The following is a 72,089-nucleotide window of genomic DNA, read 5'->3' as shown; positions in this document are numbered from 1 at the left end:
AGTGGAGAGCAGCCATTTAAAAAAAAAAAAAAAAAAGAAAAAAATAAAGGGAAAAGAAAAACTTGTGATCACAAGGGACTCTGTCAAATATTCCCACTGCTGTCCTGGAGCGTGGAAAAGCAAGTCTGCTGTTGCACACAGGTCTGACTATTTGCATTTTTAATAATTCAAGAGTTTAATTAGTATCATGGCCTTAATCAGAGGCTGAAAATACAGCTGAAGTCATCAGAGCTTAATTAGTTTTAAAAAAAAAAATTCTGCAGTGAAAATGTCTCAGCTAACGTGGGGCTCTGTCCTTAGTTTGATGCCTTGGGGTTCAGAGGAACTTTTATCTGTTGCTTCTGATTTCCTGTTCTAGTACACCTCAGAATAACACAAAATCCCCCAGCAATATCAAGACAAATCAATTCATTTCCCTGTTTATCCCTCTAAACTGTTCCACAACTTTCTTGAACTGGACTCAGAAAAAAAAAAACAAACAACAGATTGAAGATAATATATGAAATTAAAGCAGGTCTATCCCATGAGCTGCATGTGAATTTTCCCTCTACAGGAAATAAAATGTTTTTTAGAACCTCAATAAGTATCACTGGATCTTCAGTCAGGTCAGCAGGAACACATTCCTGAGGGAAATACCTGTATGGCCAGAAAAATCCCCATTTAGTAGTGGGAGTGCTCCTGTGTGGGAGCTCACACTGGTCCCAGTTGGTCACCCAGCCCAAGCTGGGTGGTGAAGCACTGGAGTTTTGGTGCTGCTTCCCTTCCTGAGTGGTGTCAGGAGGAATTCTCACCAATTTGGGCTGAGCTGATGCACAGCCCTGGCAAGAGCCACCCCTTCCCTCCCTGCACAGGTTCACGGTGTTGTACAGGACATCCTGGATGGACCTTTTCAGACAATATGTGGTTTAATGGTGGGATTCATCGCCACCCAAGGCTGTAAAGACTAAATATATAAACAGGTTCGAAAATGGACGAGCAAAACTCATGGAAGATAGGTCAGTCCCAGCCAATTAAACATGGAAATCCGGATGCAACTTCCACTTCAGGAAGTCAGTCAGTCTAATGCTCTTCCACCTCTGATTTACTTGCAAAAAGGAAGCCAGAAAAATTCTCACTATGCCAAAACTGTCCCTTGACTCTGAGCATTAGTGAGAATCACAATAAATCCCTTTTTTTTTTTTTGGCAGGGGGAGGGGGGTGCATTTTCTTTCAGCAATGATATTACAGCCTGTGATTTATTTCCCTCTGCAGCTCCTGAACCTCTGTGTAACCTCCCATCTCCCTGTCCCCTTAGGAATAGCACAAATAAATTAGTGAAACCTACTGGAAGGTGATAGCAATCACAGATACCACTAAATTCCATTTAGCATGGAATTAGGAATCCAATCACTCATGTACATAGAGAAGGTCTGACTGAAAAAGCATTCTGCCTTTGGGAGCACCGGGGCCAGAGGAAGATGCTGGAAACTCAAGATGGAAAAATGTAAGTTGGTTTGTCCACAAGGAAAGTTGCTGTAACCCCAGGACAGTTACTGTTTGATTTATTCCCTGACACATGCCTGTGCACAGCCTGGGTTTATATTTATATATATATATATATATTTATATATATATAAAATACATACAGAACATTTCATACTGAAGGGTTATGTATCCTAAAGGAGACGAGGATCCTGCTGAACTCCTGACCCAAAGAGCAGCTCGTGGCTCTGCTTATCCACTCTCTGCTCCTTGTCTCCTTACCTGCTGCAGGAATTTCCCCCCTCTGCCTGGTTCTGAAGGTGTCCAGGGGGTTTGCAGGAGAGCAGAGGACAAGATGACAAATGAGCTAACACACAGCAGAGGAATGTAAGTGAGTCTCAGCTATTTTTAATTAAGAAGCGATGACAGCTGACTAAATTCCCTGACACTGCAGTTAAAGGCTCCCTGACCCAGACATTATTGGACACACTCCTAAGACCAATATATATCGGTCCCGACGGTGCTGCTATTATTGTCCCCGCCGTCTGGGCAGGTGCAGGGCTCACAGAAATCTATGTTTGTTATCAGCATGCAAACCCTGAGATAAACATGGGGATGCTCAGGAGCAGGAGGAGGCAGCAGGTGAGGGGAGGACAGAGAAGGTCGTTTGCAAGGGAAGCGCTGGAGGAGCTGGTGTTCGGTTCCAATAAATGTTCGAAAGGTTTGGATGAATTTAAACTGCCATTTTCATTTCTGGTTGGTTAAGGCAGTGATAGATGGAGCAGGAGAGTGGCAGGCAGACAGAAAGAACACTTCCTGCTGTAAGGCAGATAAGAGGCAAAGCACGAGGTTGTCTTGGACTGGCTTTTCTCAGCCTGTGGGTCACAGGGAAAGCTCAACTCAGAAAGCTTTTCCTCCAAACCCGAGAGCCCAGCAAAGTGATCTGGATTTTAAAGGGTAGGGATTCACCTGGCAGAGATGAGAACACAGTCAAGGTGCCCAGCTCCCACTGCCACAACAGACTGGCAAGAAACTCTGTTTGAACCTCAGACAGCCTTGGAAAGACATCAAGAGGAAAATACCAACCACAAAAACACAATACAAACCTCACTTTTGTTCTCAGGGCTCGCACAGCATTGAATCAAGCAGCTGATCCCTTTACCTTGAGCTCACTAGTTGGTTTTAGTAGGACAGATAAAGAAAAGGTTCCCTTCTACCCTTTCCAAAGGATCACGGAGGGGAGGGATAAACCGGCACACGCGGCAAAGTCACCCCGATCACGTACGAGCTTGGCATGGGCGAGACAAATACATTAAGGGACATCATCAGGAACTTTCCAGCCTGGTTGCAGGGTGGGAGGGGGCAGAGCTGCTCCCTGCTGTTGCTAAGACAGTCCCCCCACCCGTGCTCTCTGCCAGCCCAATCCACAGCCTTTCTCCTCCCATTGGCTCAAGAGCCGCATCGAACCACCACGACAGGTTTTCCTCCTCCTCCTCCTCCTCCTTGCCCTGCTGCCTCCTGCCTATGGCCTATTACCAGGGGAGAGCAAACCAGACACGTAATCAATAGTTTGAGGGAAGGAGCAGGGCTGTGTGGTGCTGCATTTGCATTCAGGCCCTGGCTGCCTCTGTCTCTGCCTTCGGAGCAGCAGGGACGAGCCGTACCCGTGGAGGGGAGGTTGGATGGCAGGCTGGTAACACAGTGCTGCAGGAGCACGACCCAAGGACCAGCAGCATCCTGTCTGAGCTATCAGGTGCATGGAGAAATCTCCTTTCCAGTAGCCTGCTTGAACTGGTGTCCCCAGCTCGGTGCTCACTAGGGCAGCTCTGACAATGAGAAGTACCACGGCACATACAGCACCATAAGTGATGCCTCTCTAAAGGGTTTCTTGGTCTGAAGGCACCTGGAACCCTCTAGAGCAGGCAGAGAGCACAGAAATGCTCCATAAAGCCAGAGAAAGTGGCCCTGGCTTGAACCAGGATGGCTGGTGACAGTGGTCACAGAAATTTGGGAACAGTGGTTCCTTCATCTGGTGAAACCCTGGTAGTGGGCAGCAAACACAGCAGTGGGACAGCTCATCACCCCCACCACGGACCAGCTCAGGCTTTGGGAGCAGGCACAGAGAAGACACTGACGAGCTGGAACACATTTCCAGCAAAACAGGCTTGAACTGACACCGTGCACCAATGGAACAGCAACTCAAACCAACCAAATATTGCCACTGGCTTTCAAACAAGCTGTGAACAAGAAGTTACTCATCGCTGACGGGCACCTCGGGCACCGGGGCACCGAGCGGGGTGTGAGTAACCACAGACTGGCCCCAGGGCTGAAAGCTCTGCAGTTTGACTTGCCCAAGCCCAGCAGAGCTGATGAAACCTCCCCAAGGCTCTCTGGGCAAACAGCAGCCCCTGGGCTATTTTCTGCCACCACGCAGGTGACTCAGCATCCGGAGCACGGAAGCAGAGCTGCTGTTGCCTTTTCTGTCCAGGACAGTGAGTGACTGGCAGCACAAGGAGCTCAGTCCAGTTTGCAGCCTGGTCCTAAAAGCCATGGGGACAGGTTACAGGAGGTCAATGAACCCAGCAAAGCCATCCACTGGATGGATGCTGTCCCCCAAACTCTGCATCTTCCCACCCTGCTCTCTGTCCTTTACATTGCACAGAGGTTCAGTTAGAAAGAGCTGTAACTTAAACAACTTAAAACTGTTGTAAAATAATACAAATTATTAGGCAACGCAGAAAAAAATTGTTTTATGGGACTTACTTTCCAATTCCCTACCCCTAATCTATATATTTATTTCAGGGCTGGGGGTTGGTTGGACACAAAACAGTGGGTCACTTATAAAAAATTCGTGTCTGACCTGGATAAATCCATTTTTATGGAATCCACGGGGATGGTTTCTTTAATATAAGATGTTAAAAGGAGGAAAGAGAAGAAAAGAGCGCGCATAAAAAATCAGGTTCGAATCCCTGCTTGGCCTCACCCGGCAAAGGACTTTGAATTAGGGCTACAGTCACTTAAATGGCTTCAAATATTTTGGGATCTCTCTCCCCAGTTCACATGATCTAAGTTTCATCCTGAGGCAGAACAGCAAGAATGTTCTGAGGTCTCAGAAACGTTCATGGCTTCGGACAAACGCATCAGACCCAGTTTCAAAACAAATCTGTTCCCTTTTTGATCTGACGTAATGGTCTAGATGTCTGTGTTTTGATTCCTCCCAATTGTGCTCTCAAACTGGTACAGAGCTCCATGAAAGAAAATTAATGGACTGGAAGGAAACCTACACTTATTTATTTTTTTTTTCTGTCTCTAACCATGTGAATGTTTCCCAGTTACCTTTAAAAAAAAAAAAAAAAAAAAGGCATGAAATTGTGCATCAACCAAGATGATAAAAACAAGCTCAAATAAGAACTTCTACCACGAGTTAAACCTGCTTCAGCCACTCGAGGAGACAGAGCCTTTTTGATCAATAAAAGCCTTTTAAATAAAATGAAAGCTCTTTCAGATTTATTCAAGAAGCAACCAACAGTGGGAAAGATCCAATCCCTGAAAGATCAAAGTCTGATCCCTGGCATCGAACTTTTCTCCTCCCTCTTAGTTCCTACACCACGAGATTTACCTGGACCTACAAGATTTGCTGCAGTTGGAAGAAATAATTAGATCCTTACCAGGAACATGTAGGAAATATCCCACAGAAAGTCAGAGCTGCCATGGAGCACCTGGAGCAACAGCAGCAAGATATATATGAATACAAGGAATAATAGGATGGATATTGATAATATGATGATTTCTCCAGGAGTTCAGATCATTAATAAAGCCAAAGCACAGGAATACATCTTGTAACTACTTTATGTCTCTGATGCCAAAGGTTGGTAAAAGGTCTCCAAACTTCAATTTCCCCTTTAAATAGTTCTCTGCAAGGTAACTCCCTGTTACTGGTCCCATTTTCTTATTAAACAGAGGCACAGAAGAGTGTTAAGAATTGTCCCAGGTCACAAAATAAGCAGCAAAAGACAACCAAACCCTGAGTCCTGACCCACAGCCTCTGTCCCAGGGAACAACATTCCTTCCCATGACTACTAAAAATATTGGGGTCTTCTGTGAGAGAGACTTTGATGCTGATTTTTGAGGTGAAATGATCAGCCCAGCCTGGGAAGCAGTGTAAGTGAATATAACACCCTCAACTTCCTGAACTCTTGGACAATAAACAGCTTCACAACTTGTTTCCCACAGAGACACCTGTATTTTAGGGGCAGATAAGAAATGCCACATGGATATACATGGCCCTGTTTTCCTTTTCTCTGGCTGCACACACACACTTATATCCATATATGAACAAATATAAAATACATGTGGATAAATATATATATATATATCAAAGTTATTAAAATTAGAAAGAACTTTAATGTTGGAGTCAGCATGGCCTGAAAAAATGCTAATGGCACCCAGAGAGCTGTGGGAATGAGCTGCTTGCTCTGTGGTCAGCACAGAAATTCAAATACCTGTTTGGAGGACAGCACAGAGCCAAGACCTTTCCCTCAAGGTGCTTCTTCCCACCCCTCACCTGCTGAGGAAAATGAACTTGTATCCACTGGTTAAGCCTTGACCCCCTTCCCTGGGCATGTGCCACCCCACAGAGCTCCCTCAGTGTCACCACAACACCCAAAAATTAGAGTTTTGGTCACTGAAGTGCAGGCTTATCTAAATTAGCCAGGATGGATACCTTTGGTACCAAAGCCTCCCACAAATGCTGACTCTTAAAGCAAAACAAGCAGAAAAGAATAAGCAAACTAACAAGTCTCTGGGCTCATTTGTTTAGAATGACAGAGCAACAAACCCAGTAATTTTATTTATTTATTACAAACAGCTTTTTATATCTCCTAACCCAAAATAAGCCCTGGCCCAGCTGTGGTGCCATGTTAAACAGTAATTACTCTATATAAAGATGACCAAATGGGAATATTTGTGGGCCAGCAGCATGGAATTATTTTAGGACTTACACAAACTTTCTCAGGGAGTGGTGAGACGAGCTGTGGGCAACGTGACCTAAGAAACAAGTGGGCACAAGAGGGGTTTTTTCCTCCTTGTTCCAAGCCCCTATTAAAAGCCACCTAGGTGACACTAAATGACTTTCCCGAATTTTGGCTCAGGGGAAAAGGGGAAAAAAAAAATAAAATGAAGAAGTAGAAGTGAGATTTGTTTACTGCTCTCTAAAAGAGGCTTCACTATGGGACATGGTTTGAGGTTGACTACCTGGAATGTCTGCTAAACCACACCCAAATGTATGGCAGAACACGAACAACACCCCTGGAATATTTCATTATGCCGAGAGGAAACAGAAAAAATAATTTAAAAATATGTAATAAATAAAGCCTCATAAATCAAAGAGTGCCAGAATGGTTTGGGGGGACCTTAAAGAGCATTTAGTTTAAACCCCTCTGCCCTGGGCAGGGACACCTTCCACTAGACCAGGTTGCTCAAAGCTCCATCCAACCCACCTCCAGCTCTTCCCCACCATGAGCTGCTGGGCAACATCCATCACTAAAATGTGGATCATCAGGCATTTTCCAGGCAAGGACTGGCACAAAAGCACCAACCCAGCCCAAACACAAAGCCAAACCCTTCATGGGGAGTGGCCTCGTGCCAAGTTGGACCTTTCTGCTCGACCTTTGCTTGCCCCGCTGCTGAACTCCATCAATCCACACTGCAGAGGAATTTTCCATCCTGTTCACACTCAGCTCCTGATCTTTTGGCAACATTTGGGCTCCCTGGCTCTGTGCTGCTGAGAGCCCATCCATCCAAACTCCCTCATCCCCTCAAACATTCAGGAAGGCGAGTCCCGTACCCTGGGGCACGTCCTGCCTCGTGGGAGGGTGGGAATTCTGTGGGGAACCCTGGAAGAAGAGGCTCCCAGCACTTCCAGAGTGGCAGTGCTCAGTTCAAGAAACCTGCAAAAAAAAAATCAGTGGCACTCTTCCAGCTTCCAAAATATCCCCTCCTCCTTCTGTCACAGTAAAACAGAGTGAAAAAGGAAAGTGGTTTAGCAAGTAGGAACACAGCGATTCAAAATAGAACCAGAGGGGATTAAAGCAAATACCCAGACTGTCCTAACCTGTGTTTACTGCCCAAATACTGTACCAATTCCTGTTGTTTTCAGGGGGTTCTTCCTGTCTTGGAACTTCTTCTCTGGGATTAAACTTTGCCCGTGCAACACATGACTCATCTGACTGCAGGACCCTGCAGGTTTTGCAGATGCTGCTCATCCCATCCTGCAGTCTCTGAGCCCCAGGCAACACACTGCACATGGGTTTTTGCTGGAGGGGTAGGGGAAGAAAAAAAAAAAATGACAGCATCTGCCTAACACTAAATTTCCATCCTTAATTAAGGACTTCAAAAATCAGGCTGATTTTCCGAGCGGGATGGTGGGTGGGGGAAAAAAAACAAAAAAGAAATTAAGAAAAAAAAAAGAGAGTTTTTAATGATCTCAGTGAAGCTCGTTTTCTGGTTAATATGCATTTTTGCACTCAGGAATTTCATAGAATCACAGAATGATTTGGGTTGGAAGGGTCCTTAAAGATCAGCCAGTTCCAACCACCCAATTCCATGTTAAAAATCTGTTGCTGGAAGCACGTAACAGCAATGGATTTGTGCAATAGATCCCAGTCTTTTGTGTAAATATTGTGCTTTTAAAGTACTTTTGTATAAATACAGTACAAACACATCCACGGGATAAAAAGTTTCTGAGCTCTTAATTATCAGTTCAATTCACAACTGGCAAGACTCTTCTACTAGAAAGGAACAAAAAGCTCATCCCTCCAGTTGACTGGAGGGAACATCTCACCTCTAAACAGCTCCTCCTTGGGCTGTTTGCCAGTGGGAAGGAGCACCTGGAATGGGGATGGCAGCTTTTGGTGTGCAGTTCACAGGAGGGATTTCACCACAGATCCTGGAAAAAAAGGGAAATTCACAGTGGAACGAGATGTGACCTGCACATTTTACTGAGTCACGGAGTGCTGGAGAGCCCAGCTCTCTGAAAGCCTCAACTGGAGTGTCCTCCTTAATCCCTTCCTCTTTGGATATATATGAACTTCCTCTAAACACAATCGAGGTAACACAACACAGAAATTACAGGATAATTAAAGAGAGCCACGGAAAACAAACATACATACCCTTTGTTCCTCTGGGCTGTGGAAAAAAACACAATGCTGGGCTTTACTCCTTCTCTCTCAATCTGTCACCAACACTTGGCTACAGGGGAGAAAATGGATTTAAATTAAACTCAAACATTCTGTCTAGTTCATTACTAACACCTTCTGTACAGTGCTGAACTCTTATTTATTTGTGCCATAACCCCAGACTGTGTGGGCAATAAAGCCACAACAACCATCAGCAGGTACAGGCCTGGGTTATAATCTGAATTCAAATATGAGTGATAAAAACAGCAACCAAAAAAAAAAAATAAATTAATTCTCTGAGTTCTGCAAAAGTTCCTTGACTTCCCAAGCCCCAGAAATGTTCATTGCAGCCCTTAAATCTGAGAGATGTGTGTGTGTGACAGATGGCAGCTCCTGCAGCACGAGGGATGCACCACCTCTGTACAAATATTGTACTGTGCAAATATTCATCAGTTAATTCCGGAGACAACTGTGGCAGGTGAGATCATTAACACCACCCCTAATTTCCCTGAGAAGTAGGCTGAGACAGGAGGGTGGAGAGGATTGTCTAAACTAAATCAGTGAGTAACAATGAGAACTCCAAGGCATCCTCCCATCTCAGAGTCCGGGCAGGGCTTTCTTGGCTTTTTTTTCTTTTTTAATTAAAAAAATGGAATCTTTGGCACGGTTTGACCCGGCGCCAGCTGAAGTTTGGAGACATAAAAAAGCAAACAAACAATGGATTTCAGCTCACACCATAACTAATGAAGCATTTATGTTACACTAAAATGTGGCTTAGCTTAAGTATCCATTTTTAACTATCAGCCGAAGTGAAAACATTAATTCATGCAAATCAATGTTCCCTAAACAATAATTTTCCTCCAGAACATTTCTTCTTTTTTAACATAAACTCTTATCTAGCATAACCCATTTAAAGGATTATATCTGCAGAGTTCAGCAATTAGCTCTGTAAATTGTTTTCCTTGAGTGTATGGAAGGTTCCATTACACAGTGAAATATAAAGTGTATGCTACAGTCAATGAAAACCTCTCTTGGAACGATGATTATCTTTCAAAAAGGCTGGGATAAGGGCCAGATTACCCCAATGAACTCAAGCCAGCTATTAGAGTTCTACTTGTGCATCCAAAGTCCCCTGTTATTCCCTGCAAGTATCCACTTTCAGTCCATCTTCAGGGGTTTTCAAGTGTAATTGTTTGTATGTGATACCCCCAGAGCGTGTTTTCCTAAAACAGGGCCATAAAAATCCACTCTGAGGGAGAAACAACCAAGCAAATAAAGCACAGAAAGAGGGAAGGGACGTGCATAAAATACCCAAAGGTTGGGAGATGGCACTGAGGGCACTTCAGATGCCCCTGGGAGTGAGGATGAGGATGGAGAGGCTGCACCTCGTCTGGGCTAATTCAGGGAACACTCATGAGAGTCACAGAGGTTTGTAGGAAAATAGTATTTCGTGGGGAGTGTGTCAAAGATGGCTGGAAGTCACCTGAGTCATCCTTCTACTCCAGACATGGCCACAACCTCAAAGTGGAATGTGCTGGTGGCCACAGGAGCTCTGGAAATCCTCAGGAATGGAGATCCCACAGCCTCGCTGGGCACCTGCTCCAGGGCTGCACCACTCTCCCACTTTGGGATTTCTCCTCTAATCCCAATTTCCCTTGTTGTAGTGACAGAAGATTATTTTTTTTCCAGTTGTTGAGGGCAGCTTCATTCAGCTCTTCCTCTCAGCCAGGTGGTTCAGAGGAGATGCCCAACACGACACCCTCTTTGGGAGCCTTCCCACCCTGATCTCAACCTCGACTGCTCCTCCTTGGGACACTAAACTGTGGCTTAAGTATCCATTTTTAACTATCAGCTGAAGTGAAAACACTCATTCATGCAAACAATAATTTTCCTTTAGAACATTTCTTCTTTTTTAACACAAAATCCTTGGCACAAAACACAACCCCCTCTCCTTGTGTCCCACGGACATCTTTGTCTAAGAGCCATATCCATCCATCCCTCCACTGCAGCACTCCAAGTGAACTATTCCACCATGCCTGCCATTCCAGAAAACCTTGATTAAAGCCCTTAGAACTAAAATAGTAATTAAATCAAAGTCCTGTTCCATACCTGAGGTGACACTGGGCAGCACCGAGCGTGAGCGACGGAGCTGTGAAGACAACACAGGAGCCCAAACTTGACTTACATGTCACCTTTGAGGCTAAACCTCCTTTCATGATGCCCCAGAGGACAAAATGAGAAGGGAAGTTCCTCGTGGGGAGCAGCCACACGGGGTCAGATGCTCAGCAGCTCAGATTTGGTGACCCCCCTGCTTTCAGCACAGCCCTGCCTGTTTACACCGGCTGACAACGTGACCTATATAAATGAAAACTTGAGGCAGCTAAGGAATATAACCTTGATTCATTCCAAATCCCTTCCATTTAACGCTGTCACTTCTCTTTTCCATGCCAACACGCTCAGGGGACCGACACATTTCGATACTCTCAGCTGGGAATCGTGTTCTTGCAACGCTCGTGGATGATGCACATACTGTCTCTATTTGTGTCCCCCCTTTCAGATGGCATGGTGCCCACAAAACAAGCTGATTAGCACTTGCCCTGGGCTATCAAGGCAAGGCAATGGTATGTTTAGATCAGCAAACTGCATAACAATATAAATGTCATCTATTCTACAAGAAGCTTTGGCAGAACTTGCATCTTGATCTTCGTTGCGTGGATGTGCCAAAAAGAAACATGAAGACTTGCAGAAGAAAGACAGGAATGGGATTTGCCACCCCTCCTGGTTGCCAAAACACGCTGTACAGCAGTGGGTGCCTCGTTAGAATCCCCAAGGGCCATCTACTGGATGTCAGATTGGACGTGAACACCACTGGGACAGATATAAATATATATATATATATATATATATATATATCTCCTTTTTTGTTCAGCCAGGCTCATGAGCAGAAACGAACCACAAACAGCGTGTCTGGCACAGTTCAAGACATGATCTGTACACTTGCCCAGAAAAGATGGCATCCAGCCTAAAGAGAATAGCCCTGGGTGGTCACTGGCTGGTTGTGCAACATCTCTGCTGACAGGGCAGGCTGCAGCAACCCCCAGCAGCTACAATGGATAATGGGCTCAGGACAGGGAGTTTAGGACACTGGAGCTGGAGTGCAAGCCAGGCCTCTAATGGCCTGGCACTCATTAGCATCTGGTTCTTCCTAGGGACCTATAGGACATGAAATGATGGTCCCATGCCAGTCCCTGGTGAGCCAATGTCAGCACCATTCTCACAGAGAGCATCCATCTCATGGGCTGGGTGAGGGAGCCAAGGGCTGAGGGGAGGCAAGGCTGATCTGTGGCTCATTGTCAGCCAGGGGACGTCCCAGGACAGGGCTGGGGACAACTAGCAGGGTTCAGAATTGTTGCCTTGTACAAGCCTTGCTTAAATCTTCAGCAGATGGGACAAGATGCAGGAACCACAGAACCACAGAATGGTTTGGGTTGGAAGGGACCTTAAGTGATATTCCTCAAACAGAGAAGCTGCTGGCCCAAGGGGGCAAGTTCTCACCTGGGATGGGAAAGGCTCCAGTCCAAGTCTGGGTCAGAAAACAGATCTGAGCCTAAATGTGGCATTTTCATAGAATCCAGCGTGGTTTGGGTTGGGAGGGACCTTAAAGCCCATCCAGTTCCACCCCCTGCCATGGGCAGGGACACCTTCCACTAGCCCAGGTTGCTCAGAGCCCCATCCAGCCTGGCCTTGGACACTTCTAGGGATGGGACAGAGATATAGAACAGGAAATATGCAACAAAAGAGAGATAAAACTGTCAGACAAAGGTAGGAGAGAGAACTCTGCAGGTAAACAGAGCAAGCCCATAGCACGATGTGCTCTGGGGAGTAACAAACCCACAGCAGCACAAACTGCCTCCTAGGGTCACAACTAAACAGGACACTGGGGCAAATTCCATGATCATTTACTGGAATTCACAGGTCTTTCTCTGCAGTTTATGTTTTGTTCACACACAGGAACCAAGGACTCTGTCACAGGTAACCCTCCCAGCTTCTCTGTGCCAGTTCTCCCACCAGCCCGAGGCAGAGCTCTCAGCACCCAGGAATCTTCCAAGCCTTTCCTCCTAGAGCAAACCCAAGAGCTTTCTGCACAGTTTGTATAATTTCACAACCAAATGCTTCATCCTGACTACTTACTAATGACTATTACTTGCTTGATTCAAGTTCTATTTTTACAGCAAACATACAAACCCCTTGAACCAACTGTTCCAACCACAGTTTATGAGCGAGGTTCCTTCTCTGAGATGCTCCTTGTTGCTCTGTTTAACCTCCCTGCATTTCTATTTCAATTTACAAGTCTTGGGTCAATGCTGGAACCACAGACAGTACAACTCCAGAGTGCCTCTCCTAAGCAGATTATGCAAAGTGTCACTTAACATTAAATTCCTATTTGAAAAATTGTTTTTTTTTTATTCTTAGCTATGCCCATAAGAAATCAGAAAAAAAAAATACTTCATATTTCTAATATTAAAGGGGAGCTCTTAACTTTTCCTTAGTCATGCCCTTCTGCTATGGCACATTCCTCATAAATTCATATTCACAATACTTTATGTTAACAGCATCTTTTATTTCTGAAAGTAGAAGTGGGCCTGAAAGGCTTTTGTTTGGTTAGCAATATCCAGATGCATTAAACTTCTATTACATAAGGGGATTTGTGCTTCACATTAAAGTTTTCAGGGGAGAGATATTTAAAAGATTATGAAATATGCTTGTGAGGGAAAAAAAAATAAAAAGAGAAGAAGAATGTTGGAACATATCCATCAATATTTCAGTATAAATTGTTGAAGCACCAGAATTACATGGTGCAATTATCTTGCACAATGTATAGCTCCTAGCACTGATCTTTACATTTTACAGAAAAAGTGGTTTAACACATTGCAAATGAATGTGTTCATTAAGTTGTTGGGAAAAGCTCTGTCATAATTGAATAATGAAACTGCTGCACCTTTTGCATCTGCTTAAAAAGTCTTTGCTACTCTGACTGTGTCAGACATAAGTGGTCTTTTATGGGATATTGTTGCCAACATCAATCTTTATACAACATGAGATCCTTTCTGACTCTTGCCCACGGATCCCATTTGGGCTCTCCCCTGCAACAAAGCCACTGGGATGCTTGTGGGTCCCTTCCAACTCAGGACATTCCATGATGCTCCAGATGAGCTGGACAACTGGAGTCAGGCTCCAAGAAAGCACCATGGAAAAAGACTTGGATTTCTCTCAAGGGTTTTGATCTTTTTAAGCAACAACAATTAGAGACAATTTTGTTAATCAGTCACAGAGTCATTTTTTGAACTGTTGTTTTTTTTTTTCCCCCTTATATTCTGCCTTTGCCTGTCCCTTGACCTACCAAAGGGTTTGGTGAATCAGCCTGGGGTGTGATCACACCCCATGTCACTGCCAGGCCCATTTCTGGCCTGTATATTTAAGATGACAAACAGGGCAGGTTTTGCAATGGTAATGTGGGACACAAGGAGGGCCCAGACAAAGAACCCCATTGACGTGGCCGTGTTTGGGATCAGGCCCACTGCGAATCTGAAGAGGGAATAAGAAGCAGGATGGCTATTCCCTGGCAGTGAATATGCAAAGTTCTCTGCTCACATACAAAGGGAACAGTTCTGCACTCATGTAGATCATGGGCCATGGATAATCAGCCCACTATTCACTCCCCCAGCTCTGCGGAAGCGCAATCAGGAAAGCATTATGAGCAAAAACCTGCCCTGCAGGGATAGACTTGCTTTAATAATGTTTATGACTTGTCCATATTGTATTTATGTCTGGAAGTTGATTTCTTGGGTTTTCCCACCCTTCCCCCGCTCTCAGCCCCAAGGACAGCCTGATGCTCCACCAGGATAAACGGGGGAAGCACCAGTGACTGCTGGAAACGACTCTCCCCTCTGCAGGCTCCAGATCCCAGCCAGAAACAGCACTTGATTTTTTTTTTTTTTCCTGACACACAGGTCAAACCTTACCTTTTCCTGATCCAAAACCAAGCCCAGGCTTCACAAAATCACAGGTTTGGCCAGAAAGTGCAACACTTCCTCTGCTCAGCTGCTGCCCTCCTGGCTTGGAACCAGCCCAGACTGATGCCCCAAACAGCAACAGCAGAAGAAAATGGTTGAAGGTTTCCCTCCCCCAGTCTCTTGCCAGGCTCACAATTTTCACTGAGCTTTACAAATGTGCCATCAATACCAGTCCTTTTTTTTAAAGCCATCAATCTCAGTCGCCCAAATCCATCAGAGGAACCAAATCCCAGAGAGGAACCAACCTGCAGAGCAAATACAGAGAGAATGAGAGACAGGTTGGGAGAAAACCCAGGCAGGGACTGTGTGCTCCCAGCCAGGTTCTGCAGCAGAAAATCTGCTGGGTTTGCTCTCCCTGGGTGATTCCACTGGGATTTCACTGCTTTGCTTCCAAAAACCTGCCCCAAACTTCCCAATCTTCAGATGCTTTCAAGAGTCACCAAATGTTGGAGTTTGATTTGGCTCCTCTGGCAGGTGAATTTTGGGTGGGATTTCAAAGGCATCCACTGGAATTAAATCTCCATGGAGGGAGATACAGAGGAATTCATAAGTTATAGGATTTTGGGGGAGTTTTGGTGCCTTTCACCATTGTCCAAGTGCACTAACACTGCTCTAAGCTCTGAAAATCCCTGATTCTGTGGGTGCCTGTTTGCTTGGCTCCAAAGCTGGCTGTGCATCCAGGGATGGGTTAAACCTGGCTCCTGCCACCCCTGGGCCTGCAAACAATCCACTCCTGAGCACAGAGCACGGCCCATTCCAGCACCAGCACCCCAAAACTAAAGGCCATTTACAGAATTTTGGGATGGAGTGTATCTGGGCTCTCCAAGCTCCAGGCTGCTCTGTGAGTCCTTCCAAGCCCTGGATCAGAGGTTGGTTGGACACAAACACTGTGGAGAGCAGACAAACCTGAGCCTCAGAACCGCACTGAGCACAGAGAGGTCGCTGCCAAAATGAGAAATATGGATTTTTTTCCATGGCTTTGAGGCATTCCCTGGCTTCTTCAAGGAGATGGAGCACTGGAGCCCCTTCCAGTGGCTCTGCTGCCCTGTTCCTGGCAGTGTGTGCATGCAGGCAAGGGTAGGTGGAGGTGAGAATCTGGGGCTCTTGTCCCCCACAGCTGGACTTAAACCCTTGTTCTGCTTTACAGCCCTAAGGTTCTTCTAAAAGACACAAAATAAACAAGTCAGTCACAGTTTCCCTCTCCCCTGCACCACCCAGCACCCGTATTTGCCTACAAGAAAACCCCCAGAAAGCCACAAGGTTTCCTTTTTATTTACCTCTTTTATCTTTGCTTATTTTCTCTGGTGAAAAGTAACCCAAGCTTGGCTCGGTATAAACCCAGCCAGAAACAAAAAACCCTCTTGAATTCCTCTTCATTATAAATGGATTGTCAATGTGTTAAATAAATCAGTGAAAATGGAAATCCAAAAATAAATAGCCATCCTGCTGTTGCTATGACAACTCAAATTTTTTACCTGGACAGGGATTTTATGTTTCACAGTTAGTAAGCACTGAAAAGGAGGGTCTCAATTTATTTTTTTTTGTTGTTGTTGAATCCTGGCACATTTCACCACCTCCCCCCAACATAAAAAAAAAAAGGGGGGGGATTATTTTTGGTTACTTTTTAGCAAATGAGGGGAAGATCAAAGAGAGGAGCTATTTTTCACTCCAGACAGGAGAAAGGAGGCACATTTACAACAACAGAGCTTATAACATCTACCCAGCCCAGAAAGGACAGAGAGCACAAAATATTCCAGTGGCATTTCAAGGCTTCAACGTGGCCCTGCTTGCAAAAGGCAGGGCATGTATAGAATAAGATTAACATGTCTCAAACCCCTATTTTGGCTCATATATTAAGGCAGTTTTACTGTGGTAAAAAAGAATGTCAGCAGAAGGGAAATATTTTGCAACTTGTGCCACTGTTGGTGGCAGTGAAATGGGTGCCTGAATGACCCAGAAGCCCAGACTGGAGAATAAATACATTGCCTAGGCCTTAAAATGGTAGAAATCAACCCAATTCCCCCAAAATCCACGGGGGAAGGCTCAGAACAGGTTGCAGTGGAATGAACTGCAGGGTTGTATTTCCCATGGGGTGGGGAAGGAACATCCTCCTTCTCTGGGGTGGTAAATTGAGAGGAATTCAGCAGAGAGGCAAAAGCCATTTAGGGGATCCCAAGTGTGACCTGGGAACTCCTCGAGCAGCTCAGAAAAGTCACATAAAGGTCTTTTATTCCCTTTTACCTGTTTTAAATAGCCTACTTGGTACCCCCTTGTCTGGAGGCTGGTGGGGGGGTGATTCATAGATCAGAGAACACCTTCATCTCTTGGCTGGCAGGCATTTGCAAGAAGCCTTTCCTTCACCCCCAAGAGGTATCAAAAATAAAAATCAAATAAAAAAAGAGAAAAAAAAAAAGCCAAAATAAATAAAAAGGTCAGAAATTCAAAAGGCAGTTCAAAAAAAAAACCCCAAAAACACCTGAAAAAGGGCATCGCTCCAGAATGTTTCCATTGGCCAATTTCTTTGTTAAACATTTACAGAAATTAGATGAGTTTTTAAAACAAGGTGGGCTTGAGCAAAATATTGTCTTCAGTTTGAAACTTTGTAGCTTGTTTTCAAAACAAAACAAAGCAAAAGGAAACAACCACACCAAAACACAAAAAAACAACCCAACCAACAAAAAAAACCAACAAAAACCAAATCAAACAAAACCAAAACAAAATAAAAGAAAAAAAAACAGGGGAAAAAACCAACCTCACCCCCAATATTCAGAATTGGGAGTAGGAAGGAATAAGCACAAAACCCAAACTGCTCACAGCAAAAAAAAATCTCCACAAATCAGCCTCTTCCACAAAAAATACCTTCTGTCACAAAAATGTCTTGACCTGCATTAAATTGAATTAATTAATCTCGGTCAAAATCCGGCCTAATGGCAATAAAATGCAAAATACACCCCAAAACAGACACAGTGAAGTGATAAATTCCCACAGAATCACATCCAATATATCAGCTCAGGTTAAAGAGCTTTTTCAATTAAATGCTTGCTTCGTTTTGTGACTAATATATGCTCCTAGCAGCCCAAGCCCCTCTGATTTTTATGGTTGTGTATCCACACACATGCACACAGGCAGGGATTGGGAAAGCTCTAAACAAATCTGGGTGTTTGCATCCTGCCTTGCCCCAAAAGCAAAGCAGCCTGTTCAAGCAGCAGCCGCTGAAAGCAAGCATTCAATTCTCCTCAGAGGCTCGTTTTCCTCTAAATGGGCCTCTCAGACTCGGTGACAACTCTTAGCTGCCTGAGAAAAAAAAAAAAAAAAAAACTGGAATAGAAAAAAAAAAAGAGGGGAAAAAAAAAAAAAGAACCTATTTTCCAGTGCAAAGTAATCCCTGCTCCATTGCCATGGCACCAGACATCCGTCTCTTTCTTTCATTGACCAGACGAGGTCCCTCCTCAGCCTCCAGCTTTTTTTTTTTTTTTTTAAAAAAAAGAAAAAAAAAATAGCATTTTTTTTTGTTGTTCATGCGTGTGTGTGTGTGTGTGTGTGTGTGTGTGTGTGTGTGCGTGTGTGTGTCTGAATTTGCTTCCTTGGGAGGAAAAGGAGTCATTAAAGTATTAGTTTGGGTTGGGTGATTCTTCGGGGATGGAAGAGGGTCTGTGGGGCTTTGTAGTCTCTGCTCCAAACAGAGGCTCTCCAATAGTGAGACAATATTGGAATAAGAAAGGGAAGATGCAGTTTGCAGGCTAGGGGTTGAATCTCTTCCAAAATAAACCGATTTTTTCGAGGTGTAGCGAACATTTGTGAAGTTAAGGAGGATATAATGTAATTTCTCTCTTTTTTTTCTTTTGACTTCAGGGCAGTTTCTGTGGCACGATTCTGACGTGCCCTCTGAGCTGAGAACCTGCCTGCAGACTGCAGCAGGGGGTAAAAATAACAGCAGGACAAGCAAAAGCCAGGAACTGAGTCAGATTAACATGAAAAAATACAAGGGGAAAAATATAAAAATAAATATATACGTACATATATATAGATAGATGTATACACTCAAAGACATACCAGTGCTAAAAACATACTGCAGAGGTTACCAAAACTACTTTAACTCTCCTCCTGGATTTTTGGATACCCTCCTGTCCTCCCCTCCTTCCCCAGCTAAGGAAAACCAACCCACTCCCAGATTTTTTGGGTGGACACAGTGGTACAGAAGTGCTGGGTGATGACTCAGCATCTGTTGCTTTCTTCCAGTGGATCATTGGATTGGGTGGGTTTAAAGGACATCTCTGGTGCCATCCCTGGTTCTGGGGAGCTGCAAATTCCTCCTGTGTGTGTGAGGGGGGGGGGGAAATGTTGCAGGGAATGATTTTTTGGGGAATGATTCAGCAAGAAAACACGTGAGCAACACACGTGCAACTGGATGTGCTGCGTGTGCTGACCTCAGGGAAAGAGAACCTGGGGGGAAAGAGGGGCTTTGGGGGGGAAATCACAAAGGACAATTTCTCTGGCACACGGGGAAACATCTTTGGCTGCTCTTCACCAGCGGATAATTCCAAATAACCGTCCCTCCGACAGGAGCCCTGACAAGACAGATGGCTCTGAGCTGCCTGATGCCACGGTTCACCTTTTGGTTTCATGCAAAAATCAATTTTTGCTGTGGCATGCACAGGCCAGAGCAGGAGGAGGCAGGGCCAGGGAGCCAATGGATGTGCAGGGCACACCCGGACCGAGCTGGATTGATCCCCCCTGGCTCCTGCAGCCAGATCAATTCTGCATCCAGTGCAGACCCAGGGGGAATTTATTACTCCTTGGGAACTTTCTGGCAGCGAGGGAGGCGGATCCATTAGGGCAGAGCCCAGGGGTTCCAGCAGGCAGCTCCTGCAGCTTTTTGACTCTCCCCTTCCCAAGGTAAAGGGGCACACCTGATTTAAGAGCAGCAGGTTCAGCACTGAGGGTCTGAAGGTGTCCCTGCCCAGGGTAGAGGGGGGGACTGGATGGGCTTTAAGGTCCCTCCCAACCCAAATCAGTCTGAGATTCTGTGATAATATTATGGATTGAATATAAACGCTCCTGGCATTGTGGCACTGCCCACAGGCCTCACTGCACTGCACAGATTTCAATATTTAGATTGCAAGCAGCAAGAGGAAAGGGAGAAGGAGAAGCCCAGAGGTGACTTGTAACCCGCTCATGACATCATCTCCCCACTCTGAGCCCAAAACATTCATCAACCTGTAGCCCACGGCCAATTCCTCCCACCCAGGGCCAAGAGGACACTTTTGTTGGACACAAGGGATGAAGTTACCTCGCAGGGTTCTGGATGCTTTGGCATCTACATCTCTCAAAAATCATCTCCCGCTCCATTAAGGAAAATGTGTCTCCCCCAGTTGACACAACTGTGAAACCAACTTCTGTCTGACACTTCCACATGTGACAGGAGCACACAGACAGAGCCAGAAGAAACCTCCTTCTATCATAAGGCTCCATTTCAGGGTCAGGATTTTCTCCTGCCCTGGGAAAGAGAGGATATTTTTCTCTTCTAGAAGATTCCAGGCTCCAGGAAGATTCTCTGGCTCGTTTTACACGCCACAGTGGGTTCAACATCCACGTTCAGTCATTTGTGCCATGTGCAGCCAGGAATTACAGTAAACTGAGCCCAGGAGGGACAAAAGAAGAGAGAAAACTGTTCAGCTCATTGCTCTCCCTGGAAAGGATGGGTACCAGTGAGGGAATGCTGCTTCCTTAAGCTGGGAAGGGGGGGCATTGTGTGATCTCTCTTCCCTTTTAGCTCTCTCCTTCCATCCAACCCCAGTTTGTAATTCAATACCTTCCTCAGAATATTTTCCTGCCTCTTTTAAAATGTCTGGGTAGAGGTTATGAACTGCAGTGTGATTAGTGCTGCAGAAAGGAAGGGAGATACCACAGAGCAAGATGGCAGATGTTGGACAATTAGGTGGGAACACGTTTGTACCTCAATGACCTCTATGATTTGATTCAGTTTCTGGCAGATGAAGCTGGAATATGGATATAAAGTGGGATATGGATGTAAATGTGGCTGCTTACCTCTACCTCTGCTTTGAGCCAAATAAAATCATGGTACTTACACCCAGAAAAATACTGCAATGCTTCCAGCCTAGAGGTTCCAAACATGATCTCCCACTTCCCTTCCTCACCCCCACATTCCATGAGGGATTTGCTGTTAACCATCAGGACCATCCATCAGGCACCTGATGTGATTTTTGTTCTGCCTGTTGTCTGCTCCTGCCTCACAGAACCCCTCCTGAGGATGCTCCAAACTGCCTCCTTCCCACCAGGATTTTTATGTAGACAGAGAAAAAAATGAAAGCAGCCCCAAACCACAAGGGCAGCATTTCACACCTTGACCTCTCACGGGCACCAGGTGCCAGACAAGGGAAAACCAGTCTCCTCCAGTGCCATTTCTGCAAGATGCACTCAAAATAGTCAGGCCAAATAGAGCTGAGCTGAGCTCCACCCAGACCCCAGGCAGCTCCTACCTGGAGCACACCAACACCAGCAAAAGAGTCACTCCAGGGTGAACCCAATCCACAGCAAAAGTCCATTTTGCTCTATAATTCCAAAGGTCTTTCACCAGCATAAGGAAAACGATCCAATTTGCCCAAATCCCATTGTCTGTGCTACTCTCCACTTCCCTCCATATCCAATTCCACAGACAACCAGAAGAGGGGGATCACATACAGGACTGACCAAAAGGTGAGTTTTGCCACCAGCAGCAGTTTTCCTTTCACGGGTCTTTTTATTAATTTAAATTTGCCCTTTCTCCACCCTAATTCCCGCTGGTGACAGACATAAAATATCCCCTCCTTTCCAAGAATCCCTGTGCCATGTGAACAAAGCTGCAGTCAGTGAGGTGAGGTGGTAACAGAGTAATTTATGGTGGGTTTAGTAGGAAAAGTGTGGGTTTAAGTTAAACCACACTAAATTAAAAAGGAAAAATATTTAGTTCCTGAGAGAAAGTAATAATGGTACAAAAAGGAACAATAATGGAAAATAATGGGCCTCTGAGCAGCTTTTATGGACCTGAGTCAGGTTCCACACACCAAGTTGCAATGAAGTGGCACAATGCTGACAAACAGCCTGGCTGCAGGGAGCTGGGGCACAGAGCACATCCAGGCATCTTTCCCTTCACTTTTGGGAGAGAAAATGCAGTTCAGCACACAGAGAGACTGAGCAGAGGGTTTATCAGCCCTGCCTGAAGTGGGGGAGAACCCAAGCCCTGGACTGGCCCAGACTTCACGTACCCCACGAGCAGAGAAAGCCTAAAATTGAACCACTAGAGCTAAAATCTTGGATTAGAAGGGAAAACCTTGAACTTTGAAGTCATTAGGAGAACACTGAGAGTTTATCAGCTTTTCCTGCCCCGGGCTGCAGGCTCACCAGCCACCCTTTAGGTAGTGAGAGGAGTCTCACTCCCTCTCTGCTGCCCATCACCTGCCCCTGTCCCCATTTTCCTCGTTCAGACATTCCAGGACACTGTGTAGCTGCCAGATCCCTGCTTTTCCAGCATCCCAAAATGCTCCCTGGAGCAGTGAACCCACAAGATCCCTCCGTGCCCTAAAGGCCTCCAAAACACTGCAGTCCTACTGACAGAGAGAGCTCTGCTTTGGTTTACAGGGATTTATCTTTTGGGATCTGAAGAGCAGGAATGCTGAATTTATCAGATTCTGGCACAAGAGAGGAGTGGATCAGGCCCCCAAATCCTGTAGGTTGCTACACAAATCCCTATCATAATCCCTAACTTTTTTCCCCATCCCTTCTAGCAGGTCCATGCAATGGAAAAAAGAAAAAACCAACCCCAAACAATCTCTTTAGATATTGGGGGCCAGATTTAAATCAAAACCAAGGAGGGATGGATGCTGATTTAGTCAAGGTGGGGCCCAGGTGCTTCCCAAGAAACCCTACCAAAAAAAAAAATTAAACCTATTTTCCTTGGTTTACTTTCACAGAAGAAAGAAACCAGCTCCAGAAATAATCCAGCCAGACCCCTGGGGAGAAGAAAAAAAAAAAATTAAAAGGAAAAGCAAACCAGGCTCCTTCTGGTGTTCAGAGTCTGGGGGAAGGAGGGGGAGAGTCTGGCTGGGAAGGGCTGGGACCCGGGAGCCCGGGCTGGACGGGGCACAGCCGGGACAATGGGATGAGCAATCTTTGTCGGGAACAAAAGACATCTGCTGAGTAAAACAGGAATTGACTGGGAACAAGGACAAAGCCAGACAGTATCACATGACGGGCCAGTCTGCTCCAGCGAGATGCCAGGGTCAACGGCAACTAATGCACCCGGGAAGTCAAGAGGAATCAATAATGCTAAATAACTCGAGATGGAGCAAATCAGTGCAAATGCAGTTAAAACGGGCTCAGCCTGATTGAAGCCCACCATGTGACACGGCGGCACCGGCGGGCTGAGGTTCCCACAGCTGCGGGGAGACGTCTTTTCAAGGCAGGTTTGGATATGGATGTTTGTTATCCCGGCTTTTTTTAGAGACCTGGGACGGCAGGAGAGCGAGGAGACCCTGGGTTTTTTAGAGACACACACACACACAGACGGTGCCCACGCAAAGAGGCTGTTTAATAACAAGCCCCACTTCCAAACCACCCCCTCCTTCAAGTGGATTCCTGGATGCTCCCAAACGCTGCCTGTGCATTTATTTAGATGGGTGTCCTCACACACCCCCACCCAGATCATCCATCTGTAACCAGCCACGGCACAGGTGTTGCAAACTGTGCCCCCCAGGAAGGTCTGAGCCTAAAATTTGAGCCTAAAATTCTGAAGGGTCCTCATTCAGGTCCCTAAAATGCCCCCACCTCTCCCTCTGCTTCACCTTGGTGAGGTCGTGCCTCAGTTTCCCCTTCGTGAGGCAGGACAGCACCTCTGCATCCCACCTTTGGGATGCTTTTCCATGAGGAAAATAGGACAGACCCTGATATTCCAGTAATATAGGCCAGGCAAGAGCCTGCATTTACGTGAGAGGAATGATGATATGGTTTAACCCAATTAGTAACACATCATTTGCTGGGAGTTACCTACAGCTCAAGAAAGCATCAAACTCCTGTTAACTGATACCTCAGGTCCTTCTCTCTCTCTCCACAGCAGCCTGGGCGTGGAGATGATTTCACACCATCAAAATGGCTCAGTTATTTCAGCTTCTCTTTCTAAATTCTCAGGTGATGTCCTAACTACCACCCCTAAACACTAAAAGCAAATGTCCCCTCCTTACTTTGGATTCCAAGGCAGATTATGCCCCTCAGCTCCTCCCTTGGTGACCTGTGTGACCACCTGTAATTCAGCACAATGATTCCATCTTGGAATACTGGAAAAAAAAAAAAAAGAAATCCAAATTGGTTTTCCCTTAATAAATCTCACAAAGCTGTGGAAAGATTGAATACCCCATGAAGATGTTCTAAAAATCCTGAAATTTACTGTATTTCATATTATGTTTGTTCTTTTCTTTTTTTTAACTATTCCTCCTAAACCCACTTGCTCCAGTTGAGAAAGATTACAAAAAAATACATTTGAAAGTTTCATTATCTATTTTTGACACCTCATCTTTTATTCCTAAAGATTCCTACGTGCATCTCTCTGTACACTGCCAACAGTTCAGTCCACCTTGACAATTCCTGGAACTATAATGTGAATTTTATTGTTAGATGGCACAGCACTGCAGGGGAAACCCACAGTTAAAATACACCAATGAATTCCAACCAATTCAGCCCAAGAAATCCAGGGAAGGGAGGGAATGCAGAGGGAGGCACTACTCAGCAATCCACATCTAAGGAATTAACTGAATAGCAGCAATCTGAATCAAAGAGTAACAGAAGAGCACCACAGCACACATTACCACTTTCCCTGGCATCTCTCTCTCTCAATCATCTAAATGGTTCATTTAACCTGTTCCTAAGTGCCTCTGTGGAAAAAATAAATGCAAATTTTTCCTGCAAGTAAAAAAAAAAAAAATGACTCATCACTTAAGCAGGAGGATCTTCACCCAAGTCAGCAAATAAGTTAAAAGTGAAATTAGGAACACAGATAAGCCACAAAGCTGTGAGTCTACATCAAAGAGTGGCAGAGAAAGCACAGCTTAAATATGTTAATGAGTGCCAGAAAGTCATGTCTTGGCCTGAAAGATTATACACTTCAACACCAAAGCCTGCCACCATCACAAAAAAAAAAATCCAGATTTCTGCAACCTGCAGCAAAAGCCCTCCTGTGGGAGCCAGAGTGCGTGGGATGGAGCTCTGCTGTCAGGAGGAGAAGGAAAGGAGTGTTGGGATTCAAAGGAGTGTTGGGATTTCCCTCATTTGATTTCCTGTTTCCCCATCAGTTCCACTCACAGAATCCCACAATGGTTTGGGTTGGAAGGAGCCATAAAGATCATCCAGTTCCACCCCTCCTGCCCTGGGCAGGGACACCTCCCACTAGCCCAGGTTGCTCCAACATCCAACCCAGGCACTTCCAGGGATGGGAAACATCCCAAATGATGGCCAGTGTTGATCACTCAGACACATTGCTGGGAGATGAAAGCTCCTCTACACTCCAGACATAATAAAGCACAAAAACACCCCACAGAGGCTTTTATAGAGCAGGAGAAGAGAAGGAATTAGGAAATCCAACCCCGAAGAGGCCCCAACACTCCCGTGAGCTCTGCAGAGCAGCTGCTGAAGCATTTCAGGCTGAGCGGGACCTGAGCACAGATATTATTGTTATTATTTATTATATAACATCCCGTATTGCTGCATTTTCAATTCACCCACAAGCCACCTCCTGGAGCACTTACACTGTCACTGTGTTCTTATGCTGCCCTAGTTTTCCAGCTTTCTCCTATCCAGGTAAATACAGAGGCCCCATCTCAGAGGCAGCTGAGTACCTATTATATCCTGCTGCTTCTCCCTCGCACTTATCCCATTATGCCATTACAGCTGGTGCAGGGTCGTGTGTTTTCTATTTTGTGCCATAATATTGTGGGCCCAATTCCACCATCCCCAGCACACAGGAGTGCTGGTAAGGGCCCTTCATGGGGCAGGAGTCAGGGCTACAAATGGTGAGGCTGCTCTCACCCTGCAGGATCCACGATCTGCTCATTCCCACAGACACTGTTGTGCCTCCCATTTAGATATAAATTACCATTGTGTGTGTACAGAAAGGCAGCACCGAGCCCAAAATAACAACCACAGCAAACAAAGCCACTTAATGTGTGCAAATAGACACAACTTGGAGTTATAGCAGAATGAATAACCCCTCTCTCTGCCTTTTAAGCAGAGGAAAAAATTACTTCAGGACTTGTTTGCCCAGCTCTTTCCACCTCCTGCAGCTGAAGGTACCTGAGCCCAAAATGGGCAGTGAGTGGGATATGGGTCTTTCCCTCCTCACAGAATCACTGTGCAGGGGAATTTCTGTGATTTTTTTTTTTGTCCTTAAAATCTCCAATGACAGTTTTGTTCCTGGAACAAAGTCAAAATTAAAGCACCCCTGGGATCCTGCCGTGGTCACTGGGTCCAGCAGCAGTTTGTTGTGCCATTTCGAGCCACTGTCCATGAACCTACAAACACTGGGCACCTGAGGCTGGCATAAAATTCAGTTTACTGCCAGCCCAGTCCACTGGGGATGGAGAAGAGCTGAATAGGAGGAGCTGCAGGCCAAATTAAAACAGGACAACAGGGCAGAAGGACTGAGGAGACACCCAGGATCTGGGACATGGAAACCTTTCATCTCTGCCTGAACAAAACACAGCCCAGGAAATGAATACAACCTGCAAAATTATCACCCAGTCCCTGTGACCCACTCCATAACTAGCCAGGGCTTATTATTGCTATTACTACACAGGTAGAAGACACCAAGCACGACAGGGTGGTAAGTTATTAAGCTCTGTATCAACAGAGAGTAAAAACCTTTGAAAGCCATGGGAATTAATTGCCTCAAATTAATGCCATCTCCTGAGCTGAAGCAGGTGTTATTTTTAAGCACAGAGTAGGTTCCTAAATCTCTTTTTTAAACTGCTGCTGCCAGGAATTCACCTGTGGTCACAAAGAAGAGCCACAGCAGTGCCACCACATCCAGATCTCAGCTGCTTCAATCCCAGCCCTTGTCAACAAGAGCAAAGGTCCTGGATCAATGCTGAGACCACAGTCAAGGAATAATAAGCACACTTCTGTCCTATTCAAGAATATCAAGTGATTGCAAAATAGCATAACTTTCAGTTAGTTAGGGCCCCTTGTCATAATCTGCATTTTTTTAATAAGGACTATAAAATGAGAATATAAATTATATTCTAAGCATTAGGTTGTATCCATATCTGCTGTTATGGTTGTAGATGACTTGCTTATCAGAGCCAAAGGAGGAGATATGCAAGGTGATGAAAAGCAAATCCTGCTTTTGTGTTCCTTCTCCAACTTTTCCAACAGGCTGCACTAATCTGCCTCCAGTGCCACTGGAACAGGGAAACACATCAGCCAGGCTAATTCTTAATTCCAAAGAATATGGAAGATACTGAACCAAAGGGGACCTGAGGAGCATTAAAAGAAACTGTAAAAGGGGAAGGAAGGAAGGATATTTGTGGTACTCAAGGGCTTTTGCTCAAATCAGCCCCATCCCTGAGCTCAGAGGATTGTCTGCACTGAGATCTGCCTGTAAACGAAATAAAATCATAAGAAAGTCCTTCATCATTTCAGTGAAGTGTTAAGTGAATTAACCACCATCTGTCTGGACCAGATGAACTCAGGGGACAGGATGAGGTGTTCCTGAATCTCCTCCTGTGAAGTCTTGCACCAAAATGTGACTCAACTCTCTAGGAACACCCAGTAGGAAATGAAAGTTGTTGACCTGACAGTGACTTTTGGAGTAGCTTGAACCAGGCTCACAGAATAAGAGCAGTGCAAAATGCAGGATCAGTTCACTGAGAAGAATTCCAAAGAGTTTAGTGCATTTTAAAGTAATGGGGCTGCCACAGGGAGCTCACTTTTGTCTGCTGTACCCTTTGGGGGCTGATTTGCAGCAGCTTCTTGTTTAGAGGGGTGAAAACCCCACTGTAAAAAAGTCAATAAAGGATGATCCACATGTTAGGAAGAGTTTGATCCAAAATCCATTGGAGTTCCCTGAAAGAACCCCACCAGCTTGTTGGAATCAGCTTCCATGAAGTGAAACTAAGAGTCTTAAAAGGGAAATATATTTTTAGTAAATATTGCCTGGATTTGACTGATATAAAAGATGATAAATCATGTTCTTTTATTCTGAACAGTCCTATTGGCAGCAATGACCCCACAAACCACATGGTCAGCCCTGTTCAGCCACAATTCCAGCTATGCCATCCTGGTTGAGGATCCAGCACAGCATTCCAATGGGGAATTTTTGCCACAAACTACTCAATTCCATTTAAACACCACAGCTCAAATTGTACCTGACAGAGAGCCTGACACAAATTTCCTAATCTTTGTTTCTGCTTTGCACTTGTTGCCTGTGTCTGTCAGACTTTTCCTAAAGCCAAAATCAGATCCAAGTTTGGGACTTCACTGAAATCCATCAAGAACAGATCCAGAGCTTACAGTAGTTCCATAATTTTCCATAATATCATATATTTCTTTGCAACCACTCTAATATCCTTGTTTTAGAGCCTGTAGTGGAGCATCTCACTGAATTGAAATGATGTTACAATGAGAGACAAAGCAGTGAGGGATGAGAATTAGGTTTGTTGCTTCTATTTCTCTTGTAATAAAACCAGTTAGCATCACAATTACTGCCCATCTTTATGGTGGGTTAGTTCATGAAGACATCTAAAGTCACCTCCTCTTAAAATCAGGCTGTAATGTCACACAAATAACATTATATTAACAGTTCATAAGCTTTTTATCTGCAAGTGTGCAGCCCAGGGCTTTTTAACCTGTCAGTTTGTCCCAGCTATGCCAGGGCTGCACCCAGGACCTGCAAAGTTAAACCAACTGTTCTTTACACCCTGAGTTGAAGGTTCACAGTCCAAGAGCCAAGACAGATCCAATTCCTCTGAGATTTGGGCACTCGGGTGGTGCATAAGAGAATTACAGGATCATTAAGGGTGGAAAAGCCCTCCAGGATCCTTGAGTCCCCCCTGTGCCCCATCCCCACCTTGTCCCCCAGCCCAGAGCTCTGAGTGCCACGTCCAGACATTCCTTGGACACCTCCAGGGATGGGGACTCCAAACCTCCCTGGGGAGCCCCTTCCAGCACTTGAAAACCCTTTCCATGAGGAAATTCCTGCTGATGTCCAACCTGAGCCTCCCCTGGCACAGCCTGAGGCTGTTCCCTCTCCTCCTGTCCCTTGTTCCCTGGGAGCAGAGTCTGAACCCCCCCAGCTCCCCCCTCCTGTCAGGGGGTTGCAGAGCCAGAAGGTCCCCCCTGAGCCTCCTTTTCTCCAGGCTGAGCCCCCCCAGCTCCCTCAGCCCCTCCTGCTGCTCCAGCCCCTTCCCAGCTCCCTTCCCTTCCCTGGACAGGCAGCACAGAGGGACAATCCCCTGGATGCTCAGCACTGCTCCAGGAACACAGACCCCTAAAAACCACATTTATGGCACGATTCACCTCTGCACCAGCCAGGCTGGTCCTGCTCTGAGCATCCCAACCAGCCCCTCTGCAGCCTGTTCCCCCCACATTCCAGCCAGGGGAATATCCAGCTGCTGAGTTCAGGGGCTGGATCCAGTTCACGAGGCAGAAAATCTGGTCCCAGGGGAGGTTGGCTGAGCAACAGGCCAGACAAACTCGGGTTTCTCTGGGGCTGCTAAAGTGTGTGAGAGGGCAAGACACAGGTCAGCAGCACTTATTAAGCTGCCAGTAAAAGGGGACACACATCAGCCACGTACCAGTGGGTTCCACAAACATGTTTGAACAACTGGACCCACGTGGAGTTGCTGTGACTTGGACTGGATCACTCCCATGAGCACAGCCACAAGGGCTGGTAAGAGTGGGGACTAACTGTATAGTAAATAATTTGTATTTATTTACATGTATAAATGTGTATCTATTAGATAAATATATCTATTTCTAGATAGAAATATATCTATTCAATATAATATTATAAATAATATATATAATTATATTATATATATCTATTGAATAGATATATTTATATAGTTATATAAATTTCTATTTCTATTTATATAACTATATATTTCTATTTATACTTATATAACTATATACATTTATATAACTATATAAATATATCTATTCAATAGAAATATATCTACTGAATAGATATATTATATAATTATCATATATAATAGAAACATATCTACTCAGTAGAAATATATCTACTGAATAGATATATTATGTAACTATCATATATAATAGAAATATATCTACTCAGTAGAAATATATCTACTAAACAGATATATCATATAATTATAATATATAATATAAATATATCTATTCAGTAGAAATAGATCTACTGAATAGATATATCATATAATTATAATATATAATATAAATATATCTATTCAATAGAAATAGATCTATTGAACAGATCTACTTATATAATTTTAATATGTAATATAAATATATCTATTAAATGAAATATACCTACTGAATACATCTATTTGTATAATATATAATATAGCTACTCAATAGGAATATATCTATTGAATAGCTATATTTATATTATTATAATATATAATATTATTAAAAATAAACATGTATTCTTTCATGTCCTGCAGAGCCAGCCCCCATCTGATCTGTACTTTAAGGGAAAGCTCAGCCTGTGGTGCCTGTTTCAAATTTAAACCCACCCTGCTGCAATTAATCACAGCTTGGGGGATGAAGGACACGGCACTGAAACCACCACAGGAATTCTGGGAAACTCCCCCTGTCATCTGCAGCCACAAGAAGTTTGGTTCAGACCTCAGAACAAGGAAGGTTTGTCACCCAGTCCCTGGTCTGAGCTCCTCTTCTCAATATTCCTGAACCAGCGAAGAGCAGATGGTCCAAAAGATCATTTACAAATCATTTACAGAGGCTCAGGTTTCTCCATCACCTTCTGCCTTCCAAATAGGGCCCAGAGTGCTCAGGAACAAAACATTGCCCCACTGACTGAACTATCAGGCCAAGAATGGAACGTGAAATGAGAGAACACCCATCCGACCCTCAGGGAAGAGGGGATGTGCTGCCTGATGTGTTACCTTGCTGTATTTATATTTAACTGCTGAACACTCACAACACAGAATCCCAGACTGGTTTGGCTTGGAAGGGACCTTAAAACTCATCTCATCCCACCCCCCTGCCCTGGGCAGGGACACCTTCCCCTCCTAGACCAGGTTGTAATCACCACCACCATTTGATTCCCACTGCCTGTAGATGAATTTTAATGCCAGCTGGGTGTTTTTTCTGAGCTGCAGCTTGTACCTGAATCAATTTACCTTTTTTTTTTTATCACTTACCCATTATTTATACAGAATTCAACACGCAGAACAAGAATAACTGAAATCACTTGACATGATGTCTTAAGCAGTTTATCAGCTTATTTCACAACAAAACGAGAAAGTCAAATAAATGAGGAAAAAAGAACCCTGCTTGCAGTGAAAATACCACACAGCTCATTTAGATCCCTGCCCACTGTCCAGCTCATCTATCTCCAGCCTTGACAAATATGCAGATATATTAGAAGAATAAATCATCTCGTGTGGTCAATACCGAAGAAGGGAGGTTTTAGGAGGGATTTGCATGTTGAGAAGGTGATGACTGGGCAGAAATGTGAACCAGAGCTGGGTATCAAGGCAGTTACCAACAGCAGAACAGGGGGAGATATAACCAGAAACAAAGCCTGAGGTGAATTCTGCAGGAAGAAGGACATGACTGGCAACTGTTTGTTGCTCTCTCAGCACCTAAACCCAACCCAGTACATTCCTCAGGTGCTTGGGGCTCCATCACCCCTGGGCATCAGCTGCTGATGTCCCCCCTTCACCCAGCAAACCATGAAGCCTCTAATTTCATTCCTTCCCTCTTTTGCCACGTAAGAACAGGATGAAGCTGGACAAGATAACGAGAACCTGTGAAGGATGGGAAATCCTGACAGTGCAGAGCTCCATTTCCCTTTGATAAAGCCCTGAACAGGCCTCTGCACCTTATAGAAATCCCAGAATGCTTGGAAGGGATCTAAAAGACCATCCAGTCCCATCCTCTGCCATGGGTAGGGACACCTTCCACTGTCCCAGGTTGCTCCAACCTGGCCTTGGACACTTCCAGGGATGGGGCAACCTGTGCCAGGGCCTCCCCACCCTCACAGCCAAGAACTTCTTCCTGATATCTAATCCAAAACTCTCTAAATGACATTAGACATCAGTCCCTTCTCAAACCATGGACAAAAAAATGTTGCAAAACCAAAGGAACAAGTGGCAGCTCAAAACACAACCTGTGAGACTTGCCCTTTTTACACCTGTGACTCACACTCAGGTTGAGTTTTTCATCACAGTCAAAGTCAATGTAAAGAAATAAAACAGTGGCCACAACTTTCAGAACATGCACAGCAATTCCACACCGACTGCTCTGGTTCAGAAAAGTGCATTCATGCAAATAAATGTGGGAGTTCCATGCACAGGCTGGAGAAGGCAATTGAGAAGATTTCAGGTGTCTGAATAAAAGTGAAGTTATACCACAAATAGCTTTCCTACCCAAATCACCTTGTGGGAAAGGGATATCCTGCAAAGCTGAAGTGATGTTCTGAAATCTGAATTAAGTCACATTTGAGTATATGAGGCACTTCTGACACACAGCACCAAAATACAGCAATTGCCCCAAGTTAGAAAGGAAACAACAATTATTTAAAAATCCCATTCTCTTTCTTGCCAACATTCTCACATGAAAGTTTTCTGCTGTGCTCACACAAGGACTTTCAAAGTTCTGGTTTGCTTAAACTCTAAGTCACATTTTGAATGAGGAGGAGTGAAAACTGCCAGCACAAAACTGTCTCAAGCTCAGGGAAGACCAGCCCAAGCAGGACAGAGTCCCTGACAAGAACTTCCACCTCACAGCCTGCACCTGGAACATCCAGGATGTTGACAAAGTTCACCATCCAATTGATGTTAAACACTGGAGCATTTTCCATCAGAAAAGGAAAACGTCCCCTCACACTCTCTGCATTCAGAATCTTTTCAACAGACATAGTTAACCACAAATTTGCACTGATTTGCTGAAATCAAACCTCATCTCACCCATTAGTGGAGTAATTGCCTGGTTGGTCTCTCACTCCACACTTCTCCCCCAGCTTGCCATGGCTAAATGAGTCTCTCCATGCAGGCTTTTCCCAGTGGAAGATAATATGTCCTTTCATGGCTTATTTCAGACTCCTCCACTTCGAACAGGGCTCTAACCAACCTCTTTTCTACCTGTCAAGCTGGAATTGCTTTGCTCCTCTCAAATAATACCTAATTCTATAAACAGTGGTATGGAAGCCAGTTACAATCCCTGGAGGAGATGCTGCCCATGGCATGCAGAGCCCACCTGGACACAAAATTCACTCCAATGGCCTGGTGTTGATGCTTTGTAAAACCCAAAAGGCCTGGAAATGCAGAGGGTCACCTAACCAGTGACTTCAAGTGAGATTGCTCTACCTCTGTGTGTCTCAGCTGGTAACAGGACATGGATTTGGAATTACCAAAAGTTTAATAATCCAGTGGTTCAGCTTTTCCTGGCTAGGGCCATATAAACTCTCCCTAAGAGTGCAATGCCACACTGGCCAGTGGGGCACAGGAACCCACCCTCTGCTTAATGAAGCAAATTCTCATCACATTTTTATGAAACAAAACTTCAGCGACACCATTTCCCTGTGTGAGAAGCAAACCCTTGTAAGGACTCACCAGTGAAGCTCCAACCAGGGGAAACAATACTTGCCTGGACCTTGATGTGGGATGGAGAAGAGGCAGCATTTGAGATCCTCTTCTTGTGCCTTCCTGGAGACTTTTGTCCCTGACTCCCATCTCCAGAAGAATCCAGGTGACCCTTTCTCTCTCTTGTTTAAGAGCAATTCCCACTGAAGTCATCAAGTTACTCCTATGGGGGGGGGGAAGAAAAAAAGAGATGCATTTATTCCTATGTAGAGCAGGACTAGAAGGGTTGTGCTTCACTGAAATCCCACAAGGAAAAGTTAAATAGGTGCCTGGGACCTGAGCTGCTGACACTGCACACAGAGCATTTCATCCTCAGATTACAGGATGGATCTAGGGGGGGAAAAAAAGCCTTTTTATTTTCCTACATTAAAATCAACATGAACACAAGTAGGTTTGATTAATAAGGAGATAAAAATCCACTTAAAAAATTAAACACAGAGTGAAGTTTTCCCTTCTCTACCTGAAACAGTTCTCTCAATCCCCAGGTTGTAACAGTCAATCCCCCTGGACCACCTTTTTTTTTGCAGCAAAAATAAGTCTGTGGGGCCAAGTGTTTCTGCCTTTGGGCTGAATAAACTTCTTTTTCTCCCAGGGTAGACCTGACATCTCAGCCACCACCACCACCATTCCCACTGCCCCTGTGGAATGTCCAGACATGCAAAATTCCACCCCAGTCCTTTGGAGAGGATAATATTTCCCCTCCCCGGACCTACCTAAAGAAAACACATCAAGTTATTCAAATATTTATTCCCAGATCCTGGAAGGTCAGACTGATAGCACGTCTAAAGGAGGAGGAATGAGTGAAACCCTGGATTTACACCCCTGTGTTTGCAATCAGCACCGAGTCACTCAGTGGACATCTCTCATCAGGAGTGTAAAATGAGAGCTGTGCATGCATAAAGCACTGCCAGATAAGCCCACAGTCTCAAAAAAAGCAAAGAAATGAGCCAGGCCTGATTCTGATTCATCAGTATTCAGCAGTGGATTCAGTGGGACAGCTCGGAATTTACACTGGAATAAGGAAAAATCAGGATTAGGCACCATCTGTCTCAGGGAGCCAAGAGCGCTCGGAATCGCTCCACACGTTCCAATCCTCTTCCCCCATTTCTTTAATCTCTTACACATTCCAGGTTTTCCCTTCAGCTCCCCCGGTGACAAAAGAATTTTTTTTTTTTTTTTACAAAATGACAGTCCAGATTGAGAGAACAGAAATTACAAGCCCTGACAAAAGAGATGCCAAACTTTTTCTCAACGATAAGCGCTCTCCTTCCACGCCGAGCCCGGCCTGCAGTGGGGAAATATAAGGCAGATGTCGAATGGAAATTAAACATTGTGCTCCCAGGGTGGCCTGGGCTGCATTCAGAGCTTGATTTAAAACAAGGCCAGGAGTTCTTTCATCGTTTCTTCAAAAAGTTTCAGACCTAAAGATCTTCCCAACAGACACACACTTGACCTAGAACGTGGCGGTGCAGGACGATGTATACGTGTAAAAAAACACTGAAAGGCAAGTTGTCTGTGGGATGGAATGAGAGAATTTAATCATCAAATCGCTCCTGTTTCGGCGTTCTGAGAGTTAAGAGTGAATTCAGGTGAAATATCTCGCCCCTCTCTTTCCATCTAAATTCACAACAATCATTTGGGAGGCTCGGACAACTCTCGATATTCTGAAATGCAACCAAAACAAGAGCCCAACTGTCCAGCCAGTTTAAGGAGTATTTCTCTGCAAGCTTCTTAAACCATATTTACATCTGTGAAAGCACTCTGCCTGGTATTATTAGACAAGACAAAATAGCACTAGACATTTGCAATGACTTAGATATTCAGGTTCAAGAAGCACATATTTCAACGGTCTGTAGCATTTTCTTTTAATAATTTGTGATCACATAATAGCTCAGTCAAATTAACGTAATAATAGACCTCTAAAAAATAAATCCCCTAACTGCTAAATATACTGTACACTGAGGACAGTAAGTATAAATTTAAGGGTTGAAAAGATGCTCCTATTTACGGAAACAGTTAAAAGCACAAACGAAATCGCATTTGTTTCTCTTTCACTTTGTTAGATTTTTCTTAAAGCAGAAAAAAAAAAATACTGAAAGTGAAATCAGTAGAGTATTTCCAACTTGAACACATAAATATGTTTGCACTCTCCTTGGAAGCCATATTTTAGAAATCATTTTATTCTCCACACAATTTAATATCAAACGCAGCAAAACAAACAAACAAAAAAAAAAAACTTCTGAGGCCACGACTTTGTAACCTCCCTGAAGTTTGGAACACGGGAAAAGCTGGCCTGGTGCACACAAGACAATCAAACACATGCTTAAATGTCACTTAAAGTCCTGTCTATATTGTTGGGTTTTTACTCCCCCCCTGGAAAGGAAGAAATTGTGACAAGATTTTACTTTTAGATGACCTGACAAACCAGCACGTCCTGGCACGAGCAGGACAGTCATTCCCCCTTCCTTTCCCCAGCACGAGATTCGAGCACCTGAAACACAAACCTCATCCTACCCTGAGATATTTTTTCCCAACAAAACCAACTCGCAAAGCAGCCTCTCCGGCCTTTTTTAAAAAAATCATTTGCAATCTCCTTTAAAACATGAAATACAGATGAATGGATGGATGGATGGATGAATGAATGGACAGCTAGAGAAATGCTTTCAGTCATGCTTCCTCCCCCCCCACACCCTTAAAATTGAAAAGCATCAGTATCCAAATAGCAACAGGAAATTTTTACCTTGTGGCTAAATAGCTCACTGTTCACTTTGCAGCTGCCTCTATTTTTTGCTGGGCAAAACACCAATAACAAAAGTCTTTCCTAAGAAAAACCAAGCTTTTGACACATAAGGGCAGCGACAAAACGCAAAAAAAAAAAAAAAAACCTTACAAAGAATATTTTTTTCTTTCCCCCCCCCCCCCAGTCCCGTCGTTATAATTCCTAATTTTGTGGGATGTATTGCTGGGCTGTTTATCATAACAGTGTGCAATAAAAAGGACGACTAACTCTTGCAATTTTCTCCCTACTCCTCCCCTTGACAGGGGCCACTGATAGGGAAAGAGGCTCGGAAAAGCAGAGCAGTGAAAGGCTAAGAAACAATAGGCAACCATGGCTTTGACAATGCAGCCCTGAACCCTTTTTGCTCCCGCTGTGACACTTGCATTCAAGAGCAAGGGCGGCTGCCATCATAAGAATGGACAATGGCATGAGGAATACAAGGGAGAGGGGGGGGGATATATATATATATAAAAAAAAAAAAAAAAAAAAAAAAGGAAATCAGATGAATTCAGAGCTAAGATGGCAGAGCTCTCACCTTTTCCGCTTTTTTTCGAGTAATCTGGATGGAGACGTCCCGCAGAGAAGAGATAAAAAGGGTGTGCTGAACTGTTGGATGGTTCTGAAGACTTCTGCATTTGCAAACGCATTTTAGAACTATTTGTAGGGGTATATATGCTGCATGCCATCTCTCTGTCTCTGTCTCTCTCTCTCCCTCTGTGTCTCTCTCTCTTCTGTTTTATGTCCTGCTATCTCCATCACACACCTCTAATAGTATGAAGACTTTCTGCCCATGTAAGTAAGTGAGAGTGTGTGTGTTCCTTAATGTTTGAATCAAGACACACGTCTGCATGCATTTCTAATCTAAGGAGCCTATAGCAGTTACTACAACTATCAATTAGTCAGCAATAGCTCGAGATCCCCATGTGTCTGGGTGAACAAAGGTGAGAAACACATGCAAATAGTACTCCAGCACCTGGGTCACGTACAGGAACTTAGCCAGCACCAAATAATTGCATCTGTTTCTGCCTTTTCCGTGCTTCTCGCCCCTCGTGATGGAAAGTTGCAGGTTATTAATGGGAAGAGTAACACAATTAGCCATGGCATTGTATATTCTCGTCCCCCCAACGACACGATAAAAGGAAATTAAGCCAAACTAGAGGGGAAATAAAGGGTGGCTTAAAGGCTTTAAAAACGACAAGATTCTCTGCTCTTGTGGCAGTTGCTTCCATTTTTCTCAGCGATTGTTCCTGAGTTAAAGATGCAAATGATGTAAGATGTATTTGGTCATTTCATATATATTAGATAAGAAGCTGATTATTCCAGAGGAGACAGAGTGGATGCCTAATTTCCTGAAGTTAAGTCCATAAAGAGGGTAAGCTAAATCTGTTACTATTTTTATTAATTAAGCGACTGTTACTTTCTAAGACCGTTTTAAGGGTGTTTTTCAGATGTTTTAGACTTAAGGCAAACAATTAAGAAGAAAGATACGGTACCTTTGACTCTCTCCTTCTTCTTAACCTCACAAAAATGAGCCTCACCTTTAAAAACTGTCAGAGTCAAAATGGGCTACCAAAAAAAAAAATAAAAATAAAACAAATTAAAAAAAAAAAGGGCAAAAAAAAAAAAAAAAAAAGCCCTGAACAAAATCAAAACGAATAAAATGGAAAAGGCTCCGAAATCCAGCACCACCACCCTGACTCGAGCACAGGAAAAGGCTGATATCCAGAGAGCATTTCAGAGGTGACTACACAGGCTGTGGACAACGTTATTTACACAGATCTGATCGGAGCGGCCACGGCTCCCAACTCTAATTTAATTTGCAGAAATTACATACCCCGCGCTTCCAAGTGCGGGGAACTCCGAAAATTAGGAGTTTGTGGCTGAGATGAAGCTTTTTTTTTTTTTTTTCTCCCCCCCTCCTCACGTGCAATATGCTCAGAGTCCTGCAAGGCTGCACAACCCTCTCGTTAGCTCCCTTTCTACTTATATCAGCTTCCGTGGGAGGCTAATTAGTGACACCAAAGGAAAAAATATTCCTCCTGATTTTTTGGGGGCTCGGAGAAACTGTCGGGTTTATTCAGTTTTAGACGGCACAAGGGGGAAAAAAAAAAATTAAAAAAATTAATAAATAAATTTAAAATGTAACTAACACCTCCTTAAAGAAATCCCTCCCCAGCTCCCTCACCTTTTTTTTTTTTTTAGGACCAGTCTAGTGGCTGGAAGGTTAAAGGAAAGCTGCAGTTTCACACCGGTTTTGCCCCCTCGAGGAGCCCTGGGTGTGAGCGTCCCAGAGCTGGGTGTACAGCCAAAAATAAAGCAAATAACGGGCTCCAAAAAGCTCAAGGAGGCGGAGGGGGGGGAAAAGGGGGTTGTGCTGACCCGTGCCAGGCAGTTTCATTTCCAAACTTAGCTGCTTGGGAATTGCAGGAGCACAAGGAGGGTTTCCAGAGCGAGGAGAGCGGGTGGCACCGGCGCCAGGGCAGGAAAAACCCCTCGCAAAAAAAAAAACCCCAAAACAAAACACAACCCAAAATAATTCTCGCCCCTTCCCCGAACAATGAGACCTTAAAAAATCCACGTTGGGGAGGGTATTACATGCAGATAGGCAGGGGGAGGGGGCGGGGGATGAGAACAACATTTCCCAGCGATGCCGTTTATTTCTTAGGCTCTGGAAGGGCTGGTTTTTCCCCCCCCCCTTTTTAATGGGAATTACTCATCTCGTTCACGGGGCCGGTGTCATCGCCTGCAAGTGCACAGCTCAGGTGGAAAAGGGGCATTTGTTTAGGGGTTCAACCAGAGAGTAACCACTCCACGCTTCTCTAAGGTTGAAAAGTGGTTAAATAATATTAAAAGTGCTCGTTGCTGTAGTTCTCAGCCTGCTATAACACACTTGGGCACCCAGAGCCGTGGGGGCTGAGGGAGGAAGGTGGTTAAAGCAGAGAAATGCGTATTTTTACCACTATTTAATGCCCTGTTCTTCTCAGTCTGCACCATCACTCCTTCAAACGCTCCCGATTCAGATAAAATAAGTCAGCTTTCTTTCAAGAAAAAAAAAAAAAAGAAAGAAAGAAGCCCCACGCAGATGAATAGACACCACTAATCAGATGGAGTGTAATCGAATACTCTTCTTCATCTAATCTGCCTGCTCTGTGTAATCTAGCTATTCTCCCAGCTCCAGCATTTGTAAGAGGCATGACATTGATTCCCATCTCGGATAATGTTATTTCGGTATTTTATTCCTAAATGAGGCTACAAGTTGGGTGGCTACTTGGCATTCAAAAACTCGTCCTCGACTTGGCACAAAGGCCACGGGGCTGAGCCCCTCTGCTGCTTTTTAAGAGTTGTGTCTCCCATCACCGGAGAAAAAAATTTTACGACCCACAAAAAGAACAAGAATTTAACCACGGGACTGGCCCAGGATGGACAGCAAAAAAATAAACCCCACCAAGCCATTTGCCAAGATCTGCCTGCAGACAGCAGCTGGGAGAAGCTGAAACCCTGCACACAGCACTAAGATGGGAGGTTTTTGGGGTTTTTTAGGGGTTTTTGGTAATGTTTTCTAAAACACAGAACGATTTCCTTAATTAAGCATTTCGGCAACGTCCAGCCAGGTTTTCCCCAAAAAGAAAAATAAAAGCAGACCTGGTCTCATTTTGCAGGACGAGCAGGATTCCCAGCTAATGGTTCTGTTGGGTAAATGACAGCAGTGGGGAGAACAAACAAACCCTCTCAGACAAACAAATATATTTGAACGTAATAAAAATGTTGACAACCGTTATGTGATTAAAGCAATTGTTTGATTCATTTAAGGCCTTGCCATTGGAATAATTTAAAATTAAGTGAGAAACATCAGCCCCTTGGGTTTTGCAGAAGATATTTAATTTGTAAGAATAGTTGTGGGTTGTTTTATTATTTTTTTTTAACGTAGCTATTTTCGACGTCGCGAGATAAAGCTCTCTCTTTCTTTCTTTCTTTTTTTTTTTTTTCTAATTTTATTTTAAGAATAGACCCCATTTAGGATTTCACATTGTAAATCTCCCTATGTCTGAATGCTGTTACAAGGTTTGACAATGAAAGAATAATTCATGTCAGACAAAAAGAGCCCTTCAATCAGCTTCATGCAGCTTTTCTCCTGCAGGGCTATGCCAAAACGAATGTGGAATCCTGAACTGAACCATCCATCACATTTCCCAAGTCTTTCAATTAATGACACTGCAATCAGATCGATGGCGTGTAATAAGAAAAGAGCTTTGCATTTCTATACCTATTAATTCGCTGAGTAACTCCAGTGGTAAAACGTGACCAGAAAGGGAGAAAAGAAAAGAAAATTTCATCCTCCCAGCGAGACTTTTGGGGACGTTCAAGCCTCGGCGTCACCCCAAGCCCTGAATGCTCAAAGCAGAAATCACACAGGAATTATTTTTGTGTTTAAAAGCAGGACAGTCTCCCTTCCACACAGGTATTTTCTGCTGTTAAGCACCGAGTAGACGCTCCAGATTATAAAGAGGAGTCTGTTTTTCATCCAGGCTCAGCCTGGTGAGAGCCAGGGATGTCCTCCCTGCCATGTGAGCACAGTCCCTCCCAGGGCAGGACTCTGCAGCCTCCTCCTCTGCTCTGAAGGCAGTAATTAGCCACCAGATTTCCAGCTCACAACACATGCCAAGGATGGAGTTACCTCACGCAGTGATTAACCTCCAACAAAACGAGGTGGGGGCAGAGAGCTGGGCAGGGGGTGAGGGCAGTCGGGACACACACACACACACAGAAAAAAAAAAAAACCAAAACCACCCTCTACCAGCAGCCCTGGGATGAAATTAGAGTGACCTCACGTCAGTGAACTGGCATAAGATTTTTGGATCGATGACAAAAAATTATCGAGGCTTTGCAGGCTGGAGCTGCCAAGCACATTTCAATTCCCTCACTGCGGGCGCTGGGGGGATTGTTTGGAGGAGCTGAACACGACGGGAAAGGGAAAACTGCAGTTAACCAGAACGTGGCCACTGGTAAAAGGATTTCAGCTGGAGCTGCCTTTCTTTTAAAAGGCAGGTTTTGTGCCTTAAAAAAAAAAAAACAAACCTTCTTTTTTGAGGGTTGAGCTCAAACCGACAGGTTTTGCCACCTGGCAAGCAGCTTGGGAGGAAGGAGTGATCTGGAGGACCTTGCAGGAGACAAGAGTGGGTCAGCAGGGATGAGGGACAAATTTTACCTCCTGAAAGATCCCCTCGTGTTGCCTTGGGCAGGAAACCAGAGGAGAAGTTCCCCCACCAGCATTAACCCTTCCTCTGGGGCAGATGAAGGCCCTGATCTCCAGCACTGACATTATTTCAGCAGCTTTGGCTTTACCTCAAAGGGAAGGAGCTGCAGCTGTGATAGGAGATGGACCTGGGTCAAAACCTACAACAAGACCTTCTTTTGGGAGCAATAGACTTCCAGAGAGGTTGTGTATTTTGGAAAGGGGAAAAAAAGCCTTTATGAGAGAAAACAAGGAATGGAACAACAGGAAACAAGGGAGGTTTTTCAAGGTTCACTTCACCAAATATCAAGGAGTGCTCTTAAAGGATCATTTCTGCCTTTGCCTCTAAATATCTTTTTTTATGCTCAGATTTCAGCAATTTCAAATTTCAGCAGCACCCTTAAATAAAAAAAAAACAACAAAAAAAAAACAAACCAGAAAAAAACCCAAAAAACCCACAAAAACCAGCCTTGTTATTCCTGCAGCTCAATGTGCCCATCCATGGCACACGTGGAGCCAGACACAGTCTGCAAGCTCCAGCACCCAGGATGGGAACTGAAAACACCAGGGCAAATGGGATGATGCCCACGAGCTGACTTGCAAAATAATTGCAACTAAAGCCCAGTGAGAGATGCCCAGACAAAGGACAATAAATAAATAAATCGTGCCCAAGCAAAGACAATTCATTCACAATAAAGCACGGGAGAGCTGAGCTAAAGAAATAGGAGAAAAGGAATCTAGGAGGGGGACAAGTGGTAAGACTGAGAAAAGGGAACTTTGAATAGGAAGTTGAATGCAAAACATTTATACTGCACATCACTGCATCTTGTCCTTTCTGTGCAGAGGACATAAAGGCACACCACTGTAGGTGTGGCAGGAAGAGCAGGCTCTGGAGCACAGTGGCAGCACCAATACACCCCTCAGTGACCTCCAAGGCCCTCTCCCAACACCCCCAGCTAGTTTTGGGCATTTAATAACTCACATTCAGCAGCTCCACGCAGCCCCTGAGCCCAGGGGCTGGGGCAGGTGGCACTGCTGACACAACACAAGGTTCCCCCAGCGTGACTGGAGATTTGCAGCCCTGAACAGTGCCCTGCTCTGCCCAGTTGTGAGGCACAGTGTGTGCCCACAGCTTAATAACCCACAAATGTCTTGTCTGAGAGCGGGTCAGGCAGAGGGGAGAAAGGGGTGCTGCCTCCAGCCATTATTTCAACACTGGCTGCCTTCCAGGAGCTCACAGAGCTTCAGAAGGCACAGGCAGGCTTGCTTACATCTGCTCCCCTCTGCTGTGGCTGCAGACAGGCTCACACACTGCTATTTTCCTCATTTTTTTACATTTAAAATGGGTTTGGACAGGCTTTCAGCAGGAACTCCCGGGCTCCTTTTCCTCATCTCTCTCAGAGGAGCTTTGGGAGCGACCACTGCAAGTGGATTTGATGGAGAGGAGGCTTCTCTGATTGTTTGCCTTGTCTGGTGGCTGGGCAATGGCAGCATCTGGGCTCCTGGAAATGCATCTGGCTGCAAAAGCTGTGGGGCCTCCCTCAGCCCCTGCCAGCAGACAGGACACAAAAAGTAGCCACCTGGACTGCTCAAAGTCATGGCCAGATCTAAGCTTTGGGAGTCCCACATTTCTGGGAATTCAGCTACCAAGGTCCTGGGTTCAATCCCCACATTTTAAATAGCCATTATTCATTTTCCTGCTTTTTACTGTAACTAAAAAGACACCTTCCCGATGCTCCTGGTGCTCTAGCACATGATTAATACCACAATTACAGCTCAGCATTAAAACAATCAATTCAACAAGGATGCTGCTACCCAGCCACCACCTATAAAATCTCCCTTGTGTCTCCTTATCTTGGAATCCCACCTCAGCTTCCTCCAAATCCACAGTGCTGCAATCACCTCCTTTCCATCCCAATAAAAGCAGGTATTTCAGTATTTCAGCACCTGCCTTTTACAGATCGTTATCTGACAGCACAATATGCTTAAAAGGCAGAGAAAAAAATTAGAGGAAAACCTGAAGTGAGATCATGGGATGGGATGGGTTGGAAGGGACCTTCAGTGGCATCAAGGTGCTAAAATATTCTGAGGATCTGGATGGCACTGAAAGGCTGGAAGAGGTTGGACATGGTGTAAGATCTGAAGAAAGGGGAGGGATTTCCACAAGAGGCAGGGAAAATGGGAAAAAATTTATACTTCCTAGGCACCCAAATGAGAGAGAGGGGCCACAGGGTCCTGTGGAAAGGACTGACCCAGGGTTGAGGAGCACTGGGTTAGGAGTCACAGCCCAGGGTGGGGGTTGATCCCACCTTCCCATTCCTCAGGATGCCCCAGACTTAAAAAGAGCACTTCAGTCTTGTTCTGGGCTCTCTCCACTGGCTGATCTCACCCCCTGATCAAACATTAGACTCCCATATACAAATCTTGGCAGCCCTGAGCTTTGTTTTCCCCTGCCAGCCCCAGGGGTGCCCGGCAGTGGAACTGCAGCTCCTCTGAGCGTGTCTGACCAGCTCTGCCTGCAACACTCCTGAGCTCTGGGGGCCACTTCTGCTCCCAATTTATACAGAAATGCAGCTCCCAGGATTTGTGGGGCTCTGAGGACAAGCTCCAACCCTCAGGCCTGTCTGAGAAGGGCTAAGAACACACATGGAGGGAGGGAGAAGGCACAGAGAGGACTTTATTAACTGGCCTCTCCTCATCTCAAAGCCACGGGGCTTGGTAGGAACAGCCCTACAGTGGATTTATTTCCCCACTGCACCTCCTGGAGGTGTAACCTCAGAAGACTAAACCCCAGCAGGACTCCCAGCTCCCCCAGGCACTGGAATTTGGAGGTTGCTCCACCAAAGAGAGAAGGAAGCACCACCCTGGGCACCCATGGGTGCCACCCAGAGCCCACCCAGACAGCAGCAATTAGCTCCTGGTCCCTCACCAGGGCTGGTTTTTCTTGGGCATTAAATGAACAAAATTAATTTTGTTGTTTTTAAAGAACTTGTTTTCTTGGTTTTCCCTTCAAGACTTGTGTAAGTGCCCACAGATGCTGTGAAGATTTTCAGGAATAGCCCACGGATGGGGACTCTACTTAAAACCAACCAACAAAAGACCCTCACAGGGCCTTTATCTGCATCTTAAAATACAGGCATTACATGTTCAGGGTTGACATTATACTCACAAGTTCTGATGTAAAAATATCAGTTATCACAACTATTCACAGTCTCCCTCCACCATGAATGGAAAGAGCAACAATTCCAACAGACAACTCACTTCTTCCTGCCACAGAATCTAAAATATTTAAAGTTATTCACTCTTTGGACAAGCCCCCCTTCTCTCCATTGGTTACAAAGAGATCCTGACTGACCAGCACGACCCCAAACTCCTAATTTTTACATATTTAAAACCAGACCTCTCCAAAGTGTCTGAGCCCTTGGATGACTAACACTGGGATTTCCCACATGGATGAAGCAGCCTAAAACTGATAAAACTCTTGAATACCCTATGAAATATGAAAAATATCACATTTGAAAAGCCCCAGCCAGCATTTTAACCGTCCCACATGACTTTTTGTTGTTCAGACTGATAAGTCTTGTGCATTCCTTTAATACCTCAGGAGTTGGAATTTGTGACAAAAAGGTTATGGACAATGTTATTTGTGCTACTTAAGCAAATATCTCATTAATTCAAGTGCCTAATGATTTTCTTGGTTTTGTTACCTTGGTTCTCACCTTCTCATTGTTCTCCTACCTCTCCTACACTGGTATATATATTTATATATATATTTAGTTTTGACAGATACAGAGATAACTCTTCTGAAAACCAGCCTAATTTTAAATAATGCCAAGACACAGGAATAAAGAAAATCTATTTACATTTCTGTGGGCCAAGAAATAAGTCTTATTCCCTCAAAAGCTGAGAGATGGGATAATTTGAGGTCCTATCAGATGCTTCTCAGATTTATGCCAAGAGTTATTGAGCCTTAACTGCAAACACAGACACATCAGTGTTCTTTTAGTCAGCTGCTGCATTTCTAAAGGGAATTCACCTCTTCTCCAAGGGTACATCAGTCCCACATAAACTGTTGAACCTGGAGGAATAAGACTTTGCTGATGGTCACAGCAGTTGCCTCGTGGAAGAGTTTATTCCCCTCCCATTAGCCTGGAAAATTACCATTATTATTGAACTCCAAACTCACCACTGGTGTTTGGGCTCAGCTTTCTGCAGGGGAACACAACAGGCTGAGTGTGCACTGGGACTGTGATTCCAAGGCAGAATATCAGGATTATACACTGCTTTGGCTCACTGGAGGAGGCCCATGAGTTTGAACACCTGTGTGTGAGTCCAAGAGGAACAGATTTTTGGTTCCCCCCTCCAAAAGAATTCCAAGACCAGCCTTGTTTGGTCTGAAGTGGTTTTATCAAAGCTCTGCATTTTGTAGGAATCTGGTAAAATTAATATCCTCTAAGCAGTTTTAGACACCTAAAAACCACAGAATGGATGATCCTGCAGAACAAAAGGAGTGAATCTGAACTCTGAGTTTACCTTACACAGAGATCAGAGACCAACTGCACCGGGCAAGTTTGATACACCTGCCCTGTCTGTGTCCTGGACACTTCCAGCTATTTATACAAACACTACTGGGTTATCAGATCGTTTTCCAAGTTTTTTTATCCAGTTTCTTTTAGGAATTCACCTTCAGAAAGTGTTTTGAGAGGCTGATGCCATAAAAACAGCGTTACCCCCCTGTAACTCAGATTACCCATGAGCTTGCTCAGACCCAAAAAAAACACCCCTTGTAAGGCAGGTTTAGCCTGGTAAAAATAAGTGGGTTCAGCAGTGAGGTTTTAGCCCGTTTTTCCAGTTGAAAATCTGGCCCAAAGAAGCCTGAAGAAGTGGGGAAAAAAACCATATACAAACCGTGATCAGAGCCTTAGGTTTCTAAACCGTATTGAGGTTGCAAAAACAAATTGACATCAACATATGGGGAAAGTCTGAAGTTGCAGCAAACATTCACAAATGTGAGAAACTTTGGCATGCAAGAAGTCCCCATTAAATTCAAATATACAATGCACAAGATTAAAGTTATTCAGAGGCATTAGTGTTTGCAAGATCAGCCCCCTGAGATGTCTCTGTGTAGTAACAGTTACTTTAGGTTTAATCTGTTATTGCATTAATATCTATAAAGAGCATATATAAATACAAATCAGATGGCAGCTGCAGTCTCACTGAAGGAAAAGATTGAAGGGCTTTGGAGGGGGGGGGAACTAAAATTTCCATGATGGTAATTTCCAGCCCCACGCATTTTGGGATTCTCATCCTGCCCAAACTGCAGCTATTTTTTTTTCCCCATACACATACATATATATGAGAACAAAAAAGGCAAAGAAATTAATTAGGAGAAGAAGAAGAAGAAGAGGAAAAGGACAATACTAATGGGAAAAATTGCTTCCAAATGGACAGATTGCCCTTGCACAGGAGCAAGTGATGGTCTTAAGTGTGGCAACTCCCCTCAGATTTCTTTGAAAAGCCTGATGTGCTCTACTTAACACTTAAGAAAATTCACTAGGGAATAATGACCTCTAATTTATTTTGGCTACAGTGATGTTCATCTGTGCTTCTGTTCAACTTGCTCTGAAGATTTCAGGGTAGTTTTTAACCAGGGACTGACTCATTCTCTAGCTGCCTAGTAGTTAATCTGCTTGGATATTTCCCCAAATAACCATCTGCTCCACCTTGTATTTGTTTCACTCTGTGACTATCTTAGTTCTTGGTCTGTCCTGCTGGTTTATTCAGCACTCTTTAAATTTCTCCTCTGGCCTTATGTCTGGTTGCTTATGTTTTGGACAGACAATAGAGGTGATACAGGCCATTATTCATGAGAAGCTTCAAGTGTAACGTGAGAAACATCTCATCTCCTGACCCCTGTTAGCATAAGAATTGCTGATAAAATTCTGGACTGAAAGAGAAGAATCTTCTGGGAAAAATATAGGCAAAAGTTTCACTTGAGATGTGTTTTGTAAGAATAATCCAGATTAATTCCCTGCCTAAGGACCAGATCTAACTCCTGGTGCAGTTACCAGGAATCCAGAGAGGTGCTGTGGGACAGACCTAAGGATGCTTGTGACATTTTAAACAGGAGAATATTCTTTACCACTCCTGCAGCCTGTGCTCTTCATTTTATATTTTTTATCCAAGACTCATGAAGTGATTTGCACACTTGAGTGAATGAAGCCTCACAACACTACTGGAGAGTGTGTAAATATAATTCTGTTGATTCCACATCTGGGTCAGTTGAATTAAAGATTGAAGGGGTCTCCTTCGATCAAGTTACCAAGTTTTAACCAGTTTTAAGAGATTTTAACAGAGTTACATCTGAAAGAAGCTGGGGTGAAGCAGTGGGAAAATCACATATACTGCAAAAAGACAGTCAAAGGATCATCAGACACTAAACTCAGAGTACACCTGACCACAGGAACCCAATTTTGGCAGCAGTTGAGCACAGACCTACAGTTCAGAAGCCAAGCAGGAGCTGACCCACCCTGTTTCCTGAGGATGTTCCTATGGAAAACCCCCAGACACACGGATTCATTTGTCCTCAAGCAACAAGTGCCGCACCACAAAACCCCTCGGGATCATTCCAGGGGCCAAACTCTTTCCAACAACCATTCTCAAAGCCCGTTGACTTCATCCAAACTCATTCCATTTTCACATCTACCAGTGGCTCCAGAAATTTGGTATCACATTTGCTGGAGAATCCAACACTGCCTGGGTTCCACAGGGAGAAAAAAGTAACACAAAACACTGAAGTTTTTGCACCTCTAGCTCTGGTGATTCTAATCTCTTACTTCTTCCTTTTCTTTCTCTCCTTGTATCAACCCCAAGCAGAGTATTGGTGCTGTTTGTGTGTTATTTCACCCCAAAATAACATCAGTGGTGTTGCTTTTGCAGAAGTTGAGCACTAAGTCTACTGAGCCCAAACTCAATCATTGCTATTTTAAAGGCAAAGCATGAAATAAATGCATTAAATAAAAGCATTAAACAGCAAACCAAACAGGCAATTAGTATTTTAGGATGGATTCAAGGGGGAAAAAAAAAATCTACATGTAAATACTCCCAACTATTCCAAAACAACGTCAAAACACACCAAGAAATGTTTATGGATGCTCCAACTGCTAATGGCATGCAAGAGGCTTATCTTTCAACTATCACAGGTCAGTGAAAAGGAATATGTGAATTTGCAAATGTTCCTTGCTTGGCTGATCCATCAATATGATAACTAATACACACTTAAACTCCTCGATGTACTGCCTGAAATTAAAACAACCAGATAGCACAGAAAGAGCTTAAATAACCATTATCAATGGATTTCAGATAAAAGTCAAGAAATAATTTCAGGAAGATCACCCAACACAATCAAATGAAATAGCTTTGGAAACGGGTCAGGGAAGTGTGAGCTGGTAACCAATTACATTTCCTATGCACAGGCAGCTCAGCAAAAAGTCTCCCCAAGATTAAAAACCTTGACAAAGTTGGTTCAAGCTGCACTTCTCACTAACTGATGGGGAAAACCATCAGTAAACCAACAACCACCTACTTCCAGCAGTGCTCAGGGCAGAGAGGATGTTTGCTCAGAGGGAAGGTTTGGGGACAGGCTGCACCTTTTCTCTCCTTGTTTTGGGAAGTCAGGAGTGGCTACTCAGATTTATATGTTGATCATGGTCTGGAATATCCTTGTGGTCAGCTGGGGTCACCTGTCCTGGCTGTGCCCCCTCCCAGCTCCCTGTGCACCCACACTGGTGGGGTGAGGAGCAGGAGAAGCCTCTGTGCAGCAGTAAATAAAACATCCCTGTGTGATCACCCCTGTGTTCATCACAGACCCCAAACCCAGCCCCATGCTGGCCACTAGGAAGAAAATCAACCAGTCAACATTTTGATTTTAGCACCATTCAGAGGTTCCATCTGGAATTAAGGCACCTCAAGGCTACTGACACACTCCACAGCCCAGGTCCTCAAGAAAAATGTCAAACATTACTTAATTCACCACAAAAAACCTTGTAATTTAGGAGCCATGGAAGAACAATCTCACCCCTTAGTCCCAGGGAGGGCGTTTCAAAACCAGGCAAACATGGGTTGGGGGTCAGCACTGAACTCACACACAGAGTCTGAGGGGGGAAATGCTTCTCCCTGTTAATCCTGTCTCAGTTCTGGCCCAGCTGCCTCTGGGGTTCTCCTCTCTCCTGGGTGGGACCCTGCAGCTCTTTGATTGCCTTGCATATCTGCAGCTATGTCATTCCTGGCTGACCTTCCCAAAGCCCAGATGTTTTCCTCTCAGAGCTGCAGGAGCTTGCCAACAAACCAGCCTGGACCTGGGTTACTCCTAAGCCTTTCAGGGCCTTCAGCAACTTTTTGACAGCTCTGAGAGGTTGGGGGAAGCAGGAGGAGAGATGGGAGACATTTCCTCCATCATTTCAGCCTTTATTTTCCTTTCTCTCCCCCCAAAATGCACCTGGAAAAATAACATCACATAAACTTCTGGCTGTGGAGCCATTTCTTGGATAACAGGGCAGTGGCTCACAAACATGTTACTGCAAAACATGTGGAAAATTGTCCTGTCTCCATTTCCAGCCCTTCTCTCCCCCTCCACACAGAGTGTCTTCTAAATAGAGCACAAACGACTGTCATTAAAGATGAAGTTTGTGGGTTGTGAAGCTTCAAAAAAAAAAAATAAAATAAATAAAATCAGACAGAGCAAGTCAGCTCAGCCCAAATCAAAGCAGAGGATCACAGGAGATGGTCAGAGCAGCCCAAGCCACATCTGCACAAGGACTTGAAATTCGGTGTTTTATTTGGGGTTCTCTGACCTAGTTTAGCCTCTTCTCCCACGCCAAATTTGTCTCCTATATGGGTGTTGCATTTGGGGGTTTATGGGAGCTATAGGGATGCATATCCCTGATAATTGGTATTCCCACAGCTTGTGTCTCATCCTTCCTGATTCCCAGGGGATCACAAGTACCACCTTATCAGCTGCTGCTGAGGTATCACAGCAACCTGTTCTGCTTGTGCCTGTGCAGGACTGGCCAACAGTATTCCACAGAAACCTCAGCTGGCATCACTGGGAGCTCACCCAGGATTGTGCCCAGCCCCTAGAAATGCCACCCATAAAAGCCCAGAACACCCTCACTTCCTAAAACCAAAAGTTAAATGCCATTTGTTAATGTTAAAGCTCAGCCATTTAAGTCCATCATCCAAAACCACATCCCTTTTAGGTGTTGGTTTCTTTGAAGGGGCTGGAAGAACATAAATTAGCCCTAAACACCTTGGCTTTTCCAAGAAGAGATGTTTCCACGAGCAAATGAAGAAAACAGACTCCCAGGGGCCCCTCATAAAATCTGGCATGTGAGAACATTTCAGACCAGCATTTCCTGGGGCATTTCTGAACTCTATTGATTCACGTGCACAGGATTTTGTCTCCAGCCCTGCAAAAGGACTGGGCAACAAAGGTGGGAGAACAATGCACCAAGAAAACAAATGTAGAGCTTTCCCCCCCCCCCCCCTCAAATTAATTAAAAGAAACCAGGCCTGATTCCCTCTGTTTGACACCAGTAGGATGCCACTGAGTCCTCAGGAGTTAGTCCTGACTTACTGCAGCCCCTCAGTCACACACCCCCAGCACAGGAGCCACTCTGAGCTGCCCTCACCCAGGGCTCCAGCACAAGGCTCCCCACATCTGCCACCAACTCAGAGCGAATTTTACTCACCACCCAACCCCTTTTTTTACAATCCCTTATGTTGACCATTAAGGTAATCACATGAATTTGTAAGTCTGAGATGGGGGAGCCATGTGAGCCTCCCTGGTTGGGTTTCTATGGAAACAATTCCCCCGGCATCCTCGGTCCACATTCCATATTCCTGCCACTGCCTCATTCACACACTCGAAAATCCCCGTTTTCCAAACACTCATTTCGGGAGGGTGGGGTTTTCTTCTCCCTCCTCTTCCTCCACTGAGCTGGATATCACTGGGAGGAGGTACCTGGCAGGTCACTGTGCCCCACTCCTGACCCAGAGGAATCAGGGTGGGCAGCACAGTCCCCACACAGCTTTTTGGCTTTTTGGTGCAACTGGCAAGACTGAAAATTAGTCCTAATGATGTTTGAGAAGTTTGGCCACTTTCTTCCCTCAGTGAAGATCTCACAGGAATTCCAAAGGAAACTGGGATCTGTAGCAACTTCCATGAAGTAGCTGCCACCTTCCCACCTCCTTCCTCTGCTCCCTGGCAGCTTCACCCATCCCATAAAAGCAATCCCTTCTGTGAAAGGTGGCAGCTCCTCTCCAAGTGCAGCCAAGACACGCCAGACTTCAGCCCCAGGATGGAATCACTCCCTCCCCAGCTGGAACAAGGAGCAGGCAAGGGAGCCAGAAATTAACTTCCCCGTTAAAATCTGGCCATGATGCTTCAATTAACACTCCATCCTTAGGAAAAGTACCACATCCCAAGCAACAGGGCCTCCATCACTTCCCTTCTGAGCCTGTTTCTCAGTACAATGGGCTTCACACTTAATTTTCCTCCCAGTCAGCCCACGTGTTTAATTGCTCAGCCTCACTGTAATTCAATCCCCGTGGACCACTGGGAACAATTCCTTCCTTGTGTCTGTAGAGCTGCCACCACCCTGATCAACTCAGCAAGGACAGAACTAAGGGTTTGGGAGGCTGAAAACATGAGCTGCTACACCTACTCCGAGCAGCTCCACTGAGTAGTTGGGGTATTTATAGACTGCTCCTCTGTGCAAGTGCCACGTACACCCAGGAGTGGGTTACACCTGCAGCTCCTCAGTGCTTCTCATGGCAACATCCCACGTTTTCTGGGACTGTAAAAGCTGCCTGCATTTCTGCAACAGCACATGAAGAACCAGGTGAAAGAAATGTCCTTCCAGTCCATCCTTTTGCCAATACTCAGCTGAAGCATTAAACGAAATTTTAAGCTTTGCCAGCTCTGCTTTGCCAGCCTTTTGCCCCAGAACAGACATCACCGAGGCAGAGGTGCTACAGAAGGAAGATGTCCAAATATTATCTGCCTTTAACCTCTTTTTATTCCAAATATATCAGGAATTACCTTGCAGGAGGTTAAAACACCAGTTGCCTCCTTAAACTACCACTTGCACTCCTGCTGTGCCAGTTTTAAAGGAGCACTGGGGCTGCACTTTCAGACAGTATAATTTGGCCCAGATCCCTTTGCTCCATTGTTTTCACTGGGACTGTTCTAAGTTGCACCAGATGAGGATATTGCTCCGAAAAGATTCCGCTTTAAAACAAACACACAAACAAAAACAGGTTTAGACAAGACCAGGGATTTTGAAGCTGCATTCCTGCCTCCAGAACCTTCCAGTGACTTGCAGCAGCCTCTGCTCCACCAAGCCACAAATTTGTAACGCTTTAATCTTTCCATGTAGAGTAAGTTCCTCTCCGCCCTTAATTGTTTTTGTTGCTCTTCTCTGAATTCCGTCCAATTTACCACACAGTGCAGGCTCCATTACATCCCAAAGGCCAGAAATATGGTGTACAGAAGCTCATTTTCAAATTCTGTGACCTCGATTCTTGGGAGGATTTCAGAGACCAGACACCAGGCTATAAATGAAGAATGTGAGCCCGTATAGCTGGGTAATTTAAATGCATTTTCTGTGAATAAATCTACCCGGTGCTTTCTTGATCTATACAATCTTCTGCCATAGGGGCCTAACATAAAAATACTTCAAAGGCTCGAACAAATTCCCTCAAGATGTGATCTTCAGCATTTCAAAAGCTGAAAGACATAGACAAGGTTTAAAGTGATCATGATGTATTTTCAAGGTAACACTCCTCAGCAACTCCTGTTCACCCATTTCTTGAAAGTGAAATTATATCACCTCTCTCTATATAGATCTTTTTAACTTATTGACTCGCTCATGAGCAAGGCAAAGATGAAGTGAATTTGCCTTTTGGTTGGGGGTTTGCTGTAGCTCATTATCTTTAAACGAAGCACAGCAATGCTTCCTTCCTTCCAATACCTACTAGACAGTTCCAAGTGGAAATCCTCCAGCCACAGGCCCTCACCACTTCCCTGTTGCAGCACTAACAAAGTTTAGATTTGGATTCAAGTTTCAGCCCCTGTGTCGGGCCAAAACACGACCCTGAGCAGCAGCGCTCCAGTGAAAGATTATTTTTATGTTACACCTCCGTCCCATCTCTGATATTAATTATACACTTGGAGCTTTAAAGCCCAGAGATATTTTAAAACTGGTGCTCTTGGCTGAAACCAAGATTCCTCCTGTCTTCCAAGCAGTTCCCTAACAAACTCCCCGGGACTGAGGGATATTTAATGAGAATGCAGATGATCAGTCACAGCCCTCCTTGCACAGTTAACTCAATCAACAAACTACTAATGACTCCAGCATGGCCCAGCTTTTTTTGGCTAATGAAAACCGTATTGACCAGCTTTTTCCCTGTTCTGCCGGGATCAAACGCCAATATGGAACGAGTTGGGGGACAACTGTAACATTACCCTGCCAGCAAAACTCTGACCAGCCACAGGACAGAGCCTGAGTGTCACCAGGGAGCCCCTTTCCCAGCCCTTCCATAGGATGGGGCTGTCTGGGGAAACCAAACCCCTGAGGAGCACAGAGCTCCCACCTTGGTGCGTGGCACCTCAGAAAAGCCTTTTGTTCCCAGCACCACTCCTCCTCCTCTTCCTCCTCCTCCTCCTCCCTGCTCTCTGCTGCAGGGTAATTTGAGGCAGGTGAGAAGTAAATACCTTCTGCTTCCTCTCTTTTTCGCTTTTGTTGCTGCAATCCCACCTCACCTCCGTTTTTTTTCCCCTTCCCTCCTGCTCCAAGCAGGAGTCAACTGACCCTAGGAAAGAATTCAGGGGTGTATATAGATCACAGAGTCTGACCCCTCCTTATCACCAATATGGACCATTTTCCATATGGAAACCCAACAGGTGACCATGCTGTGAAAGAAGGGCACTATTTATTTATTAGTTATTGCAGAGCCTGAGGACTGAGCTGGGAAATAGTTCATTGAGTGTTATCTTGCCTGCTACACAAAGATTTGCTCCCATGGAAAGAATTCCAGCGACTTCAGTCATCTTTGGACTAACACTTTGTTTCCTTCCCAAATAACCTTCAGTTCCTGGGACGGTCTGATCTGCAAAATGGCCAATTTCTAAACCAGATTTTCCATCCTGTACCCTGGAGAAAATGCTCCAGTCTGACCAATTTCTCTCCATCAAGAGAAGACCCTGGGTTTCATTTTTGTCCACACAAAATCATTTTGCTGGGGGTCCTTTCCCCAACCCTCCACTCCCCTCAATCCAACAGGGATAACACAGAATGTTTTGTCCTCTGGAAAGTACAACTGCTACAGGAAAAACCAAACCAGGCATTATTTTGCTTTTGAGCAGCTTCATGCTACATCACCAGAGAGCCACTCTTGGCTGCAACCAAACCAAAGCAAAAAGGAGAGAGGAGGAGTAATTAGGATTTGGGAATCACTGAAAAGCATCAATTCTCCAAAGTTTCTTTTCACACCAAGCTCATTTGCTGGTTTGCTTGAACAGAAGTCATGGAGAATGCTCACAGCCCATCACCAGGGACTCCTCCTTCTTTAAGAGGAGCTCCCACACAGTTCACTCCACTTTTAAAGGCTTAAATATTAAATATCATTCAGCCAAGTCATAGTGGGGGTCCACGCTTGACTTCATTCCTCTCTTAACAATATCCTCAGGCCAGGGGCCAGGAATTCAGACACTTAATAACTTCCCTGGGCTGAGAACTCTTCACCTGGGGCATGCTCTGCTCTTATCTGCAGCTGGAAATGTTCCTGTTCATGCCATGCTCTGCCCTGGCCACAGCACTCCTTGCTCCACTGACTTTCTCCTGCATTATCTTAACAGGTTCCAACTTCCCAGCCCCACCTGCAGATCCACACAAACCCTTTTTCTGGTACCTCACTGCTCCCTCTCACTTTGGCTTTAATTCTACAACACCAAACCCCTTTGTCCTCCTTCTCCTACCCCAATTTCCCTGTCTTCTGTGCCACCCATGCCAAGGCTGATCCCCAAATCTCTGTGACTCTGCTGGGGTGACCTGTTCTGATAAAGGATCTTTTACTCAGTCTCCCATTTTTAATGCTGTAGGGCCTAATTTCTAACAGTTCTCCATCCTCTTCTCACACACATTCAGCTTTCCAAGAGCAACTGCAGTGACTTGTGAGCAGTGGCTGGAGCTCCACATCCACAGGCAGGTTTCTACTCTTCCCTTACAGCATCTTGAGAGGTCCTGCACAAACATTGATCACATTTATCTCCTCCAACCACCTAAGTTCCCAGAGGAAAATTCAGAATGAGGTCCAAAACTGTGTGATTTAAGCCCATTCTTGTCCACTGTAAGCAGATAAAAGAATCATTACAGTTGGAAAAGACTATCAAGTCCAACCATCAACCCAGAGAGCAGCCATTCCCTCCCAGCAAGGTCTGAGAGATGTCCAAGTCACTCTAAACTTTATCCTCTCGGGCATCAAGTTCTTGAAATATATGACTGGCAACCCCCGTGTAAAGTAAATTAACTTTGCCAACGCTCTTGGTTTTCCTTTGCAAATGGAACAGGGCTTCAGCACAGCCAGTTTTTGTGCTGCTTCCTCAGATTGCTTTTAGGTTCATTAAGTTCCAGCTTCAGGAAGAAAATGGTAGCGTTTGATTTATGGGTACAGGGAAAGGAGGGTGAAGTCAGCAATAAATCCAGTTACAGCAGTGTTGCTCCAGCTCTCTGCAAGCCAGTCCCAAGGAGCCCCCAAATTCCAGTCCAAGATCAGCACCCAGGGCTGATGTTCTGTACAAACCCTCCCCTCCCTCTGTGCCTCAGTTTCCCTCATCACAATAAGATGATGCCAACTGTGAAGCTGAATCCTGGGATATTCACCAGAAAACAGAAAACTGCTTCCTTAAAATGGGTTATTTGTGACTTCTGAAGCAAATATGAGAAAATGAATGAATTTTCTGCCTGGGTTTTGTCTCTTTTTATTACCTTTGAAGAGCTGAGAGGAATGACTGGAAGGTTCTCTGGACAAATCAATGAAAGTAACACCCAACAAATGACCTTTCCTCGGTGTCTCATAAGTACCTGTCAACTTCAGGAGTGCCACCACGACTGAATGGAGAGATTTAAAGCCAGACTATTCATTAGAGAGCAAACTATTATTCTAGAGGTTTAAATGAATTGGCCAGTGGCCAGCCTTCCTTACTGCTTAGGTACCACTAGGAAAATGGAAAGTGGCTGCTACTTGGCTTGCACAAAAGCACAGAAGAAGGGGAGGGGGGGAAGTCCTTTAAGAGGAACAAGAACCAGGCTGTTCAACTGTCTGACACCCTCACAGGATGGCACAGAGGGTTAGCAGAGACACAGGACAATCAGGGAACCATGAAAACAAGCAGAAGTCTGTAAATACCAGAGGTGGCCTCTATTTTATGGCATCACTGACCATCCACCAGCTAAGCAGAGTATAATGAATGAAGTCAAAAAATAAAGAGGCTGAGGGAATGACTCGATAACCCTTATTTTCTTTTCTACAGCAGATACTACTTACTTGCCATCTGCAGTTCTGAATTAAAAGCTAAATAATCTTCTCTGGTACACCTCACGTTTGCCAACACTTCAAACTAGGACTTACAAACCTCACCTGAATTTTGCTTGCCCTGCTGAGGAACCCAAGTTGGAAGGGACCTCCGAGATCATCAAGTCCAACCCTTGATCCACTATCACTATGGTTCCCAGCCCATGGCACTGATGCCACATCCAGTCTTGTCTTAAAAACCTCCAGGGATGGAGAATCCACCCCCTCCCTGGGCAGCCCATTCCAATGGCTGAGCACCCTCTCTGGAAAGAAATTCTTTCTAATATCCAACCTAAACCTCCCCTGGCACAGCTGAAGACCCAGCCCTCTTGTCTTGCTGATGGTTTCCTGGGAAAAGAGACCAACCCCCCCCTGGGTCCCCCCTCCTGGCAGGGAGGGGGAGAGAAGGATGAGGTCTCCTCTGAGCCTCCTCTTCTCCAGGCTGAGCCCCCCCAGCTCCCTCAGCCTCTCCTCACAGCACTTGTGCTCCAGTCCCTTCCCCAGCCTTGTTGCCCTTCTCTGGTCCTGCTCCAGCCCCTCCATGTCCTTCCTGAGCTGAGGGCCCAGAACTGGACACAGCACTCCAGGGGTGGCCTCACCAGCGCTGAGTCCAGGGGTAGAATCACTTCCCTGGCCCTGTTGGCCACCCTGTTCCTGAGCCAGGCCAGGATCCATTGGCCTTCTTGGCCACCTGGGCACACTCTGGCTCCTGTTCAGCTCCCTGTCCATCCCCACTCCCAGCTCCCTTCCTGCCTGGCTGCTCTCCAGCCCCTCTGGCCCAGCCTGTAGCCCTGCCGGGGGTTGTTGTGGCCAAAGAGCAGGACCCGGCCCTTGGCCTGGTTGAACCTCACCCCATTCAAGCAGCTGCTTTGCCTCTCTCAGGGTCTTGCTACCTCACCACAGGTGTTCTACCAGCTCAGCTGGCTGGGGCACAGGCCCTGAGAGATTCCATCTCCCCCTTTTTGTTTTCTGTGGCTGCCACATTCTAACCCCTCTTATTTTCCCTCCTGGGGGCCGTTTGAAAAGCGGCCTGTTCTCGGGGCACCTCGGGGGAAGCTCGTGGTCGCTCTGTGGCTTCCCAAAAAGGAAGGTTGCATTTCGGATGACACACAGCCAAACAGCCTGACCATGTGTAAAAATAAGATTATACAGCACAGCCCACGGTTCCAAGTAGCCCAGCTTTGCCACAGATAAGGCAGATGGAGGAGGCTTAAGGATGCAAATTGAGCACTTTTTCTTCAAAAACTACCCAGCTGCTGAAGGTGCAAAAGGCAGAGTTTTAGGATAAGCTTTGTGGTGCAATTTGTTTCCATCACACCCTGCTTATGATGATTTAGCTGAGTGGATCCAGAATCTGTTACAGTAAAACAGGTCAGGGTGGATATGGGAAAAGATATTTCCATTCTTCAAAGGCAGAAAAACAATTTTTCATCTTTTCTGACTGGATACAGTTAAAGAAGATTACAGCTGGTATGATTGCTTTTGGCAGCCTAGTGTTTGACCTATAATTCTGTAAAAATATAACTAACCCTTCAGATATTGACTGTCAGGAATTTTCCCCCCATGTGCTTTTTGTTCTTCTCAGCCTATTTTATATGGAAAACTTACCATATTATAGATGTGCATATAAAGATTCCTTGGCCTATTTCACAAACAGACAGAACAGATTAAGCTCAACAGAACACAACCAACAGCTCAAAACTACCTCTGGTCACAGAATCACAGGAGGGTCTGGGTTGGGAGGGACCTTAAAGATCTTTGGGTTCTGACAAATTGCCACGGGCAGGGGCACTTTTCCCTGGAGCAGGTTGCTCCAAGCCTTGTCCAATGTGGTCTGAAACACTTGGGCAGAGCTGCCTCCTTGCCCTGGCAGCTGAGGGAGCAGTGGAGCAGTGGTGCAGCCAGCCCAGCCCGGTGGTGACAAAGCCCAGGGGAAGCAACTGTCCTGCAAAAACACCTCTTGCTCCCACCCCAACAGAGAGGGAGGGGAGAAAAGCAGGCTCTGAAAGCTGTTTGCCAGCACTGCTGCCTTGTGTGGCTGCAGCAGCCTTTGGAGGAGCACCACTGCAGGCACAGAGAGGTGAATTAACTCCCTGGTGTCTGTGGGAGAAGGGAGAACATGTAAAGTCCAACGTCAGCCTTGCATTAGTTCAAGCTCAGCGTTGGAGTCCAGCATTAGAAGATCCAGGTGCAGCCTGTGCTTTAGGGAGTCCCTGAAGGGAGGACACAGGGGCTGCCTGGTGATTTTTGGAGGTGGGTTGTTGATGACAAACATCCTGGCCCACGATGAGGAAGGGAGGTTAATGCAGCCAAGCCCAGAACAGGCCCCGTGCAACTCCTTCCTCGCTGCTTCAAGTTTAACTTTCTCTGTTTACTTTTTAATTTAATGTATTCTTTTGATCTCTCTTCCTCTCCTTTCTCTTGTCTCCCCCAGTCTGCTGACACAGGAGAAGCATGACAAGCTCAGACAGGCTAACCTACTTTTTTCTTTTTCTCTTGTACATGTTAATGCTCCCACTCTTCTCCCCAGCATATGAAAGCTCATTGCAAGTATCATTATAATGATACCACCGGTCCCCTGTGAAGTAATTCCCCCAACTGACAGGTGAAGAAACTGAGACACACAGAGCTCTTAAATTACTTGCCCCTCCAGCTTACAGAGGAATCCAGCAACACAAGTGGAAGTGAAACCCAACAGGCTCCTGTTTTCCTTGGTCCCAATCTATATAAAATTATTATGCCTCCACCCAACACAGGTCTGTCAAATACCTCCACTTCCAAATAGACTAATAGCAAAGTTTTAGGTGTCAGTCACATAGGTTTACACATTTCTGTGGTTTAAGGAACCAAGGAACTCTCATCACCACGTCCTGGGTGCCTTCAGTCTGTGCTGTCACCTGTGAGTTGGGTTCAAGGGGCCTCTAAAGCCCAGGGTGAGTGTTCCTGGCTCCATCTCACCTGCTCTCTGCAGCCCCAGAGCTGTACTCCGAGTGGAACTGAGCTTGTTTTCACATTCAGCCACGTAGTCTGACCCAGATTTTTACATTTAGGCTGAGCTTCCAAACACACTGACCTGAATTCCCTGCCTGTGCTCATCTTTGAGAGTTTCAGCCCGACTTGGACAGGTTGTGTCCATCCCTGGAAGTGTCCAAGGCCAGGCTGGACAGGGCTTGGAGCAACCTGGGCTAGTGGAAGGTGTCCCTGCCCGTGGCAGGGGGTGGGATGGGATGATCTTTGATGTCCCTTCCAACCCAAATCATTCCATGATTCTGTAAATCCAAAAATCACATGCAACCAAATTTCATCCCATGGATATCCCTCAGCCAAGTTGTTTTCCCTCTTTGTATGGAATAATTCAGTGCTAAGCCCTGAGCTGGACTTCACAGAGGTCAGATTTCCAGTTATGACACCGACTAAAATTCAATATCCATCACTCCCCCCAGGATACAGAATCATCTTCAGCATTAACAAACCCCAACTTTCAAAAGTACACCTTGAAAATTAGTCTAAAATTACTTGAATTTACACATTGACACCTTTGGGGTTAACATTCTCCATTTGTTCTGTGCAACAAATCATGCCTTTTTTATTTTATGAAAGCTGAAATTAGCACACTGTCTTGGAGCTCAGCCTTAAAGGTAAAAAATCCAAATCCTACAAGGAGTGAATAATAAAATGAAAAGTGGACAAAGCACAGACTGTCTACACCAGAGCACTCAGAATAATCAAACCATGTTAATTTTTGAGGTAAGTTAGTCGAGCACTACTTAAATCCCTGTTTAGATGGTTCACTTCACAATCAGAGTGGCCTGAATTAGATTTCACTAAATTTAGTTTGGAAGCGAGTCAAATTGAAACAAAATCACTTTCCACCATGAACAAGAGTGACCACAAAGGGGCTCAGTGCAGTTTAATGCATTTTATCCATTCATCACCAGTTTAATATGAATTAACTTCTGCCCATCCCAGTGTAGACAAGCCCACAGTTCTTTACATCTCCATGTGCAATAATGCTCCCTTTCAGCTCAGTTCTAATGTCTAATTATCTTGAACACAGCGACATCCACACCACTCTAGAAAGAAATCAATCCTCCCTTTGCTCTGAGCTATAAATGCATGTATTCCATAATCAGCCTAACAGGACAGACAGATGGGATTGGACATCTGGGGAGCACACGAGAGGCCAGCTCACATATTAAATTATTTTGCAACCATCCCTTCTCAGACCCAGTTTTGGGTGGTTCTCCCTTTCCACGCCAGAAAACTTTGAGAGATGTTTTTGGTCTGTGAGATGTTAAATAATAACCTCTCAGCTGCATTACTGGAATGCTTTTGACTGCTAAAAATCTCCTTCTACACCTTGTGCATCTTATCTCCAGCATTTCTTTGCAGTGCTGGAACTCTCTGCTCCTGCCATCAGCCCTGGGACTCGTTTCTCCCATCACTGACACGTGGCTGCCTCTGGGGTTAAAAGTGAGCACACAGATACCTCTGTGGGACAGACAGCAAAGGAGGAAAAATCCTTTTTTCTAGGACTTTTTTCTAAGACTTCTGGGACAGCAACAGGACATGGAGCAAATGTGAACTGGATTCAGACATGCTGAGGGGTCTAAAAGAAACCCAAGCCCAGCAGCTCCTCAGGAAGGCACTTGAGGGCAATTTTAATTGTTGTATTTTTCCTTCTGAATTTCCAAACCCATCCAGTGGGGGCCATCCCACACAGCAGGGAGAAAAGGCAAATTAAAGGAAAGGCCATAACGATGTGAAGGTGAAACTGAGACTCAGAAGGAGCCAAAGTGCCCAGAGCAGGAACCTTCCTGCTGTCCCACGACACTCTCTGCACTGAGAGCTGAAGAACTCTGCCAAAACCTGAGTTTCTTGCATGAAATACACAAAAAAAATACAGGGATACATAAAAGTCACCAAGCTACTCACATCAGTTTACGCCTAAAGCACAAAAATATTTTGGTAGTGGCGACAGGAGAGTGGAAGAAACAAACACCAAGATCTTCAGGTTTCCCTCCGAGTTATAAACCACCCAATATTTTCCCATTTCAACTAAACAGGGGACCCCCATGGAAAAACTGGGGAAAAGACATTTTGGGCAACTCTTCTCCAGCGATATGCTCCCAAAAAAAAACCCCATGAGGTGGGTTCTAGCCAGGATTAGTGTTATCAGAGAGATATAAATTGGATCCCAGGTGAGGTGCTGGATCTCAAGGGGAGCTGGTACTGAGTATCAGTCAAATGTTGGCATTTCTCCCCCTCTCCTTCAGGTTTTCCTTGGAGGTCCAATAACTTACAGAAACACAGGGTCTTTTCTGTGCTGGGACTGCCTTTCCCTCCCTCCCTCCCTCCATCTGTTTTAGGAGAGTGGCAATGCTCTGAAAAGACCGGATCTTGTTTGACTTTATTGCTGTTGGGGGCAAAGTGAAAAGAGTGAGACCCATAAACACAAAGATGCCAAGATACAAGGAGACTACATGCTTGAATGCCCAGCCCTGGCTGCTTTGTTCCCTGAGAATAACCAGCATCTTGGTGGAGATCACATACAAATATATATTTATACATCTTTGCCACAATGAAGAAAGTGAAGCTGGGGAAAGACACCAACGGACCATTTAATTGCCTATGGTACAACATCTCTTTGCCCCTTGAAGAAATCATAAACCTTATTTTTATTCTCATTTCCACTCTGAATTGATACCTTCTGTTCTACTTTTCCCCTCTACAGAAATGTCTCTGAGTGTTTCCCTGCACAAAATCTTTGAGGGGAAGGAAAACAAACATTTATGGTTGCACAGCACAAACCCACTCAGAAAACAAATCACAAATTTAACTGTAAACTCTGAATTCAGGGCAGACTGGTTGAAGTTTCACTAAACTCAGTCATCCCAGGCTAATTTAGTGCTTTCTGTGGCAGCAGCTCCCAGCAAATCACCTGGAAATCTCTCACACTTCAGGTCCAGAGCTCTGGGCATCCCTCTGAAGCCTGACCTCCCCAGCCTCTCTGCCCTGACCCACAGCAGTGACCCCAGCCCAGGTACTCCTGGGTCAACAGTCCTGAAGAATGAGCCCTAAATTTCCAAGGAAAGCAGTGACTTTGCTTTTTGTGAACTCCTTAAAGCTGCCTCTGCTCTGCTGCAGAACTCAACGAGCCCCAACCCCAACATCACCATCATCCCATGGGTGATCCAGGGGTCACTGCTTTGTGCCTCCAATTTGGTCAAAAACCCAGGCTAGGTGGGAGGAAGGAGTCCATAAAACACCAGGCATCCCAAGGACACCATACCAGTCCAACAATGTTTTCCAGCAGAGTTTTCCACAGCCAGGCCACCCTGTTTCTCCAGGGGAATGTGGAAGCAACATGATTTTCCCCAGGGAAATCCTGGGGCAGGAGGGAAAGGTCATGAGAGCAAACCCCCCTGAGTTCAGCAGAATAATGAGAGGGGCCAGGTGCTTTGTGGAGTTCAAACTTCTGTGCTTACACATCACCCAAGTTTATATTTAAGTCTATAAAAACTGAGCAGGAAAGAATATGTGACGCAACAAAAGATACAATTAAAGAAAAGGAAAATAATCCATCACACTCCCCACGGCCAGGGTCCAAAATGAGTTCTCAGCACAAAACTGAAGCCTTTGTCCATCCACATCCCACAACACAAATTTTCAGTGCTCAGATCCGAGACACTTCTGGGCCATCAAGGTGAGACTTTGCAGCTGAGCTCACAAACTGGGACGTCGTTGTAAATGGTTTGGAAGCCCAGCAAATTTTAATATACATGGCAGGATGTGTGACCAAAGGGATTACCCAGAATGGCTCACCTGATTAGTTATACAAATGCCTGCCCCCTTTTTTTTTTCTTTTTCCTCCCCCCCTTTTTAATCCAAGACCGTGCAGAATGCCAAAGGGGAGAATGGAGCAGGGGATGTACTGGAATGTCTGAAGGCTACAGACTTGGGATTTATATTCCATGTTGAATTCATTGTTCTCTCTCCTACCCCCTCTGCCCTCTAAAATATGCTGCAGCCATGACAGAAATAAATTAGCCTGAGGTACAGGTCACACCTTCAAGGGCAGGAAGAATTCTGGGTAAAATCAATAGAGAAGATGGGAGTCTCTAACAGCTGAAGCAGAAAGAATGACGCATTGATGGCTTTGCATATCCCCAGACAAAGGCACTTTGGAGAAACCCCAGTCCCTGCTGCCTTGGGAACACAAAGCTCGTTTTTTCAACCACCTGAACCCCAAGAGGCGACTCAGAAAAGCCCCATTTCTATGGGGAATTTGCATATCGAGGCAGAAAATTCTGTCCCTTTGCATCCCTGCCCGGGAAGGAGACCCAGAGGCTGAACTCTGGCCCAGGTTGCAACTCTAAAAACTTTTTCCAAGCGAGCAGAACCTGCACCAAACTTCAGCTTGAATTTTGCAGCCTCTCAAGTGGCTGCCTCAAACCAAAAAAAAAAATCCCCTGAACTTCAATGAACTCAGAAACAAGTCCAGGAGGCACCAACAGATATTAATGTATGTGTTGCTTTCATTACTCTCACTTGTGATTTTAAATGCAGTGGATAATATATTCAAAAAATCACTTACATCCACTGAGAACCTTAAACTCGGGTTTTAGCATTTATGAATCCCAGTTCCTCTGAAAGGAGGAGATATAAGATTTATAAGGATATGGATATATGAAGATTCATGCAGGAGTCGAGTGGTTTTTACTAAATGTCCCTGTGGTGAGTTAAGTATTAACTCTCAAAGTGAGGCACATAACCTGTGCAGACACTTCACAGATCCCACAGGGTTCCCACCTGCCTTTCCAGGTTCCTGAAAGCTTTAAAGCCTGATTTAAGCTCCCCCAATACTTCTAAAAATAGGAGTTAAACTTCTCAGTCCCGCAGGAGTTTTTGAAATTGCTACCCAGGAGGTTTCTCAACAGACAGAGCTAAAAGCTTTTCTCCTCTCCTGTCCCTCCCAGACTTCTCCAGAGACAACTCTGGCCCAAAAGCAGCAGGATCTAAACCCAAATGAACCCTGATTTTCTGCAAAGCCAGCAAGAAAATGTCAAATAAGTACCTTTCCCCTGACCTCCTTGTTTGTTTGTTTGTTTTAAAACCCACACAACGTTCATATCTGTATTGTGCTTTGATCATTAGACTCACACTTCCACCTATGGCAAAATAACTGTATTTGTACTTACATTTGTGGAGTCTGTGAGCAATATGGTAAATAGAATTGCTTTCCTTTCCTCTGCTACCTGTAAAATAAATTAATTCACCATTAATACCAGTGCTGCACTAGAGGGTTGTCTTTTGCTTACAATCACTGTCCCACGTCTCAAATGATGCAGCAACATCTGCAGCAACTCTCTGCCTTTTGGGAAAAATTAGAGTAAAGTCAGCACTTTGAGGGAAAGTGTTTTACCATGAACTTGTAAAGATGATTTCAGGCAGACCACAGGCTTCCAGCTCCTACATGGCTCATTCCCTGCCACTAATTCCATGTGCTAGTCTTGGGGACAGGGAAAACGGGCAGAGAGACACATCCAAGATGTTTCCCAGGAGTGTTTTGAGGCACATGATCCTGGTCAAACATTAGACAGAAGAGCCTGCAGTGACTTGCCCTGCTGTTCCTTGGCTCTTCCCAAGGACAAAAGCCCAGGGTGATAATGCACAGTGCTGCCTGTGATGCCCTAAAATCCAGCCTGAGGTCCCATTATCAGTTTTTGCCTTGCACTTCTGTGTGCCAGACATGAAAAAATCCAGTTGGGCATTCTGACATCAGTGCATTCAATGTCATCCAGCGCAGCTCTCTCCAAAATAAATCATCCCCTGCTCGTTTTACACCTCCCTGCCCACTTTTGGAGGACATTCCAACAATCACAAGGGGACTTTATCTGCACAGATCACATTTAGCATCTGTAGGTCACGAATGACCCATCAGAGATACACCCATGTGGGGGCTGGACCAGCTGGCTCCCTTTTCCCAGGGACTTAGCCAGGGTGTTTCAGATGGGTCTTGACATCCTGATATTCCAAAGGCTCTGAGCAATCACCATCTCCAAAAAAAAAAAAGAGATATGTAAGCACTGAAACAAGGAAGCTGCCTGGATGGACTCTCCCAAAAACCCCCTGGGCTCCTGCTCTGCACACCCCAGGGCAGGAACAGCCTCACAGCAAAGGTGGCTCCAGGTGATGGGATCCAACCCATTCCTCCCATCCTGCTCCCTCCATCCCAGTTTCTCCCCTGCCTATGGATTAGGGCTGGTTTCAGAACCCAGATCTCCATTTCAAAGAGCAAAATCACAAGTGGAGCTCAGGACACACACATTTTAAGTTTTTCCCCCAAAAAACCAGGATTCAGCACACAAATGAAAGAGAGAAAACAAGGTTCCACACATTTGCCATGGCTTGCTCCACTCTGGAGGTAAATGAAACCCTAGAAAGACCTGGGCCTTTCCAGGAACTGTGGAATTCCCCTCTCCTGTTTTAAAAATACAGAAGGATTTAAATCCAACCACGGAACAGGAGTAGACTTGCCTTGGGAATACCTGGGAAGGTGAAGGAAGATCTCTATATACAGATAAATATATAGATATGAGGATCGTATATAAACATAAAAGGGTGAAAATAAAGATGGGCATGAGGCTAAATAGTTTATGGGCCAAAATCTGGGGGATATTTATTTAGTGGACATGACAATTGTACATCACAGGTAGGGTGGGTACAGTCTGGGCTCCACAGACTAAAAGCTGTTTTCCACTTCTGCAATCCTGTAAATTGCAAAATCTCAACCCTTAGGAGGGGAAATGGAACAATCCCCAAACATTTCCTGCCCCTGATTATTATTTTGCACGTGAGGTGGGTTTGTACAGAGCTGGATTCCTCCAGCATGGATACCTGAAAATGAACAATGGGGGAGGCCACGTTGTTTGTGCCTGGGTAAGGACAATACTTTGCCTTTCCACTGCCATTGGATGGAGGAGAAATCCCCTGAGGGGACCTAGGGAACCTCCAAAAGTTAATGTTCAAAACTCAAAAGAGGATGTGCAGTTTTCCAGCCTGGATTTATCACTCCTCTGGAAGCACAAGGCATTTTTTTTTTCCTTCCATAAATACTCAAAGTACCTCCCAAAGGAGCCTCCCCATTTCCCAGCCCAGGAAATGGAGGGGTGGGAGGCACAGAGGGGACAGACCCCTGTGGCCACCCCGTGTCCCTCTGCAGCACCACAGCCCCCACCAGGTCCCTAAATCAAAGAGGAGGAAAAACACAAAGGTATTGAGCCTGCCCTCATCAAAAGCTTCCTTGGATCTCAGGGGGATAAATGCAGGGAAAGATCAGAGAGCTCCAGCTTGGGGTATTTGCAGATTCCTTCTGCTTGGCCTGGCTGCTCCCTGTCCCTCCAGGGACACAGGGCAGGTAATCCCAGTGGGATCCCACAAACCCCACTCCCTTCCCTGTGCTCCTTGGCACAGAAGAGGAGCTGAGGGGGTTTTCTGCCCAGTTTCCAGCTGAGAGGGCTGAGCAGCAGCACCACTGGTGTAGTTTGCAAAGATATTCTGCACTTCCAACCCTCTGAGTAAGAATCAGGACTAACCTGCTACCCCCTTTTTTCCTCCTGAGATCCTTTGTCAACTTCCAGCTCACAAGAACCAAATAATAAATAGAAATATAAAGCTGTTACACACAAGGATTTTACATTGGCACGCATCAAAGTTATTTCTTCAACTATCTCCAGTTTCTAAAGTTCATAGAATTCAAATATCAGAGGCTGTACCTACTCCTTGCATACACAAACTTCAGTCCTAACTTCTGACAAACAATATGACCATTCCAAAGTATAGCAGAGGACAAAATTTAACACCAGAAGCTGCCAAATGTTTCTGACCTACTTCAAACAATCATTAACTACAGGCAGTTTCTAATTATTTGAGCCCATTTCACTTCTTATTCAGTGGGCATTTTGTTTCTTGACCATTTGGCCTGTGTTCAGAAAAATCTCCATTAGGCAGCACAAAGTCTCAAAAAAAAAGGGAATTATTTTCCTTCCCCACTTCAAGGTTGGGAATATTTTGAATCCTCAAGAGACAGGAGTTCTAAATATACTTTTAAACCCCCAAAGTAGAGAGCACTTAAAAATTTAAAAGCTGAAAAATTTAGCCATCAAGTAAAATCTAGTTATCAAGTAAAATTGCTTTCTCTCACCTCCCTGCTAAGAGTTTTGCAATTCATTTTCCAGAAAGGACTGGAAAAGGATTAAAAGGCAAAAAAACCCCATCGATGCTGGGGCTGGAAACGATCACATGAACAAGCCACAAGATTTGCTTGATAACATACAGTTTATTATTCAAGAACGAGTCTCATTTTCAGCTCTAAGGGAGAGGGCGGGGAGAGAAGGGGGAACAGGCTTTTAAAACACAAGCTGGAAGCACAGGCTTGCATTTATAGGAACCACTAAAAAAAAGGAGAAAGAAAAGAAAAAAGAAGAGGAAAAAGTAAAGAAAATAAACCTCCACGCTCCCAGCAACTCAGGTTTTTAAGCTGAGCAATCTCAGGCTGGTTTCACTTAAACCAAGTTTTACCTTAGCACAGAGAAGGAACAACCAGAAAGCTGCTAAACTTTTGGGGGGAAAAGTTCAGCCCTGGCTGAGGATGGGAAGGGAGAGAGGAGAGCAGGGACAAAAGCTGTGGTTAAAAAGCCAAGAGCTGCTCCCAAAGTCCCTCTGAGCCTCTTACTGACCTAAGGAGTCTTCGTTTCACAGGTACCAAAGTTTGTCTCCTTCTCCAGGGCAAGATTCCCACTTGCAGGCAGGCACGTTACTGGGAGCGCACCCGGCATCAAAAGAATATTGTTTCCAGTCTTCTGAGGAGGGAAGGGAAAAATGCAGCCCAGGCAGGTACTGTTTCTTCCCCAAGAAAAGTAAATCCGGCATTCTGGAATGAGTTCAAACCTGGGGCTTGACAGGCAAAGGAGAAAAAGCTTTTTCACTGAGCATGCTTAGTCCTGCACTGCCTGCACACTTAATGAACATTACTTCCTTCCCAGTGGTTACTCCTAGTAGAAATCCACACCCCCTACTCTTTCAGAAGTCAGGAATGCAGCTGAAACCAAAGTCCAGAAAACATGCCCGACACCCAGACAAGGCCCCACAGATCAATAAACTCAGGTTGTGACCCGCAGGTCAGTTTGTCAAACAGGACATCAGGGTGAGTTTTTTCTGCACTTGGTGTAGTTTGCTTTATGCCTCAGCTAATGCTGCTCGCTCCCCAGAGAAAATAAAACTGTGCTGGCTTTTAAAGAATGATTAAATGCTTCAATAACAGATGGGAGTTCTCTTTTCAAATCTTGTCTTTCCAAACCTGCCTTAAAGTGAGGAAAGAAGTTTTATTCCAGACTAAATTCGGTTGTTAAGGTCCCTGAACAAAAGCTGTTTGAATGTGTCGTGGGTAACGACTATCTGGTGACCACAAAAAAAAAAAAAAAGGGGGGGGGGAAAAAGGAGGGAAAAAAAAAGGTCCTTTTATTTAGTTAAGGTCTAATCCTGTTCCGTTTGCAATCACATGGAGTTTTGTCATTACCTCCAATGGGAATAGCACAGGGTTTTAGATTACAAATGCTTTCAGGCAAGAGCTGTGTCTACTCCAGTGACCTGCACAGGCCAGACTGGTTTTGGCACTTCAATTTGCAATTTACACCGTTGCTGTGGCCGAGCCTTCAGCCCCCCCCTCCTCCCCAAACTCACGGGGGCCGCCGAGGGAAAGCCATTCTGCAAAGTTGCATGTGTTATTTTTAAAGCTTTTCATTGCATTTTCAAGCTTTCCAGTTCTTTCCCGGGGGTTACTCTGAGCTCTCACGTCTCAGTTCTCCTCCACAACAGGACCAGAAATGGAGCCTTTTTGTTGGGAAGGATCTGCCCCGTCACGGCCTTCAGAGAAACACCAAGTGTGGGAATCAGAGGGAAATAAGGAAAGCCATAATATTGTCTAATCACAACCCCAACTGGATGGGACATTACCCCCTAAGATAATGAATATAGCTCTAAATTTTAAAATAGGTTAAAGCTCTGTCACGACCTCAGTGTCTGAGTTACTCCAGACTTCACAGGGCTGTGGGCCCTGATTTGAACACGACAAAACCATGGAAGACATTAAATCCCTGAATTCCAAATGGCCCAGACCTTTAGAATACAGACCCAATTTAGACTGCAAGTTTGGACAGTGCACAGTGGGAATATGTTCACACTAATGTGTTTCAGAACCACTGCGGGTCCTTTGCTCCAAAGTGCAACCCAGTGATGTAATTTCTTTAAAAAGTAGTTTCCTTGGCCACACATCCCCAGTCGTCCTGATTTCATTCAAAATCATGAAAGGAAAATCCCAAAACTACATGGGAAAACCAAGCCCTGCTGTATTTCTAGCACAGAGAGTTTGAAGAGGTTTTGGAAACCCCCAGAGAAAGTTTTGTGTGGATTTGGAGAAGCAGCCATGGCCAGCTAATTAAACCCAAATGCACCCACCAAAAGACTTTTCCACTTCATATCCCAAAGATTTTGTTTGGCCAGGAAAGTCCCTAACAGGGGACTTTCCTAAGAGGCAGCTAAATTGGAATATTATCTCCTCTGGACTGCCTCTCAGACACTTTTCTTGGCTGTGCCAAGAACTAAAACTATCAGGTGTTTATTGAGCCCGAGCCATGGAAAGCAGGTGGACAGTGCATGTCATGCACAACTAAGAGGAATTATCCTAAAGCTCTGAACTGATGGGTCCAAGGCTTACACACAAGTCTTTACTCTCAGCAAAGAGTTGTGGGGATTTTAGACATCTCTGTGCCCCTCATTTATTCATAAAATCACAGAAAGGTTTAGGTTAGAAGGGACTTTAAAGATCAGCTCTTTCCCTGCCATGGGCACCATCCACTAGCCCAGGTTGCTCCAACCTGGCCTTGGACACTTCCAGGGATGGGGTAGCCACAGCTTCTCTGGGCAACCTGTGCCAGGGCCTCAGCACCCTCTGAGTACAGAATTTCATGCTCACATCACCACTGCCCCCCATTTCTGCAGCCCAGCAGGATGAACAGGGCACTGCATCCTTGGAGCTGGAATTGCCACCAGGAGCAGGAGCCAAACCGATGGAAAGGAAGCTCCTTGGGAGCATCGTGGCTGTGACCCCGGGATGGCAGAGAGGTGGCAGGACACAACCCAAACCAAGCGTGCCAGCCCTCCTGGCACAGCCAGCACTGCTGCAGGTACTCAGCCCGTGCCACAAAGCACTCCTCCCAAATCCTGGCTGCTGGCTGCCCGGGATCCCTTTTCCTTGGGAGTGCCCCAGCACGGGAGCTGCAGGCACACTGCAAACACGAGTCCCAACTGCTCATTCCCTTCATGCCCAATTAGCCAGGAGCTCTTGGCACAGGGATTTACGGAGCACAGCGCTGGCCCGGCGCTCAGACGGCCCCGGCTCCAAGTGGAAAACACGCTGCCACCTCCACTTTGCTCCTGGAGAAGGGAAGGGAAAACCAGGCAGGGCAATCAAGGCCACAGAGCTGTTCTGTCCTGGCACTCACATGAAAACTGTATGGACCAATGTATGCCAAAAATACAGGGCCTGAGAGATATATATATATATGTATATATATATATATGTATATATATATATATGTATGTATATATATATGTATGTATATTTTATATTTTCTTAAATATTTTATATTTTTATTTATTTTATATATTTATATACTTTATATATTTATATACTTAATATATTTATATATATTTATATATTTATATAGATTTATATATTTTGTATTTTTATATATATTTTTATATATTTATATTTTCATATATATTTATATATTCTATATATTTATATTTTTATATATATTT

At 45.0% G+C, this 72,089-nt stretch overlaps 2 long non-coding RNA genes across 2 annotated transcripts in view; both read right to left on the bottom strand.

The window, feature by feature from the left end:
* Positions 1 to 13,183, bottom strand: part of LOC127482296 (uncharacterized) — an 80,636-nt gene extending 67,453 nt beyond the window's left edge. The window contains exons 1-5 of the long non-coding RNA XR_007908490.1: positions 12,192 to 13,183; positions 8,631 to 8,709; positions 8,303 to 8,407; positions 7,600 to 7,775; positions 7,307 to 7,409 (exon numbers count right to left, since the gene is read on the bottom strand). This is a non-coding gene — a long non-coding RNA (uncharacterized LOC127482296). The remainder of the gene's footprint in view (positions 1 to 7,306; positions 7,410 to 7,599; positions 7,776 to 8,302; positions 8,408 to 8,630; positions 8,710 to 12,191) is intronic.
* A 17,210-nt stretch (positions 13,184 to 30,393) lies between these two features.
* On the bottom strand, positions 30,394 to 69,265 carry LOC127482297 (uncharacterized). The gene is made up of 3 exons (XR_007908491.1): positions 68,948 to 69,265; positions 65,408 to 65,464; positions 30,394 to 33,724 (listed from the first exon to the last, which is right to left on the bottom strand). It is a non-coding gene; the product is annotated as an uncharacterized LOC127482297 (long non-coding RNA).
* Positions 69,266 to 72,089: the final 2,824 nt, after the last annotated feature.

Source organism: Manacus candei, unplaced genomic scaffold, assembly GCF_025592945.1.
Source record: "Manacus candei isolate 608988 ecotype Guabito, Panama unplaced genomic scaffold, ASM2559294v1 h1tg000086l, whole genome shotgun sequence".
In the NCBI taxonomy this organism is placed as follows: domain Eukaryota; kingdom Metazoa; phylum Chordata; class Aves; order Passeriformes; family Pipridae; genus Manacus; species Manacus candei.
Note: the sequence above shows the minus strand (reverse complement) of the source record. Positions and strands in the feature narration are given on the sequence as shown.